This window comes from Rousettus aegyptiacus, unplaced genomic scaffold (genome assembly GCF_014176215.1).
Source record: "Rousettus aegyptiacus isolate mRouAeg1 unplaced genomic scaffold, mRouAeg1.p scaffold_m13_p_11, whole genome shotgun sequence".
Taxonomy (NCBI): Eukaryota; Metazoa; Chordata; class Mammalia; order Chiroptera; family Pteropodidae; genus Rousettus; species Rousettus aegyptiacus.
Window position 1 is genome coordinate 91,838,288 of NW_023416286.1, and position 60,948 is coordinate 91,899,235.

The window sequence follows — 60,948 nt, forward strand, 5'->3', positions numbered from 1 at the left end:
TTGGAAAGGATAAATTTTACTGTTTGTGAATCATGTCCCAGTAAACCTGACTCTGAAGCCGGGTTGCCGTCAGGCCCCCTTTCCAGGGTAATTGGCTGCCGCCTCTGTTCTTTCTCATCTGCTTTTAGAAATACTTGTGAGAAAAGTTTGAGAATTATCCATCTAATAATGTCTCTTCTCTCTAAAAGAGGAGTTTTTGAGGACGACGTCGAGGGACGTGGGCCCGAATATCTCGAACGATCTAAACCTGAACAATCGTTTTAGGAACGAGACGTGTACAGCACTATCAAATGTACGCGGAATGTCGGCAAACCCACATATGTGCACTATTTTGGAGCCGCGCTGTTATTTATTCTGGATAGTGGGGTACACCTGAATATCGATTATATATAATCAGCACCAAATATAAAATCCAAGCAAGTTTTAGAAACTTCTTTCCTTGTGAAATGTCCATTTGCTGCTCTATACCAGTAAGGCATGTGTATCGGTTTTCTGTGGACCGGGGGTGGCTAAAACCACAGAAATGTTATTTCCTCACAGTTCCGGAAGCCGGAGACCCGAGGGCAAGGTGTCGGCAGAGCTGGTCTCCGTCTGGGCCTTCCTCAGAGGAAGGTCGCTTTCTCCCCCCGTGGCTCCCACACTCCTCCCTCCGTGTGCATCTCTGTCCTAAGGACACCGGTCGTCCTGGATTCAGTCCATCTTAAAGACCTCATCTTAACTTAATTACCCCCTTTAAGGCCCTGTCTCCAAATCCAGCCGCCTTCTCAGGGGTTAAGACTTTAAGATATGAATGCAGGACGGACACGACGCAGCCCGAATGGCGTGTGGGGGAGGAACGGCCTTTCCTCCGGCCTCGGCACCTCTCCCAAGATGCGTCTTACCCCCTCCTTTCCACCTCGGCTGCCTCCAAGCACGGGTCAAACATTCGCAGGAGGTGCGAGAAAACCCCAAGACACCCTACGGACACGGCAACAATGCACGCAGACCCGGATGGAAAAGTGTGTTTGTTAGTTAATACTTTTGTTTGCCTGTTTGGATATAGCCCTACGAAACCTTTTCCCCAAAGGTTATATGGTGGGGCAGCTTCAAACTCTCAAACTGCATCAGACATGTCGAGCAGGAGCTGACGTGCCTAGCACGGTGCACGTGGCCTTCCGCTCTCTGCTGCCACGCACGTGAGCCATGGAAAACGATTGATTAGCAAATCTGCAGCAAGGTGACAACAATCTGGTTTTTAACCCGACTTCTGCACGGATAATTAACAGCCAGGCAAAAGTCGGGCCTGGAAGTAATCTAGCCCTGAGCGGCGGAATCATTTCAGGCTGAAGATGCTCCTCTTACCAGCGAAAGCCAGGGAGACCTGCTCGACTGTGGCGGGAGGGGCCCGGCTGCTGGCTGTGCGCCCTCCACCTCAGACAGCACCCGGGCCAGCTCCGGGCAACGGGAAGGGAGCCCGTTCTGCACGCGGCATGGCCTCCGAGAGCAGCAGGCGGAAACGTGAGCGGATCAGACCGTGTGCGTCCAGGTCCAACTCCTGAGCAAACGAAATACCAAGCGCTCTTTGCAAGCAGCAAACAAGACGGAGTACATGAGACGTGATGCTCCCGACACGGTGGCCTGTGCGGCGTGGACGAGGGCCCGCGAGGGACGCGAGAGGGGCACCCGGGAAGGAGAAAGGCGGGCGCGTTTCACGCAGTACCAGCGCAGGCCCTGCGGGCGGGAGCCGAGCGACAGCCGCAGAAGCAGCGACGCTTTATTGAGCGACCGTCATCGTGCAAGACCCGCGCCGGGTTCTCCGCGCGCCGCGGGCCCCGGACGGCACTGCCCGTCGCCCGTCGTGAGCCCTGGCTCGCAGACGAGGACAGCGGAGCTTTGCAACACGCAGCTGGTTAGAACCCAGGACCCGGCTTTCCCTGACGCCCGGGCCCATCCTCGTTGGCCCGCCCCTGTCACGGCCGCGGACTCGTTAACGGCCCATCGTGTTGGGTAAACTGGATGAGCTGAACACCGTTCGTCCCTAAGTGTGGTTTCGCGTCTTCTCATGTGATTTTTTTTTTTTTTTCCCATCATCTGTAAACGTCAGACACCATGTCACAGCGGATTCTGCTACGAGAGCGAGGTTCCACACAGGAGCACGCAATTGATTTCTGCGTTCAAGGCCCCAACGTCCAGACAGGGCCCACTTTGTTACAGGATGCAGCCTCCTTGTCGACAGGGCTGGGGTCTCCCCTTCCTGCTCCCTGGGCGGCAGTCAGGGAGGTGCGATGTCTCCACAGGCGGTGTCTGTCGGACACGAGACAGGGCAGGCTCCGTGTCTGGACGAGAAGTGCATGAACGCGATTGATTGCAATGCCCCCGGAGTGAGGGGGCCGGGGGCGGGGCGCGTAATGCTTGGTGCCAGCCGGCAAGGTCAGCAGGGCCAGTTGGGAAGAGTCCAGAAGGAAGAGGAACACCTGGAGAAGGAGAGCGAGTGGAGGAGAAGAGGAGGCACAGTGACTTAAGCGCCGTGCGGCCCAGACACTGCGCAGCGCTAAGCAGACTTTGGATCCCCGGGTCGGAGTCTGGAACTCCCAGCCGGACTGGCCCCAACTCCGGTGCCTTGGCTCCCGAGTTCCCATGGGCTGTGTGTGACTCAGATCTGGCATTTTCTTGGGTGGAGAGGGGGCGGGGCACATGACTCGGTCACAGGGAAGACGGGCGGCCGGCACCGGCATGCCCGCAGCCCTGGAGACGGGGATCCCGCCGGCCCGGCTCCGCCTCCCGCTCTGACTCACGCGGTTGCAGTCATGACGCCTCTGACTCACCCGGCCCAGAAGCCCAAGGATCAGCTTCGCAACCGCCGACTCCCTCGGGCACCACGTCTGGTCCCCGGCACGGAAAGATTTCACCCCCAGACTATCTTTGGCGCCCATCCCCCGCTCCGCCCCACACCACCGCTCCGGGCCAGGCCCTCGTCCTGCCCCGCCGGAAGGAACCTCGCGCCGCCGAAGCGCCACCGGTCTAACTCCCACAGTCCTTTCTCTGAACTCCAACCTGCGTGACCTTCCGGAGCACGAACCCAGCCCAGGATCCCCCTGCTGAGTGTTGCCCGAGCAGCGGCTCTCAACCCAGGAGCACGATCGCACGTCGATGTCTTACACACCCCACACGCATACGCACACGTGTTCCGGCCCCGATTCGGTTAGGTTGGGGCATGCGACTAATTTCGTCCAATGGGCTGCGAGCAGAAGTAGTCACGTCACTCCTGGGCTGAGACAAGACGCCTCCGCCACGGTCTCTCTTCCCCTGACACAGGGATCTTGGGAGAAATGTTCTCGGGGGCTCTGCTGCCACAAGGAGGGGGGGCTTTCCAGCCCACGGTGAACCCCGCTTGAGCAAGAATAAACCTTCGTGCGTTAAACCGCTAGGATTCTGGGGGTCCGTCTGATGCGGCAGGACACCCCACGGCAGGGCTCACTGAATGGGGGAATTCCTCTCCTCCTGAGTGGTATTTTATCAGCTTCCCTTGGTAACGGGCTGCATCTTGTGCTTATCCCTGGCTCTGACCGGACGTTATGGAGGTCGGACGACGTTTTCGAAGTGGGGAATGGATTAGTTACCTCTTAATAACTGCGGTAATTGGGGGGAGGTTAAAAAGACATCTCCGACCCATTGAAAAGAAAGTATTTACAAAGGGGAGCCCTTACGCGTGAATAACGGGGCCGCCGGCCCGCAGAATGAAGTCCACTCGCGAAGCCGCATCGAAGCAGAGGAGGCACGAAGGCCTGCCGGGGTCCTTGGCCGTGGCCCCTTGCCCCCCTGTGTTCCCGCGAGCCGAGGCTCATTTCCTCCTCAACTATTTTACGCTCTGGGTCAGTCGCCGAAATTGCCTAGACCTTCACTTGTAAAATAAATCCTACCGTAGGAATAACTGGTGTCTCGCCGCCAAGTTTTTGGCGTGTCTCAAAGACAATAAGCCGTCTACAGCCACGCCACCCTGAACGCGCCCCATCCCGGCTGATCGCGGAAGCTAAGCAGGGCCGGGCCTGGTTAGTACTTGGATGGGAGACCGCCTAGGAAGACCAGCAGATAATGAAGCCCTAGTCGGTGGCACCGAACGAAAGGGCTCATGTTACTTCCTCCTCTCTCCTTTGGGTGGGAAAACATCACCCTTCCTGTGTGTTCTGAGCCTATTTCAGCTTCTACTCTCAGACAGTCGGGGTACAAGGAACGTTTCGAATGAGCGCCACTGTTAAACACATCAGGAGAGTGCGCAGTCTGATGAACGGTTGCCTGACCCAGAAGCAGTTACCACCGGTCCCCCTTGCCTGCAGCCGCGGCAGACCACCTCAGGGACCAGAGGGTCCCGGCAGTGAGCCGGGGGCCACCTCACAATCCCGCCCCACTCAGAGAGCTTCCGCTGCTCAGCTGGAGCTGACGCTTGAAATGGAATGACTCACTATCCTGGGTTTTACCCATATAAAGTCAGGACCCAAATCTGTCCTAAATCTTGTATCTATCCCTGGGCCGTGTATTTCTGACACGAGAGGTGGTCGCCTGTCTTGCAGAACTTGTGTTCTTCCTTCTTCCTTTTTGACTTTCTTTTTCTCTAAACCTGTAAGGCACAATACAGAATTCAAGCACCATTTCTCAGTGAGCTGAACACGGAACGATAAATTTTCAAGTCCCCCGGGAACTCGTACCTCTCTCTCCCTCTCTCTTTTCCTATTAAACGAAGCCAATCTATGTTCGGCACGGTCCCCTTTTGTCGTGCCCTGGGTGTGCACAGTTGTGCGAGATGCAATGTTTGGGCGAGACCCTAGGTGGCATCGACCGAGGCGGCCAGCAAACCGTCCCAGAAAGCGCAGTTCCAGAGCTCCGCACGGTTCTCCGCGTTGGCTGCCATTGTCTGGTGGGCGGGTTGGAGTTAATCCACTGCCATCTGCCTTTATTTTGCTAACTCACTCAGTCAGGCGCCATGCAATTGAGTCCTGCAAATGTCGGCTCTCCGGCACAGCCACGACCGAGTCTCTCTCTAAATGGCATTCCTCCTTCCTTGCTCAGAGCCTGATGCACCCAGGCTCATTTCGACTTGCTTTGCTGATAGGGCGCTTCGTCTTCAAAGGTTAAGAAAAACTGGTGGAAACTCCAAGCCACCACCAGGCGTGGTTTCTCTTTCCCAACTGAGAACATGCCAGCCGACATGTTCCTGTCACCTGAGAAGCCCCTGACATGCAGGCAGGGGATGTGGGCCGTGCCCGTACAAGCCACATCAGGGGCACCTCCTCCAGGATGCACACGACTCGGCGCGCGTTCCGTGGTTGTAGCCGACGTCGTCGCTTCCATACTGGAGGGGCTGGTGGAAGGGGTGGGGAGGGAAGCTTGCGGCAGCAAGAGGAGAAGGAGGAAGAAGGAAGGAGGGGGAGAGGAGCGAGGGGAGAGGGAGCCGATGTTAGAACGACGCCCTTCCGGTGCTGTGTCCAAAGAGCGACGAATTGATCATCTCAACGGCCTAGAAATGGTATTCGTTCCTCCACTGCCGGCTCCTTCATTCATTCACGCATTCATGCATTCGTTCACTCATGGAGTGTTGAAGGCGTACTACCCTCCGCGTCAGGTAGAACGCTGGATGCTCCAGATCCAGTGGGGTCAGTTCACCCGGAGTCACTGCCCGCGGAGCTTACGATTCGCAGGAAGACGGTTATTAACCGAATGCCACACGGGCGATGACGGTGGCGCTCGGGGTGCTGAGCAAGCGCATGACGGGGGGCCCTCACCTAGTCTGGGGACCGGGGTGCTAAGGCAGGTGAAGGTGCAGGGGGTTTCGAGCATCGTTCTTCTTTCATGCTCCCGTGTGCTGAGGACTCTGCTTTGCGATTAGCAGATGCCGGGGCGGCATTGGGCGACTGCCCAGCGAGTCTTCGCTGAGCGCGGCGCGAGGAAGACCCAGCAGAACGAGCACCGCAGCCCGGCCCCTGGCGAGGAGTCAGGAGCGTGGATCTCAGCGCCCCCCGCCCCGCTCGCCAGCCCCTCGGCTACGCCTGGCTTCGCCTTACAGACCGCCTCCCCCTTAACCACTTCCGTGTGCCCTTGTTGGAGAAACAATTTCGGAGAGGCCAAAATTATACCACGATCGCCTTCCGTCTTGTATCTGCGAGTCCACTTTATCTGCTTTTAAAGTACCAACCAACCTAAGGGAATTAAACGTTAGCGTGGTTCACGCTGCTGTCGTAGAGGAGATCTTCAGATCCCACTCAAACAAACACGACACGGGAAGAGAGGCAAAGGAAGAGGAAATCCTCCACGACGTTTGTCTGTCTTCTCTGCCGCATGGCCATCCTTTCGGGAGTCGCTTCTATTTTGGTCCACCCTATAGGGTTTCCGCTGCAAAAAAAAAAAAAAAAAAAAAAAAAAAACAGCGAAGGGAGCCCACATCCTCACGCAGTGACGTACGGGTCGCGCCAAGGCCGGCCTGTGTTCTGCAGTTTTTGGGGACTGTGAGCTCCCTGAGTTTTGTTTGCCGTAGGCCCCGGAGTAGACGAACGCTGCAGAGGTTTAAGGTCGCCTTGTTACTCACCCCGGCGCATCCGTGAATGGCCCAGTCTCGTAGGGCTTTTTATCTCGACGACCCCATGTGTTTGCCATTAAATAGCCGAAGTCCGCTTCTTCAAGGCCATCTTCTGGAGACTCATACCAACAGGGCGTTCGAAGTCCCAGCTGCCACAGTAACGCACGGGAAGACTCGGTCTTGCTTTAACTCAGCTCGACCAGACCAAATTCCTTCCCCAGGCCGAGCCCGGGCGGGAAGGCATCCGCCCTTCACGAAGCGGCTTTCTCCTGCGTGGATACCGTGACGGCCAGAAGGGTCCGGCGGGAGGGGCCGTCCCGGGAGAGCGGCGGGGTCTGCGGGGCGGCTGTGGGGAGAGCTGCACAGCCTCTTGCTCCCAGCTCTCTGGCACCTGCCCGTACCACAGACTAGGCGGGGCGGGAGGGGCCGAGGGCGGCGGGGATGCTAGAGGAAGAAGAAACATTTCTGGAGCCCTGCGCGAACGTCGGAGAGCCAGCCGCTGCGGTGGTCGCAGCCGTCACCATGGAAACCCCCGAGGAGGCTGCTGGAAGCCACCGGAAGCCGCCCTGGCCATGTCCTTCTAGTTCTGACCTCTCATTACATTTGACGTAACTGACCGAAGCCGCTCTCGAGACATTCTTCCTTCCCCGGCCTGCGTGACACGAGCCCTCTTGTTCCCGCTCCGTTTGCCCGGAGTGACCTTTGCCGGTGACCTCTGCAGACACCGGTTCCCTCCCCTTCGTTCACTCGTTAACCGCGGCCGTAAACGCCTGGGTCTCAGCACGCTCGCCTGGCCTCTCTTTTCGGGGACGTCCCTCCCTTTTCTTGGTTTGAGCTGCAAGTCGCCTAGAGAAGACGCGGCTGGACTTCGGCCAAGGCAGGGAGAAAACTAATGTATGGCGATGTTCGGGGCGCTTACTGCGCCCCTCGCGGGCCTGCAGGCCCCGGGCCGCCCCCACGGTCCCCGCGGGGGGAGGCGCGCCGCCGCCCTTGGTCCTTCCGTCTGACACTCCTTTGTGTCCTCCTTCCTCTCCTCTTCCGAATGTCCACTTCTTTTCAGAGCCCAGATCAAGGAGCATTCCTTCGCGGTGTCTGCCTTAGGTCCCCGCTCATCCCTTCGGCTGAGTCCCATGACCTGCGTGCCGGCCTTCTATTAGGTCGTTCACCACATCGCATCGCACGGCACGGTTTGCAAATGCCCCTGCTCCCTAAGGGCGCCTTTGGGGTGCCGGAGGACGAGATGGCACCTGATGGCATCTGACCTGTTTCGTATCCCGGTATCGCGGGGCCTCGCACACCGGCAGCTGCTTGAGAAGAGTCTCACCGGTCACGAAGCAGCGAGCCCTCGGCAGGGCCGCGCGTGATCTCGGGCAATCCTCACAGCAGCTCTGCGAGGTACGTCGTCACCCCCGCCTCAGGGACAGTGAGGTCCAGAGACGTAGGTCACTTGCCAAGAACCACGCAGGCAGAGTTGGGACATGAGCCAGCGGAGCCCGAAGCCGGAGCCCACGCTGGCCGTGGCGTGGCTCACGGCTGCCGCCTCCCAGTGAGCGGCGAGGGGCCGTGAGGGGCAGCCAGCGGCGAGGGGCCGCGAGCCACGAGGGGCACCTCGCAAGGCCCTGCCGCAGCCCAGCGCGGGATAACGCAGCGTGGCCTTGGGAGCAGTAAGTGGACAGAGGAGCGAATGGATGGCTGAATTCCATCTCCAAGTCCGTCACGTAGCCCAGCCCAATCCCCGTTCATTCACCCTCCCCCTCCCCGTTCTCCCCTCTTATCCCCCCAGAAATGCTCCTCGGGCTCCTCACCTCTCACCTCCGACCTGCGACCTGCACCACGATGCCGAGCGCCCAGCCCACAGCCTCCTTCCTCCCTCGCCCCGCCCCAACCGAACCGAGCACAGCTTCTGAAAACGAGTTCTCGGGCCTTGTTGTTGGATCCATACTCCAGGCCTGATTCCGGCTTCCGCATCACTGTTAAGTAAAATATAGCTGCTCGAGGCTGACTAGCAGGGTATCTATTGCTCCCCTTCCTTACGAGGGCCATTTCCCCACACGTACCCATCGCTTTAGACGGAGCGAGTCTGTTTACGGTCCCGCCCCACACTCTGCCTGTTTCGCCTTCGAATCTTCGCCCGAGCCATTACTCTGTGTTCCGAACACCCGTTAGTTATACATCGGGAACCGAGCTGGGTTCCGGGAACACGGAGATTAAAGCTTTAGTCTCCGAAGTGCATAGATTAGTGGAGAGACGGCTGGAGGAGCAATTACAAGGCACTGTAATTGTGGGCGGCGATGTGGGTGGGGGGAGCCGGTTGCTATGGAAGCGCATAGGACGCGCTCCTGCCCGGTTGGCAGCTCCTGCACCTCTCAGCTCCCCTCTGGCCCCACGCGCCCGTCCCAGGGGGCTTGCTACGTGTTTATTTGCTCCTCTGAGGCCCCCCTGCTCATGTATGCAACCAAACCGTTCGACATTCACCTGTACTTTTAGGATCCATTCATACACAGAAAAATAGGTCTTTGAACTTAGTCTCTTCGACTGGTGAACTGTAACGGAGGAGGAGAGAATAAAAGAAGGCAAACTTCCAAGAAGGACGGTGTGCCTGCCTGGGGAGAACATGCCCCAGAGGAGAAAGACCACGTGTGTGAAAAGCATGGGCATCTTTGCTTGGACTCCAGGCTCCTTATCCCCCTTGGAGGCAAGAGGTCACGCCCTGAAGAGAAGAGGCCATACGTAACTCAGACCCGATCTACAAAACTTCTGTAGTCCCAAGGCTTTGTGAGGGACTTCCTAAAAGGGTGACTTAAGAAAGCAGGGTGCCGTTTCCGTACAGCCGGACCGACCACGGAGCCTGTAAGGACGGCGCCCCAGAACTCTCGGAGATGCTGGAGGGGCCTGGGATTCTGGAAGAAGCACCGAGGTCCCGGGGAAGGTGCAGCTGGGCAAACGAAATTTGATCCTAGGGACTGACGGCCTCATTCATGTCCAAGGCTCACGACGCCTGGGGGACAGTCCCACATCGCTGGCCAGGGCTCTGTAATTATCTACCAGTGGACTACGGGGGAAAAGACTCCACAAGAGAGGCTCCGAGGGAAAACAGAACAGCCATCAAGGCTCCCGTCGGCCTAGCCGGCCCCACAGGCTCCCCCACCGTCCTGCAAGGAAAACCTTCGCCATTCCAGCACCTGGATCCGAAACGCTTGGTCGGCATGGAAACACGGTGGCCCCAGCCGTGATTCAGCTTCTTTGCTCTGGGGTCCGGCACGTCCCTCCCTGGCCCCCAGCCACCCCCGCACGGGCCTTCGTTTCTCCACTCCGGCCCCCCCGGCCCTTCAGCGGGCCAGGCAGCGGGCCGAGGCAGCCTCCGTGAGCCTCGCGGCCCCGTGGAGCAGGCGCCGGGGTTTGGGCTGTGGACGTTCCCCTGGCCTAGTGCTCGCGGACGCAGGCCGTCTCCCACGGGCTGAAAGTCCCCCGCCGCGGGCCCTGCCGTTTATGTCGGCGGTTTCACAAATCGCTACACTCGGCAGAGCTTCGGGGCAGAGATGCAGAGTCCGAAGTCTGGGTGCCGGGCTGCGCTCCTTAACTTGTCCTGGGCCTCGAGCCAAGCAAACAGATCCCCGTCTCCTTGACAACCACAACACAAGCATGGTGTACCTGCCTTATCTACTCTTTGCCAAGCCAGAGCATAATTAGAGGAGAGAGAGAAAAAAAAATGTAGGTGCGATTTTTCTCTCTCGTTTCTGGCCAGGCGGTGACTTACTTAGCACCTCGTTAACATCTCTCTCTCTCTCCCCTCACGTTTATCAGCTGTGCCTTTAACTTGTCTGTGGAAAGTTTGTATAGCTTTGCCTCTCCCTGTCAGCCATCGATTTAGAAAAGATGTTCTTATTGGGCAAGGCTTTTCTGGAAAGTTCTATTTATGGAGACACACCCAGGTGGCCATAGACACACACTGTAAACAGCCTCTTTTGTGTGGGAAAGGGGAAGGGCTTGTTGTCCTCATCTTGGACAAGAAGGAGGCGCCACCCTCTTCCCGGTGGACCCCACGCTCACATTTGCTGTCTTGACAGAGAAGACGAACCCCATTAGTTACAGGGTGTTTGGTGTGAACCTGACAAAGGAATTTGCCTAGTAAGTGTGATCATGTCAAAGATATGGGAAGCAGCAGCCTCTAAATACTTGGGGACCCAGAGCCAGTCTCCTGCGGTAAGCAGCAGCCCAGATAAAGACAGACAGCAGTTCTGAGAGGAAGGAATCTCAGCCCTCAGGTCTAGAATGTTCCCTTCCCAGCGACTGCCCTCGCCAGCACAGCCCCAGAGCCAGCGGGGGGCGTGGTCAGCGTGGCTAGACGATGTGACTTCCTCCTGACGTGACATGGTCTGCAGGGCGTGCGTACAGCGAGCCGTCCCCACACTCACACACTGGGCCTGACGTGCCCACGCTGGAGAGTCCCAGGGAGGAGGAGCCGAGGTCACCACGTGGGGGAAGAGGAGGAGGCTACGGGCGAGCAAGGGGCCCTGATTCTCTAGGACGAACGTGAAGCGAACCCCACCAGGGCCGGGAAGGGGGCCCCGGGCGCCACCTGCTGCAGGTCGGAAGCCCACGTGATGCCGCCCACGGCGCGGTCACTCCGCCTAAGCACGGAACAACCGCCACCCCCGACTCTGGTGGGAAAAGACGCTGTGTCCCTAGAGTCCACAGTGCCCCGTTCGCAGTCCAGGGCGCCCTCCGGGGATAAATACTCCGCGCGGACGGGGGAAGGTGGAGGGCAGCGTAAGGAAACGGGCGTCGTCGTGACCAGCATCCCGACGAGAGGTCGCTTCGTGTCGAAAAACCAAGACCCGTTAGGAGTGGGCTGGGACTGGGTCCCGGGCGGCTTTGCCACAAAGCCTCCTGCCGGCTTGTGCCAAGAAGTAGGAACAGGGGAGGCGGGCGGCGGGGTGTGCGGGCCGGGCCGCCTCCAGCCCTGCGGGGGCGCCGTAGGGTGCGGTGCCGGTGGATTCTCCGACAGGGAGATGTTTCTTGGACCCCAGGAGGAGGTTTATGGCCGCTGACTGCACCCCGTTAGCCGGCCCCACAGGGCTCTCGTGCAAGTCCCAGGACCCTGGCCTTGGAGGTGCCGTTTATATTGGCAAACGCGGTCTGGATCCAAGCCATCGGTTTAGACGAGAGCTGGCCGACGCACGGCTTGGAGACCGCGCCTGGCTTCCGGGGTGTCACAGCGGGCGCCCTGACCTCGCGTTCTGCTATCCTCTCGGTAGGGGCAGGGCTCGCGTCTTTGGTGACCCATCGCTCCCCTGTGGCGCCAGCCAGAGGCAAGCGCCACCTCCGCATCTCACTGACGGGGAAAGCACAGAAACCCTCACCTGTTTCCACCTGCGGTGTCTGCGCAGCTCCAGAGATCCGCAGTCGCCTACGACCAACTGCAGCCACCACGTTCTCGCGATGGCGTGAATACCTATCGGCTTTCAGTTTCCCCCGTTGAGAAAGCACTGAGGTTTTCTTTACATCCTTTTCAATCCTCTGAAAGGATCCAGGAAAGCGTGAAGAAAGACAAGGATCTAAGTAGCTATCAGCCGAGGGCCAAAAAAATGTCAACTGGCTTGGGTCACGCTGCCGGACTCGGTTAACGGCCGCGAATGACGGAAATAATACAGCTCTCGCGCCCCTCGGACTAAGGCGATATCCAGTTCCGATCAGGCAGTTGGGAAAGAGGAGCACCTCGGTCTGAAATTCTGGCGTGAAAAGACTGATGAGAAAGTCCTCCAGAACAAAATATAACACGTATCGTTTAGGCCAGCCTTAGGGCGAGGCGACATTCCGATTTGAGTCCCCTGGGCTTAATGCCTTTGTTCATACCTGGAGGACAAAACCACCACCCCCCACCCCCCACCCCACAGGCTCAGAAGAGGGCTCCCCTTTGCCGGCTGAGACGCCGTGTTCGGCGTGGGGGAACCAGTTGAGTCATTCATTGTCCAGGCCGCTGCTGGGAACATCGTGCTCTCGGACCCGCTGTTGGCCATGAACTACATCGCTCCGACCGACGTCCCCATGGGGCCCCCCTGCCACCCCGACTCCACTCCCAGTGCAAACGCCCGGAACTCGTTCCCGGAACAAGTTAAAACAACCGCTGCTTTCCGATCTGCAAACAACGTGAACCTTTCTTCCCTTTTTTTTTTTTTTTTTTTGAGAAAAGAGATTTTGATTGCTGGAAGATTCTACGTAGACAACCCCAGAATATAAAGCCCCCAAGGAGAAGTGGGAGACGGAATGACCGATTCGCAGGACTGAAGGGTAGGCGTGGAGGGCAGGCCACTGAGCCAATATCTACCGAATCGCCTTCCAGGGCACAGAGCCCCGAGGGCTCCGTACGCGGCTCTGATGCCTGTCACCATGGCTGAGTGGTCCCAAGGCAGTTGGTCTACTCAGCAAAGGCATGAGTCCTGTTAAACTCTTGCCTTGGGGCTGTACAGAGGTCCCTGGTCCATTAAACTGTCACTCCTTCACCCCCGAGGTGGATTAAGGATGCAGTGGTTTCCCCGGGGATTTGGGAGAATACAAAAAATAATGTCGTTTAAGAGTTCTTGGATGGGGGTGGGAGGTGCACGGACAGCTTTCATTACTCTGTTTTGAGAGAGATATTGAGAGAGAGAGAGAGAGAGTGAGTTTGAGTGGGGGAGGCTTTTCTTTCTTTTTCCGTTTTGGAGTTTGTCTTGCTGTTAAAATTTTCTCTGAAAAGTACCCTTGGCTAGAACATTTTCTTTTTTCTAGAAACCTCCAAGATGCAACGCAAGAGTCAGTAAAGGGTAAGAACAACTGTTTGAAAAGCAACGCCTCCGGAGGCAGCATGGAGAGAGGTCTGGGCTGGAAACACCCACCTGGAGCCGTCGGCTTACGGATCCCCTGAAGTCCGAGAGCGAATGGCCACGCTCAGGGGAACGCGTCGAGGGCGTGTGGCCCAGGACTGAACGGTCAAGGGCGCCAGCCCCTCCTCCCTGGGCCGGCGGCAAGGAGCCCTTGCGAACTCAGACGACTCAGGGGGTGGTAATAGGGCGTGACACATATTTACTGACCTGTGATCGTTACTATACAGTCGGAAACTTCTTGCCGATTTTCCTATTCTGTGTCCCTTGTCTTATATTTTGCTGAACGACTCGAGCACAATATTGTTCTCTGTTATGCCACTATATCCTATACCTGGAAACTAGGGCAACGGCCCAGAACAGGAGGCCCGTGTGGGAATGAGAACGGAACAGTTGGCTGGGTACTATCTGTTCGACTTTGGGTCAGGAACTAGGCGGACCCTTCGCCAAAACCCATCACCCAACGTCACCATCAACTGAACTTCCTAAACCCCTTATTTCTCTTGATTATAATTGTTTCTCTAAACTAGGGAGCATATTTATTTATTTATTTATTTGTTTGTTTGTTTGTTTGGGCTTTCAATGTTTCTTTCTACCTCCCTGGGCTCCTTTCCACCTGGTTAAAGACTATACACCAGCACCGTCCAGTAGAAGAACTATCCGCAATGCTGGAAACATTCTACATCTGTGTTGTGTGATAGGGTAGCCGCTTGCCGATGGTGGCTGTTGATCACTGGAATGTAGTTAGTGCAGGTAAGCAACGAGACTTCTACTTTTATTTGCTTTTAATCCATTTGAATCCTCGCGTATGTGTGTGGCCGCCGTGTTGGACAGAATAACCGTATGACCCTAAGCGAGCTCCGAGTCCACTTCCTCGAGGAGTATTTCCTGAGCCTCCCTCCTAAAGCCAAAGCTATCCCCCCGCTACACGCCGTCGAGAACCTCGCACTTTCACGAAGCCCATGAGGATGATAATTTTGAATAATTTTGTGCGTCTTTCCTAGTTTCACGTGTGTCTCCCCTGGTAGAACCAGCTCCGAGGGGACAAAGACTATGGCGGTCTCATTATTGCTGTTTCTCCAGCAGCTGCCGGAGCGTACAGCATTTACTATGTGCTCAGTAAATATTAACAGAATGAATCATCGAGCGATTTGCTAAAATTTATGGGATCGTGTACCAAATATATGCACGTTACATAATTGGTTACAGGTGGTAATCATATAATAAGATCATTAAAACCCTACAATGGGTATTTCTGGAATGCTAACGGCTCCGATTAATGGAAATTGGAACCATCGGGGGGGGGGGGCACAAATTTGACAGGCTTAGAGGTGGGCAGGTGCTGGATCTTGTGTCTTACACTCCCCCGATCTCATTCTCAACTGAAACCCCAAAACGCTTCCGGCGCACGGGGGCACCCCACACCTCCCGCTCGCCCTACATAGTTCACAGAGAAACCGCCCACGAGTCCCATCCACGAACACTTCTCATTCTTCTCCAAGTTCCTCATCGCCGCTCAGCGTCCTGAGGGGGCTCGCACCCTGATTTGTCACAGTGCTGGCCTTCGCTCCCAGCTTTGCTTTCTCTCAGTGTCTGTCTATTTCGCGTGCTCCCTAAGCTCCTAACCTAGTTAATTTTGAAAAGGGGACCATGCCAGGAACTGTGGGGTAAACCTCCCTCTGGGTACCAGAATACACGGTCAGCACTCGCTGGATATGTCCTCTCAGTGATGAGGTGGCCCCCACCTGGGATGAAACTCTAGCCACGTCAGAAGTTCTGGCCTGACCGGAGTCTCTGGGGGCGCCCTAGCAAGCTCCTCAATCATCTTCAGCTCTGGTTCTCCCTCAACACTGTCGCTTCTACCTTCTCCTAACAATTAGTGAAATCTGGAAAGCTCTGTGGGTCCAGCTGAATCCACTCTCACGCCCCAGGCAGGCATAGAGTCAGGGCCCTTCACCCGCATCTCGTTGCAAATCCGTGAGGGCAATTTCAGGAAGGAGAGTTCCGAAGGCACCCCGGGTCAGAGCCAAGGTGAACAGTCAGACTCGAGGTGGGCTGAGCAGACGGCCCGGGTGGGAGGCAAAGGAGGCTGAGACTGGGGGGAGCCAAAGAGACGGGACGCCAGAAAGGGGGGGCCGGCGGGAGGCCGTGGCAGTCCAGATTCCTGCTGTCCCCGCGGCGGACTTCGCGAGGCCTTGCCAGGGACCGCATGGAATGCTCAGTGATAACGACGAGCCCTGAGGGGGTGGCCCCCAAGTGGGTGGACTCGACTCAGGGTGAGAACAGGAGCATCCGCCTTTACTTTAAAGCCTCCTTAGCAAACACAACGTGTGTCTCCGAGTAAAGCTGGGGGGAATGGCGTCAGCATAGATCGGAGGGTCCCGGGTGGTAAATAAACACGTTCCTGTCCACCCCAAGGCCTGGTCAGGAAGCTCTCTGGGCGGCGGCTGCTGCCAGCTCCCCACACAGAGAGGAGCAGCAGGTTCACCACCAGCCACAGCCGCCCTCCCCAGCCCGCCCTCTCGGATCCTTCCTCCAGGAAGGGCGAAAAGTCCTTCCATGGCCAAAAGGCCACCGAGCCCCACTCCTCCACTTAATGGCAAAGGCATTCCCACGGTGACTCTCCTCATTCCCCTGCAGATGATATCACCGCCGCCTCTTCATCTTCTTGATAATCCTGACAGCTCGTGACAGATAGGAAATGAATAGCTTCATGTTGGCCGCTCCAGAGGCGGTCTAAGTTACCGTGGGCCCGAGACAAGCGGGAGTGTGTGGTCCTCTCTCGAGGGTCTGGGTCGCAGATCAGGTCATTCCCGGAAGAGAACAGAGCCCGGCAGAAGGGAAGGCAAGGGCAGCGCCCAGCGCAGTCAGTGGATTCAGGCCGGCGGAGCCGAGGGGCACGGGGGTGTTCGAAGCCGGTGAGCACAACCCTGCGCAGGTCTCGGAATGCCAGGGGCCTGTCCTGTCCCATAATGCAGGGCGTCGCTCAGCTCAGGGGCCGGGGCTCAGCCAGGGAGCGGCCCGCGCTGTCCCCACACGGCCACTGGCCAGGCTGACCTCAGAGGAAAACATTGACCTAACAGATATCAAACCTTGGGCCGTGGAGGCAGGTAAGCAAGCGGGTTCTGAGAAGCTTCTGCCGTGTCAAGGCCCCAAACCGTCCCCATCAGTGAGTCTCAGAAAGAAGCCCTTTGACCAGCGCTGCCACTTAATCCCGTCCCCAAATCCCTCCCAGCCCCCCCCTCCCCACCCTCACTGGCTTTAACGTCTACGACGTCTCTACCTCCCTCACCTGATTTCCCTGCCTCATCCACACAGAAGTCCGAATGAACCTGAACCTGTATGAAGACGATCAAGTCATTCGCCTGCTTAAAGACCTTTGGCGTCCCCAGGGTCCTTGGAGCGAAGTCTGCCCTCGGGCTCGGCATTCGAGGCCCTCCATCGCTGCCCCTGCCCACCGCCTGTCCCTCGGCCTCGCCCCCTGCACCCACCCGGGGCGGGCACTGCACCTCGCACCCCCGTGCCTTTCCGGGAGCTCCCCCTCCCTCTGGCTGCCAGGCGGTCCCCATTCATCCTTTCCGATCTCTTGTTTCTCCCTCTTCTCCCTGAAGTCTCTTCAGACGGCGCCCGCCGCAGTGGGTCTCCCACCCACGGGTGCGGGCGACCACAGCTTGTCGCTCTTCCTCTGGTGCACTCGCCACGCTCCCCCGTGGTCACTCACTTCTCCCAGCGGAGGGACAATCCCCCCAAGGCGGAGAGGAGTCCTTCTTGGCAAACAAGGGTTGGAAAAATCTTACTCTCTTCATTAGAAAGCACAGGTATGCACAAACCTATCAATATAGAGACAGTACATCTATGGCATTAAAATTTCATGGAGGAAGGGAGGGAAGGAGAGAGCTTAGGAAAAAGTGTCAAAGAAAAGTCCTTAGGGGCCAGGAATGCAAAACGGGTTGAGAAATACCGAACATTTTTCTCACCAACTGGACTGTGAGCCTTTTGTGAGTCCCTGGAGCTGACAGAGAGGACGACACAGAGTGTTTTGAATAAGTGTTGAAAGTGGAAAGCTGAACGCTCACACGCATGAGTGAGCCCTTCCCACAGTCCTGTGCGCCGGGGGCAGAGAGGCGCGCAGGTGCTAAGTGCCCGTCCCCCACCCTCGCCACCGCGTTGCAGGGCTAGTAAGTGCCAAACTGGAGACACTTTCAGTTCGGAGCTTCGAGATCCCACACACAGGTCCTCTCGCCTCGCCTTGGTGTAACTGATAGAATTGACATAAAAACGGGAGAATGCGTTTTCTAATCTGCCTCCATATTTAAGATTGTTCTGGTTGGAATATCCTAAACCAATTAGCGTGCCCAAGAAGAAAGAGCCTTGGGAAATCAGGCCTGTGACTTTGCAGCCTCGAGCAAAGATGCCTCAGCACCCACCAGGGTAGGGTTTGGTAGAAATGGTCGCCTTCTACCCCACTCACGACGAGAACGACTCGAGGCACACCCACGTGCAGCCAAAGCCACCCATTTAGTTTATAACCCTGAGCTTCGCAGTTAACTCAATTAAATTACGTATTTTTAAAAATCCAGGCTTGAGCCTCTCCTGTGTATTGACTTGAGTGGCACCGGGCTACTTTGCCCTCAGGAGGTCCAGGCGGTGGAATGAGAAGCAAATACGCACAATTATGATGCAAGACTCAACAAGATCACAGGCAGGAGAGAGACTTCGGAAATTCCACGCCAGGAGGTGAGCTACAATGGGGAGATTATGAGGGTGGGAGGGTCATTGATAAAGACGCTTTCTTTACCGAAAGCAAAGCCAAGTGGTGTCTGTAGAATGGTTTTATGAGTAAATTTGTTGAAGCAGGAAGCGCTGAGTAGCTCAACCCAGTGTTTCCTCCTTTCTAAGGTCAAGAAGAAGTTTGAAATGGGATTTATGGGCCTGTTTGTTCAATTAAACTTTCCTCATTTTCCACGCCTGAGCTTACGAGCAGAAGGGAAGCAGTGGGTACAATTCCCTGTTGGGCGACAGCTCATCCTCCTAGGACGTCATCTTTTGCTTTTACACAAAAGTACTTTATACAAACAAAAAAACACACTACTCGTAAGCATACAGTTCAGCGAGTTTGCACACAAACAAACTCTTGATGAAGAAACAGAGCTATTCCATCCTGAAAGCGATGCTGGTTACCACAGGCTGGTTTTGTCTCTTTGCAAACTTTAAAGAAACGGAATCATGCAATGCATACTCTTTGTGCCTGACTTTTTCTGCTGAAAAGTACGTCTGTGAAATTCATCCAGATCATTACATGTAGCAATAATTTGCTCATCCTCTTTGCCTAAAGGGTTTGAGTGCGTGGATACACCACATTTATGTATTCATTCTGCTGTTGATGGACGTGTAGCTTGTTTCTACTCTGGGTCACTATATACATAGTGGGTCACTATATACATGTCCTTCTTACTTGCCTTCTGATGAGCACAAGTACTCATACATACTGAGGAGTAAAATTGCTCGCTCATACGACACACATATGCTCAGCTTTAGTAGGCCCTGTCGATCGAGTCAAAAAGTGATTGTACCACCTGTATACTAACACTGTATGATAGGAGTGTGCAAGAGTTCTAACTAGTCCAGCTACTCACCAGCATTTAGTAGTGACCGTCATTTTTATTTGAGCCATTTTGGGGGCTGTGCTTTTGCTGCCTGTGATTTTAATTCCATTTTTCTGATAACTAGTGAAGCTAGGCATCTTTTAACATGGTCTTCGGCCATTTAGATTTCCTCTTTTGTAAACGGCCTGTTTAAGTCTTTTGCATGTTTCTTCTGTTGAGATGCTTATCTTTTTTGATTAATTTATAGAATATCTTAATATTGTCAGATATAATTTGCTAACCTTGTCTTCTTATCCCTGGTTTTATTCCCCCCCCCTTTTAATGGTGTCTTTGATAAACAGAAGTTCTCATTTTTAATGTCATCTAACATCAATTTTATGTTCGGTGCATCATAAAGGCACTATTTTGCCTTTCCCACACTCATGAAAATATTCTTCTGCACTATAATAACGAGTCTTACAATCCATGAGCATGATCTCTACCTTTATTTATTTGGTCTCCTTTAATTTCTCTCAGCAATGTTCTGTAGAATTTAGTGTAAAGATTTTGCTTATCCTTTAAAAAAACAAACAACAAAAAAAAACGATTTACATTCAACTTTGAGTAAATTCCAAGTACCTATCTTTCAAGCTGCAAAAAAGTCTGAAGTCTGTGTCCTGGATTCAAAATGTACTGGTACAATTGTGAGACAAAACTGCAGAAAAATAAAGACGGAATATTAACGAGGTCGTCATTGCATGATGTCGGCCATGGAAAAAGAGAGAGGCGAGCGGGCGAAGCGGGCTGAAATCGTCGGCGAGGATGCCTCACGCTGGCTGTCAGGTGTGAGAAGAACCTGAGGGATGAATGGCATTTGTAGAGGGGACCGGAAGGAAACACCCCAAGAGGGAAACCAGAATGAACCGAGGTCCGGAGGTTAGAATGAGCACAGCGTGTCAAGGGGCAGAGGGTACCCTGGCTTCTGGAAGTGTCTGCACGCTGACTGATGCAGGAGTAGTGGGAGGCTAGATGAAGTCCTGAGCCGAACGGCCCCATGAATGAAAGAGGGTAGAGCTTCAAGTCCATTTAGGTGATGAAGTTTGGCATTCTGGCCCCTGGAGGTTACTCAGCGAGTGTTTGCCCTTGCATGACACTGATTGCTAATGACATGGATGTCTCGAATTAAAAACTTCCTGATAGGAAGTCCCCTACTCTCACACTTGAACCAGACTCCGTACCCAAGAAAGCCTCTAATCTAGAAATAAACTTGTAGACTGCATACACCGGACAGACTTCTGTCGTAAGCCAGAGCTCCCCACCCAGACCAAACGCTTAGATCCAGCGTCCACCCCCAGGCGCTTCTGAGAGGGCTACAGCTATGAGACCAAGTAGTGATAACTACTCCGTGCACAAAGCCAGCACCGACAGCTGGACTTCCTTGAAGAAATGGGCCTGAGAGTGGGGGTTAAAGTCTTAGATCACCAGGTGGGTTGTGGACACCCTTTCTAACCTAACTAAGGCAAAGTTAAAACCGGCAGGCCTGGAGCCGCTCCGGAGCACACAGGGTCAAGCCCTCAGGCCTCCTGGGAGCTACTGGAATGAGTGAGATGCGGAGCAGCCAGTACTGAGTTCAAATGATAAGATTCCTAGTAGGATGTAAGTATGCGTTTTGCCAAGATTTATTCTAATTTTGGAACTCAATTGGAAACTTCTGAACGTCATGTTCCATTTCTCCCTGGCAAAACACAGCTCTGCATTGCTTTGTGTTTATTTTATCCTTCAAGATCAGAGCATAATTTATTTGTAGCTAGATTTTTGTGTTTAGCACAAACCTCCATTTAGATAGAAAAACAAGCTGATATATTTTTTCTTATATGTCCCCAGGGGACAAAGATGTACACAATGGAGAAATGTTCTGCTAGAAAAACATGCCTACCCAGCACAGAACACTTATAAAAACAGAAGCATCCAGAGAAGAAACGTTTGACAAAGCCTAAAGTATGCCAAGTCCTCAAACTCAGCATTAAAAAGTAGTGATTAGACCCAGAGGACCCTCGAGACTCTCCTACATTTAGGCAGGGCGGCGTCTTCTGTAGTACCTCCTTCTTGTGCAAATTTCTTACCATTTTTAAGCAAATACCTTGGAAGAAAAATGATAACTTCCTGTGGATCTATGTCCCAACACTCCAACACTATGTTCTCAAATATGAAGATGTTTTCCTATCAGGACCCCCTCCCCTTCTGTATCCCTTTTTCCTTTTACTCTCAAATGACCTTCTTGGTGTTTACTAGAAGAAAATAAAACTCTCCTATAGCTAATGTGTACTGGAGCCTACACTAAAATGAAAATTGAGAAGGATTGGCAATAAGGTTATATCAATCAGAATTTTTCAGAAATTCAACATGAAATAAGACCAAAGAAAAGTAAACTTGTTGGTTCATATACCTGAAGAGTCTCCTTACTACCACCAATTGAAAAGGCCTCAGAGAAGGACTCGGATTGGTCCAGCTGAATCACGTGCCCAAGTCTGGACCAATCACTGTGGCTGGACCTGGATCACATGTGCCCAGCTGGCCCGTGCTTGTGGAGAATGGGTTTATTTCCAGAAGAGAGATTGTACATGGTCACTTAGGGAACATTACAAACTGGCAAATCTGAAAGAATCAAAAAGAAGTCTCACAGTGCCTCCGATCTAGTGCATGAGGTTTTTGGAGAAAGCATTACTTCTTAAGAAAATCAAAGATGTCAACACAATGGATACGGTCACCATTAGTGGTACATTTCGCATCGAGGACCCATGAGACCTGTTCTGCTCTCACTGTGCACATCTTATACCGTCAAGAAGGTAGCACAGCACCGTGGCTCAGAGCATGAACTTTGAATTCTAGTTGACTCAAATTCAAATGCTTGTGGTGCCAATAGTTAGCGTTGATATTTGGGCAAGTTACTAACCCTCTGTAAACAAAATTGGTATAATAATAAAATTGACTCCGTGGGTTATTATGAGGATTAAATGAAATAGTACACATAAAATGCTTTGCGCCATGCCCAGCACTAAATGTTTACTCTGGCTATTATTGTTTTTATTATTATGAGTATCATAATTATTATTATTAATAAGAGTGCCCAGGAAGCTCAATGCTAGAGAGCTCTAGTATGGGTGATGTTTCATTCTATCAGCTTTCCAGAATAAGGAACCCCTCACTATATACATCCTCTCCGTTGTTATACAATGCCTTCGATTTTGCCTCAAATCTGTTTAAAATCTCCTTCCATAATTTCTCTCATATCTACTGAGGCATGAAACACTAATGCACCCAGGCAGGAAAAAAAAATGAGATAATGGTGCCCTTGATACTTGTTTTAACCTTTCCAGAAGAGGCTTCACAGGTAATTGAAGTCCAAGAAATTGCAGTCTGAGGAAGTGTCCGTGCTCTGAGCAACACAAGATAACTCCTCAGAGAAACATCAAAACGGTCGACTAACTTCTGGAACCAACTGGCGAAGTAATGTGTATAACCCACTAGACTATATTGCGAAGGAGGGAACGCTGAGGTTTCTAGACAAAATTTGATTCTCTAAGACTGCACTTCCACATTCTCATTAACTTTATTATATCTGACTTTTCATAAAACTTTCCATTCAAGACTTCAGAAAGGCGGCTGTCTCAGCAGAGACTGGCTCCTTCCCCCTGCAGCCTGTAGACTTAGGACTCAGAATATTTTTCAGTCAAGGGAAAGAGTTTGAGACAGGAAAAAGAGCTACCATTTCAGTTGGAATTCCATGCTCTATTAAATGTCTGTGGTGCCAATTACTTGGGATTCGTAGTCATTTTTTTTAAGAAAACGTTTTATAACATTATTTAATTCTAATTATGAAAGGCAGATAGAATAACACCTTATATTTATATAGAACTGGTCCTTGGAAAGTGCTACGAATAATGTCATTCTCTCTCCCACCAGAATTCTTGATGGAAGCAACATGTTTCCTCACACCATTTTTATAGATGATATAGTCTGTCAGAAGCATTGTGGAAGCCAGAACCTGGGTTTTCTTTGGATTTTAAACTGAGTATTAGGTTTCCTTTCTATTAGAAAAACAACATTTCTACAGAAAAATGTGCTTTTATGCTTAATGCTGAAGGTAATTGCCATGAGAAAGAGCCCAGTTAAAATTTCTTGCTTTTCAACACAGTAAAATCATTATTGTCTTATTTTCTTACAAACTTTTATAGCCATAACTCTAATAATGGTGTGGCATCCTACCTCTATCAGAGTTGTTTGCTCGTAGTAATGATAAGTATTGTTCTGTAAAACTCTTACGTGTGTCCTGGGTCACAGTGTATTTCTTCCGGTGAGTTGCAATCTTTTTGTTTAATTGAGGTATTATCAACATCTCGCATTATATTAGTTTCAAGTGTACAATGATTTGATGTTTGTATACATACCGAAATGACCACCACAATAAGTCTAGTTAACATCTGTCACCTTATATATTTACAAAACATTTTTTTTCTTCTGATGAGAACTTTTAAGATCTGCTCTCTTAGCAACTTTCCAATATGCCATATAGAATTGTTAACTATAGGCCCCATGCCATATGTTATATCCCCAGGACTTATTTTATAATTGGAAGTTTGTGCCTTTGGACCCCCTTAACCCATTTCTCTCATCCCCCAGGTCCTGCCTCTGGCAACCACCAACCAGTCTATTCTCTGTACCTAGAAGCTTGGATTTTTATTTTTGTTTGGTTTTCAATTCCATGTGTAAAAATGAGATCAATAGTATTTGTCTTTCTCTGACTTAGTTCACTTAACATAATGCCCTCGAGGTCCTTCCATGTGGTTGCAAATGGCAAGATTTTTTTCTTTTTTTTATGGCTAAATAATATTCTATTATCTCACATTTTCTGTATCCATTCATCCATTGAAGGACACGTAAGTCTCGTTTCCATTTGAGACTTCAGAAAGGCGGCTGTCTCCGCCGAGACTGGTTCACGCTGCAACGAACAGGGGGTGAATGTATCTTTTCGAGGTAGTATTTTATTTCCTTCAGATAAATACCCAGAGGTGGAATTGCTGGATCATAGGGTAGTTCTATTTTTAGATTTTTAGGAAATTGGCTGCACCAATTTCCATTGTCACCGATAGTGCACAAGTGTTCCCTTGTCCTCACATCCTTGCCAACGATTGTTATATTTCTTATCTTTTTGATAATAGCCATTCTAATAGGTGCGAAATGATACCTCGTTGTGGTTTTGATTTGCATTTCCTGGATGATTAGTGATGCTGAGCACCTTTTCATGTACTTGTTGGCCATCTGTGTGTCTTCTTTGGGAAATGTCTACTTAGATCCTCTCCCCATTTTTTAATTAGATCGGTCTGTTGCTATTGAGTTATATGAGTTCTTTGTACATTTTGGATATTAGCCCCTTATGGGATATGTGATTTCCAATTATTTTCTCCCACACAGTAGATCGTCTTTCATTTTGTCGATGGTCCCCTTCACCATGCCGTAGCTTTGTTAGTTTGATGTAGTGCCGCTGACTGAGTTTTGCTTTTGTTGCTTTTGCTTTTAACGTCGAATTTTAAAAATTATCAAGACCTATGTCAAGAAGGTGACAGTCTATGTTTTCTTCTGGAAATTTTATGGCTTCAAGTTTTACATTCAAACCTTTAATCCATAGTTGTCCAGTTTCATTCTTTTGTATGCGGCTGTCCAGTTTTCCCAACGTATTTATCAAAGAGCCTGCTCTTGTTTCAGTGTGTATTCTTGATTTCTTTGTCATAAATTACTTGACCACACATGCGTGGGTTTATTTCTTGGCTCTCTATTCTGTTCATTGGCCCATGTGTCCGTTTTTATGCCAATGCCATACTGTCATATTTACTATAGCTTTGTAAAATAGTTTGAAATCAAGGGGTGTGATGCCTTCAGCTTTCTTCAAGATCGGTTATTCAGGGTTTACTGTGGTTTCATACAAATTTTAGGGTCGTTTGTTCTATTTCCACAAAGAATACCATTGAAATTTGGATAGGAATTACACTGAATCTGTAGATTGCCCTGGGTAGTATAGGCATTTTAATGGTGTTGATTCTTCCTTTCTATGATGCCTTTCCATTTATTTGGGTCTTCTTTTATTTCTTTTCATTAATGTCTTACAATTTTCAGTGTACAGGTCTTTAGCTGCCTTAGTGATATTTATTCGTACATAGTTTATTCTTTTGGGTACAATTGTTAATGAGATTGTTTTCCTAATTTCTCCTTCTGATAGTTCATTATTATTGTATAGAAATGCAACAGATTTTCATGTATTGATTTTGTATCCTCCAACTTTACTAAATTCTTTGATTAGTTCTAATAGTTTTTTGGTGAAATCTTTAGGGTTTTCAACATATAATATCACATCATCTGCAAATGGGGGCAGTTTTACTTCTTCTTTTCCAACGTGGGAGCCTTTTATTTCTTTTTCCTGCCTAATCGCTCTGGCTCAGACTTCCGGCGCCATGTAGAATAAAAGTATCCAGAGTGGGCATCCTCGTCTTGTTCCCGATCTTAGAGTTGAAAGCTTTTCACTCTCGAGGATGATGTTGGCCATGAGCTTGTCACATAATGGCTTTAATTATGTTTAGGTATGTTTCCTCCACACCCATTTTTGTCATAAATGGATGCTAAATTTTGTCAAATGCTCTTTTCGTGTCTGCCGAGATGATCATAGCATTTTCATCCTTCATTTTGTTGAGTTGCAGTCTTAAGTGTTTGGAAGCTACATATCGAGTCCAACATTGCCTCATTTTCAGATGAGGAAAAAAACTAACGCTCAGAGAATTCGAATGATTTATCTCATAACATAGCTAATTAGAGGCACTGAAGAGACAAAAGATTGTGATTTTTGAGGGTTTCATTCTTTTTGTTTTTCGCGCATGGATCATTACAGTGCTGAACCGGTTAGAGTAACAGCTGCTGTAACAAATAAGCCCCTGATTGTGTCTCGACACAATAAGTATTTATTTATCACTCACGTGACCTCGCATGGTGGGTTTTCCTGATCATCAGGGAGAGGCGATACTCCGTACAGTGATCGGGGGACCTGGACCTCTCCCATTTGTGGCTTCACTGTCCCGTAGGGTGGTGGTTCTCAACCAGGAGTGACTCTGCCCCCCGGGGGACTTGTGGCAATGAGTGGAGATATTTTTAATTGTCACTCCTGGGGAACTCCCAGTATCTAACGTGTAGAGGCCAGAAATGTACCCCCATAGGACAGATTCTGTAACAAAGCCTTTTCTGTCCTAAAATGTCATTAATCCCAAAGTTGACAGACACTTCCCTGAGAACACATTATCTTCTGCATCCAGCTGGCTACACAGGAAAAGGGGGACATGATAAGATGTTACCGCTGTGTCCGTGTCTCGACCTAGAAGCACTGGTCACGTCATTCCCACCTAAACCCAGAAGGGGCTCGGAAATGAGTCCTGGTGGGCAGCCGCTCCCAGCAGCAACTCTCCCTCGGGGAATGAGCAGCTAGTGGACAGCTAGTGAACTTGTCGCAGGTCTCGATGGCATGGTTTGAACGGTGTGCCGACGGGTATCGCCGTGGACTGCCATTTCTAGCCCAAACTACCACCGTAACCTGCTAATTAGTCTCCCTGCGACTTCTCTTATCTTACTAGCACCTGCGCACTCACGGGAAGCAACGTGGTCTTCCTCAACTACGAAAGTTGCTTCTGCGCCTCTGACGACGCCTCACTCTCTGGGGCACGTGGAGCATCCCCCAGTGAGGATCACATGAGACCCACTTACCTCACCCCATTGCTCCTGGGGGGTCCACAGACCCCTCCCATCACACTCGCAATTTCCAGAACCTGCCCCTGGCGCTGGGTTGGTGGTCGTGGCCTTCGCCGCGATCACCTAGGTATGTGGAACAGTATTGAAAACAGAGAGTCAATGTACCTAAACGGGGAGCTCGTTTGTCCAAACCCGCGATCCTCACGGCAGTCTGCAAAGCCCACTGCCATGTGACCCCGTCCTCTGCCTCTCTCCACCTCTTCAGGTCGCTGCAGACACACCAGCATGCTCTCTGTCCCCATAGCATGCCAGCTCCTCTTGGTTTGGGGTCTTCGCGTTGGCATTCCCTTTCTCTTTGGATCTCTCATGCTCAAGTGCTCACTCACCTGCCTCCTTCTCGCCATCCCAGCCCCAGGTGTCACCCCCACATTCCTGAAATTGCTGTTACCCCCACTTCAAACTATATCCCATCCCCCTGTTTTATTTTCTTCAGGACACTTCTCACAGTCCGGAGCTGATCGATAGCAGTCGCTTGGTTATACACGCTCTGCCCCCCCGCCCCCGCCCTGGAATAGAAACCCCACGAGGGCGAGGGCTCTGCCAGTCCGGTCCCCAGTCCTCGAACAGCACCTGGCACATCGGAGCTATCGATACGTAGCCAATGCGCCGCCATCGAATGGGGGCACGGGCAGGACAGCCTCGGAGCCCTGGAAGACAAGGAGATGGAGGGTCGGAGGTCTTGCACCCCCCTGCAACGGACCCCATTAGGTCCATGACGAGTCTCGCAGGCCACGCAACCACCCACACACCCGTTTCTTCCCCAGAGAAGAGAGCTAAGCACGGAGGCCTCTGATAAACACAGGGGAACCTGCAGATTCAGCCAAGGATTCTCTCCAGGGCCAGGAGACAGACCACTGTCCTCAGCGGGTCACCTCGGAAGCCTCTGCGTACCCACTCGCAAGTGACCGACCGCTGGCACACGCTCCTTCCAGGCTGCACGAACGAGGATTTTTATTTTTTTATTTTTTTTGGCTCCTTCCAGCCCTGGCCTCCGCCTGACCTCTGCTCTTCTTCCCTCTGGCACAAGCAGGCTCTTCTCTTACCTCCACTAACAGCCCAGACGACTCTGTGCTTTGGGAACATGTCGCGGTCCAAAGCCCAGGTCTCCAGCGTGACTCAGCCCTGCACGCTTCCTGTGGCCGCCACCTGGCTTGTCCCTGGAGCGTGTCCGGCCGACACTTGCTGGCGCACGTGTGGCCGGCAGCGGCCGAGCCTCGGACGTCCCCTCATCGTCCTTCCTTGTCTTTTGCAGACTAGTTTCTCCATTCCTGCGACTAAAAGCTGCTTATCGAGCACCAAACTGGGCTTCAACATGGATACAAGCCGAGGCACATTTATCATGATGTCAGTGAAGCTTGAGCCGCAGGGCTGCGGTCACAGGAGTTTCGTTAAATTCGCAGTAGGAACATATTTTTAACTGAAATCAGTTAAGACCAGTGCTTTGCTCTGACTTCCCCTTCGCCACACTCAGCCTCGCACGAGGTGGCCTTGGAGTGGCTGCAGCACGTCGTGGATTCTGCCGAGGCAAAGGCGACTTGGAGACACATGTGGTTTGGGTTTACGTTTACATGGTTCATAGCCACCTCCGTATGTGATAGTTAAGCCATTGCTATCCATCGTGGGATAGGATTGCTTCCGGAAAGACTCCTGGAACCCACTGCGCCAACTCGTCCGGCATCATGATAGGAAGGCGCGCAGCCAGGCGTCCTAGGATGATGCAGCGTGCTGTGCGAAGTCTGGTCCCATAAGTGTGCGGGAAATAGAGTGTCCCCGAGGTTTGGGATTGTGGGGACCGGAGCCGGTCTGCGGGAGTCCCTTCAGTCATCGAACGTGTAAAATTGTAAACGGAGATTTCAGTTCTCTTGGAGATCTAGCCAAAAAGGAAGTCTTCTCTGTGTCTGTAGGGCATAAAATTATACTAGCACCATACATAGCAAATACGTCCCCCCATGAGTTACGTGCATCCCGACTATTTAATTCGAGATTTAAAAAATCGCTGATCGACTACATTAGAGGAAAGACAGCTTTCTCCTTCTATTGTTTCTCTAGAAAATTACTGTCACAGGAAGAAGTGAGCGAAGAGTAGACAGCCAAACAAGTATGGAGAAAACGGCATTATAGAGGTGTGCAGGCAGCTAGTTAATAAAAACGGTATGTTACTTTTCTGAAATTGTGTCATGTTTGCGGTGTTTGTCAGCCTTTAAAATTTTTCCATTTATTTTGATTTCCATCCTTATCCAGGAAAAACTATTTAATTTTTTAAAAATGAGCCCTCCCCTTAGTTGTTAAGCTTCAACCCCCAGAAAAAAAAAAAAAATTAGGTCAGCGTTAGATACAGGTGCCGATGAGGTGTTTCCGGTTACTGAGGAGCTTACGATAGACGTCAGATGCGTCCCACGTGGGAAAAAAAAAAAAAAAGCGAAGACGTGATCGAAACACATCCGGCGCTCCCTCCTTCTCCTGCTCCCACACCCCCTCGCCTCTCCTCAAAATCATCTCCGACCAAGTGGACTCGCTGGCCGCCCCCTCGGGAGCAAAGGAGGGGCCGCATCGTCATGGCGAGCGACAGGTCATGTCTGGCAACGTTCCCCTTTGCCCTCTGTCATCGTCATGATCAGGAGGAAAGCCAGGAAGCGCGACAGGCCGAGTGCGTCTCTGGACTAAGGAGTCCTCTTGGGCAGAGAGCTGAGTCCGGAGAGGGGGGCCCCTTGGCCTCCCCGGGTTGGTCACTCTGAGGGCCGAAGCAGCGAGTGGGGGACAGAGGGACCCTGAGTGCAGCCAGGACGTGGCATGAGTGGATGTTCTCTCGAGAAACTGCCACCCTCCCCACCTTCCCTGCTCAGAGCGCAGAGACGACTGTTCGCCTGGTTTCCCAGTCCGTCGAGGAACCCTTGACTTGGGTGAGAAACTCACACCAGAATTTGAACTGCGACTCGGGTACCACGCTGCCCCCCCCGTCCCCCCTTCAGTAGTTTACAAAGGATCCATCGAACGGATCCAGCTGCCAGATGACCGTCGACTGTGGTCGCTACCCCACAAAACAAATCGAAGCACGTCAAGGTTTTCCTACAAAAAAAAAAAAAAATTCACCAGAATCCTGAAGCGGTTAGAATCAGCGCTGTGTGTGAAGCAGCCGGCAATACTGACTGCAGAGGGGGTGACCTTTGCACTGCAGGCACAGGTATAATTAAGCGGCCTCTTGTAGAGTGGGTGTTGAAACCGAGATTCTCCAGGCCTGACTCACAGGCTTTTCCACCTGGATCCCAGCCCCTCCCGGCCGGGTGGGGAGAGCAGGTTGCCTCTGGAGCAATCCCTGGGAAATCCCCGCCTGGGCCAGCGCTGCCCTTTGTCATGTAAAGTTTGTTTGTTCTCTGGGCCAGGGGAAGCCTGCACATGCAGGTACTCAAACTGGGTGGGGAAGAAGCCAAAGGGATCAGGTGTGGCCCTGGACCCCTCCCCGTGGCCAGGGGACAGAGGGCTAACCGCAGAGTGTAGCTGCGAAGCTGTCCTTATGTCTTGCTGTAGCCCCGGGAATCTCGCTCATTTCCTGTTGCACACTTCCGGAGGCGTGCGGCCCAGGACAATTAGGAAAGGCAAAAACATCACAGTGAGGCGGCCTCGCCCCTTGTTTGCTGCAGATACCTTCTGATCCCCGCCTCAGAGACCTCCGTCCTCCCCGCCAGCGCCTGCCTCTCCCTGCCCACTCCTGGGAAACGAGAGACTTAAAGATGATCAAGCTAATGACGCTGCTTAATTCAGACTCGATAGTTCTCTTCAGTCTCAAATCCTTTGACTCTGATGGGAGAAGAGAAAGAAGTCAAGCTGCATAGTCCAAATAATGCGTAGTTAAAGCCAAGATTTATGAGGGAATTACCGCACAGGGCTCGCTTTTGAGTGTCTTTGGACCCCCAGAGCCCAGGTCTCCCCGTGACTGTGTACGTGTGTCTCTGCTCCAGGCACACCCAGACCCAGAGTGTGAGCTGCCTCCATCCTCCCGGGCTGCGGGAAAGTGTAGGTGGTCCAAGAGGTGGGACCTCAGTCGTGGGAGTCCGGGAGAACGGGGCCTTGGTGCACGTGATGATTAGCACGTGGCTCTGCGCGAAGACAAAGAAAGGCTTGTGGTGGCAGAGGACGAAGCGAAAACAAGGAAGGAAGAGGAAAGCGGAGACTCGGCAGCAGTGCCGGGAGCCGGGTCTGGGCGAGGGCCGGGAGGGCCTCGGACCCTCGCTTCTCGTCTGGCTCTCCCTTTGCCAGAGAGGCAGGCTGCAGAGCCACGTGAGAATCAGACGCTGCTAAAACTCATTCTGAGAAGTTCGAAGCCTGGAGCAGGAAGAAACAAAAATTCTAGCAACCTTTCCCATGCGCGCGCGCGCACACACGTGGTTAGTGCTATCATATCTATTATCGTATCTTGACTTTGCCCTCGAAGGGCTGATCTGAACATTAAAACGGAGGTCAGGACATCGCAGGCCATATCCTCACTTTTCTCAGTTACCACGTGAGTAGGCGAAGTACCGAGCTAAGGAGCCACACCTGAGGCGGGACCGCAGGGGACAGGCACGGGCAGCCGGCGGAGGAGACGTGCCACAGACGGGAATCGGCCCGGCTGGCGGCGGGCGTGTGACGGCTGCTGTCTGCCCCCTTCCCCGCTGCGGGCGCTTCCGGAGAGATCCGAGACCCGGACCCGAACCCCTTGCCCGCGAGTAACCTAGCTGCGAGAATCACAGAGCACCTCGGCCATCGTTTCCTCTTTCCAAATGACTAAGATGAAACTATTTCCCCGCGACGGGGAGAAAGAAGCCTGGGTGATGAGGTGCTGGTCAACGGGCTCCCGTCTCTCCCATCGGAAGGGTCCTCTGACCTGGAGTTTACAATGGGGAAAAGAGATTGGGGGGAAAAAAAAAAAGGCAAAATCCGTGCCATGGAATGACACCTAACCACATGCTCACAGCTGACTTGCGCACAAACAAGCGCGCGTAATCACTTACAGCTAACGCGCACGCCCAACTGGAGCAGGTGATCCTGGCGATGCGCCTCCCTCCGCAGTGACCAGGAAACGGTGCAGATGCGTTGAAGGCGAAGGAGCGCCCGCCCCAGTCCTCCTCGGCCCTCTTCCACCTGCCTCGCTCGGCCCTGCGTCGTCCCTGGTCCTCCCCGGGGCCCCCGCCGGCGTCCAGCTCCCTCCGGCCTGCGCGCAGCCACGCCTCCCATCCCGAACGGGCTTCCAGCGGTACCCAATGCTCAGCCCTTCAAGGTCAGACTTTAAGACTCGGCTCCTCTCTCTCTACGACTGTTGCGTGTTCAAAGTCATTCTCTCCCAGGAAAATGGGAGTAATCTCATGGGGTCGTTCAACAGTATTGCCGTTCAGCTAGCACCCTGCTGGCCACCTATGCAGTAAAAGTGCTCCAGGGGCTAGCTGTCGCCATCGTTGGTCACCGACGTCCTCGTTAGAACTCACCCCCTCCAGCACTTCCTCTGTGTATCAGAAGATGGTTTTGTGACTCGCCCTGACTTTTTGGAAGGAAGAAGACAATTTTCAAGCGGAGGGTTACAAACAAAAAAACAAAACAAAACAAAACAAAACAATGCTGATTCTCTGTTGGTGCAAAAGTCATTTACTTTACAACTCCTTCCTCAGTCCCACTGGACACCGATCCAAGAGCAGTTTCATCGTTGAATTATTTAACGCCTCTCGGCTGGAGCTCTTGGAGAGTTAATTTACCTCCATAGGGCTAGTCTGGCATCTTCTTCCTGCACCGGCCAAAAGAACCAAAAGAACCAACGTGTTAACACTTTAACGTTCTGCTCCTCTCCAGAGCCACGATTCAGTTGTCACAGGCCTAGTTCCAGGGGGACTTGAAAACTAGAGGTCCTTTATCAGAAAGCTGAGATCCAACTCGCAATCAATGTCTCTATCGGTTCTGCTGTGCCTCAGTCTCCTCATCTGATAGCGCCAGCCTAGAATGGGTGTCATGCGGATTCAGGATTTAATAGGTGCAAATCATTTAAATGTATATAAAATTACTTAACAAAGTATTTAGAAAGGTTCCTGCTGTTTACAGTGACCCCCGAGGCACTGCCCCGTGAGGGCTCCCCGCTAGGAGCTGCCAGCTTTTGTATCTCGGTCATAGACAGTCTTATAGGCCTGCAAAGCACTCACTTCTTCCAACCACCGCACGTGAAAACTTGCAACATCCAATAAAAGCAGCTTCGTGGGCCACAGTCCGTGCATTTGCGCAGCAGGGCCTGTGCTTAGTTAATGCCCAGCTGTGGCCGTTTTGAAGTTCTTAACACGTATGTAAAAAGGGGCCCGCACTTTTATTTCGCACCGAGCTGCACAGATTTTGTAGCCGATCCTGGCTCCGCATGACCAGGGACTGGCCGGGAGGCCACAGAAAAGCGGCCCTCGCCCTCGGTGGCTCTGTCCTAACTCTCTGGGTGTTGGGAGGGCCGGCGAGGAGAGCCGGGTTGGCGCGGCCACAGACCCAGCCTCGCCCGGGAGCAGAGCGGAGTTTCCTGGGCGTGCAGCGGCATGGCCGGACTAGAGGCGGTGACTTCTCTCTCAGGGGTCGCAGTGGGCTCCAGGGAAACTAAAGGGAACTCTGCATGTCCTTCCCGCCCGTACCGCTCCCCAAACCAGCAAATGCACTCAGTGGTCCATAGCGAACCGATCTCAGTTACTCAGAGGTACAGAGGAGTCAGCCAGAGTGGCTGACCGCCGCTGGGGTGCTGGGGCTTGAGGCAACCCCAGGGGGTGGGGGTGGCTCACAGTGGAGACCATCGCAGGGGAGGGGATTCGCCCACTTCAGATGAGCAGCCCATGCCAGGGAGCCTCACAGGTGACATTCGTCAGCCACAGGAGTGATGGCTTTAGCTCCCGGGGTAGCCCAGGAAATGGGGAGCCTGTCCATGTGTCTGACAGTCCCTTCAGGAAAGCCCCGGGAACCGCCTCCTGGGGCGGGAACGTCCCACCGAATTCGTCGTGGGCGTTAGAGGCAGAGCGTTTCGGGGCTGCGTTCGGGAGCCCTTCTTCCTTTGAGTTTCCGACCGAGGAGAAACGGGTTCGACAAACACTCAGTCCCATCGTTCCCGGAGGCGTGAACCTGGCTCACACAGTGCACCTGACTTCGACGCTGGACGACAGGACCTCGGGGCTCTGACAGCGCTTCTCCACCCCAGGTTCAGCGGCCCTCGTCCTATGGTTCCCACGCGCGTGGCCGGGGGTGACCGTGTAACTTACCAACGGCTCCCAGCCACACGGCCGAGCGGGCCGGCTGTGCACCTGCGGCCTCCGCTGCCCTGGCGGAGAGGTCCGCCCCGATCCACGTCCCCGTCCCCACAAACTCAGCGGTTTGTTTTGTTTTGTTGTGTTTTTTGAACACTGGTCCACTTTGTTCTGATCTTAGAATCTAGAACCGCAGCTCAAGACCTTTCTACACCGGGAGATCGCCGTCCTGCGGCAGGCGCACAGGCCTCAGGGAAAAACATTGTCCCGGCTTCGGAGAAAGCAAGGGCTGAAACAATGTCTGTTTACGCCCCGCTCCCCCCGGCCCTCGGCTTGTGCCGAGACAGACAGCCGTCCTGCCGTCCTGCCCAGACTCTGGAGTAAGACATAGGCTTGGCCGGGAGGGTGACGGACACAGTGTGGGATCCACGCGGCCCACACCGGGTGCTGCGTGGCCATTAGGCCCTCTCACAATGCGGCGGCAGCTCCCGGGCTGGCTCTCAGTGGGCGGGGGGCGGCACAGCCTGCAGGAGAGGAAGGGCTCTGCGAGAGATACGCCACCGAAGAATGAAGAAAACACGGCGCCCACCGGGTGTGCGCTGGGGCCCGGGGGGAGCCCGCATCTCCTGACCCCGCACGGCCTGCGGCTTCCCGAAGCTACGGAAACACCGCGCCCGAATTTGGAGGCGCTTAAAAAGCTCGCGCAAAGTTGTCTACGTCTCGTTCCACTGTTTACTGGAAAAAATAAATAAATAAAAAGAAAGAAAAATATATATTAAGCCATTTCTCCACAAAACTAACATGGAAACTAACATGAAAAACTGACCCTGCAAGGAGAAAAATGCAAAGGCCTCAGACCTCTAAGGGCTGACTTGCCCCCCAACCCCCCGCCCCTCGGTGATGGGCAGGGACGCAGACCCGTGGTCCAGCTCCCGGAGCGGCCGCGGGCCGTCCGAGCTGCTGTCTGCGGCCCACGGCCTCCTCGTGGAGACAGTTCCGGGCCTCAAATGACTACCCGAAAAACGCGTCCCGTACGCTTTAACTTCTAGTTTGAGTGTGTGTTCATCTGCCCTGGTTTCTTCCTCAGCAGCCATCGTGAGTAATTGCTCACTTACCTTTGCTGCCTGCCGCTCGTGCCTGGGTGTGCGCTTTGCTTACGCCAGACACACCTAACGCTTGGTGTCTGTCATCACAAACGTGGTTTCTGCACGGCGCTTGGAATCGACAAGTCGCAGCTGGCAGAGCCTCACACGCGGGAGGTTTTCAGTCAGCGTCTGGTTGTTGGCACGTCTCTCTCTCCCTCTCTCTCTCTCCCCCTCTCTCTCTCTCTCTCTCTCTCTCTCCCTCTCTCTCTCTGGCCCTCTCTCTCTCCCCATCCTTACTTCTCCTACTATTTTTCCCACTTCCTGACCCCTCCCCTTTGGCTGCCAAAACACTGAGGTTCGCAGTGAATCTAAGGAGTACTCTAGAAACTTTGTTTTTTTTACCACATAAATAGTGCCATGTCCATGCAATAGAACGACGCTCGCTTGGGGACCCCAAGGTTGGCTTAAGTCTGTGTGAAGTTTGGGGCCGTGATTTATTGTAACCAGGTTGAGGCCTAAAGGGAGCAAAGGCAGCTGGACCCCCAGGGTCGCCTGTGGGTCTCATCTCGCAGGACCTCCCACGTAAGAACCTTTTGCTTCTCACCTGCATGGTTTCCCATCCTTCCTCTCTCCTGATTCTTCCCCTAAACCCTCACGGACAGGATGGACTCTGAGGCTAAAAGTTTCTGATCTTCAGTTCACTTTTCATCATGCCTAGAAAACAGGAATATTAAGAAAAGTCCAGAATTATTCAGGACTCATGTTACAAATGGAAGAAATACATCTCGCACCAGCTTAACCGTAAAAAGGGGGGTTGGATGATTGAGGGGTACCCTCGAGACTCTCACTCTCCTTTTTGCTCTGGCTGGATGGCATGTTCCCAGACTGGCCCCTTCACCCCGTGGATTGGTGAGAAAGCCCTACGGTGTGATACCGATCGACCTCTTCGCTGTGACAGAGCATGCAAAGTATGTGAAACCCTCTCGACCCAAAATCAGTTGATTCCTTCCTTAAGTTGTCCGGGATGTTCTCTCACTCCCCCATTTTTACTAACTGATTGTGATGACCAGCAGGCCTACTTCAAGGCAAATACTTGAAGTAGCAAACATTTAAATTCCATCAGGACGTCTCATATAAACACCCTACTCTGGAAAATCAAGCCCACGCCCTTTGACCCTGGGCATTCCCAGGCCCTAAGAAACTGGACGAGTCTCCCCTTGGTCCTCATGACATTTTAGCCAACGTCTGCGAACCTCCCTTTCTGTAAACTTTGGCATTTTTGTTCCTCTCCTTTGTGTCTTGACTGTAATAACCAGATCACAGCTCAGAAGGGAAGCCTGAGTTGAATACGAAGGTCTAGGGCATCGTCAAACTAACTTTTTCCGGTCACAGACAATTCAAGGAATCAGGAAAAGTAAGCGAGAGAGAGAGAACTCCCCTCGCTGTGTGGGCAGAATAACGACCCCACCGGGGACGCTGGCAGCCTGACCCCTGGACCCAAGAATGTGTCCATTATGTGGCAGAGAGGAATTAAGGTCGCCGTTAGGATGACCTTGATGCAGTAAGATTATCCTGGTGAACCCAATGTGATCACAGGGGTCCTTAAAAGTAGAAGAGGGAGGGAAGAGAGGGGGTGGAGGGATGCAGGGGAGAAGGACTCCACCTGCCCTTGCTGACTTGGAAGATGGAGGAAAGGGGCCCTGAAACCAGAAAAGATGAGGCGGCAGATTTTCCTCTGGGGTATCCAGAAAAGAATAAAGCCCTGCAAACACTTGACTTTTAACCCTCTTAGACCCATGTCGGACTTCCGACCTACAGAACTGCAAGGTAACAGGTCAGCGTTGCCTAAGCCGCTGAGTGTGGGGTTATTTGTTACAGCCGCAACAGGAAGCTAACCCGTCATCCTGAAATGATATGTTCTTAGGGTTCTGGTTGTGGGACGGCATAGAGACGGGATGGCTTCGTGGACAAGGGGCGCAGATTTGACTCAGCTGTGAATTCAGTGTGTGGCTTCTGGAAAATCAGTCTCTCTGGTCCTCGATGTCCATCCACGTCGGTAAAATTAGGTAGCTTTATTAAATAATCCCCAAAGCCTTTCTTCCTTTAAGTTCAGAGATTCGAAATCCTACCCCCTCTTTCTAAATGCTGCAAAATGCTCTGGAGCCCTGGCCAGGACCCGAGCTGCCCACACCCCCTTCCCGTGTCCACCCACAGCGGAGCTTCGAGTAGTGAGATGGGGTCCGCGGGTCATGGTTCTCTCAGGCCTGATCCATAACGAGAGGGGCAGAGTGGTCACAGCAGGTGCAGCGGCAGCCTGTGCTCAGGCAGAAGACACCCAGTGCCGGGTAGACACTGTAGGGGCTCAGGTCCCCCACGACTGAACGCGAGAGCCCTCCTACAGGAGGGCGACCACGCTCGCTCAGAAGGACAGTTGGGCTCTGGATAAGGATGTTGTATGCTTCAGTCACGGCGCGAGCCAAGGCCCAGAGCGGGCCGGGCACGGCGAATAGACTAGGCTGGCAGGAGGGGAAGGTTCTGGAGTAGACATCGAATCGGAAAGACGTGTTAAAACCTGATGGTGGGGACCTTGAGAAATTCCAGAATGGGGACATGAAGACTGAGTGGCCTCCCTGAGACCCCACTGCATTTGAGCCACATCGTATGCACAACGCATCGGAGAGGACTCGGCACCGATGGGTGCTCGCCGCAATGGGTGCTTAATATTTATTGAATGAATAAACGAATGAACGAACAAGGCGTCCATACTTTTTTGAGGAGGACATTGCCGTGACCCAAAAAAAGAATTTAAGAAAGATAAGAGAGACCTCAATGTGCATAACAGATTGGAAATGGTAGAGATGAAATGTCTTAGAATGTCAAGAGAATGACTCTTGATTCTGCCAAACGGATGGAGACCTAAGGGTCAAGCTGAGTTGTTGGGCATTGTGAAGGGAAGAGACCCATGTGTCATCGAGATTTTTCCTAAACCATCCCAGCTGAGAGGATGTCATTTTCATTCATGCAAATCGCCCAGGAAGAAGCACTACCACCCTGTGGAGAAGAATGATCCAATAACCCAGACAGCCCGGCGTGCACTGAACAAAATCCTCAGGCAGCAATTTAAGCCTCTCTATTCCGCACCGTATTTTCAGGGGAAACAGCCACTAATCTCTGCATAATGATTCTCCCTGTAATCGAGCTGGCTCTCGGTTCCTCCTCGCCGTCCCGACTCGACGACTCTAATTTTCTTAACTGCTTTCAGGGGTCTATTCGCCGTGTCTTCTAATTATTTATATTTTTCTCCTCTGATTCCTCTCTAATTTCCCTCTCTCTTACCTGAATCAAAAGACCATTTTTGCTCCAGTCGCTCTCAACTTACGGGCCCGCTTTTTCTCTAAGTGGCTGGCAAAGAGCACAGCTCTGCTTTGGGAGGGGGGCCCGGCCCCATGGTAGCCTGCGGGTTATGTTCCGAGCCCCGCCAGCCAAGGACTCACTTGTCCTCGCCTAGACGAGCCCCGCGCAGAAATCGGCGAGAAGCCCCCCTCCGGACAGCGTCTGGCCTCTGATCCCAGAGGAACTCACCTATCTCTTCCTCTCTGTCGTCATCTCTGAGCTCCCCAGTCTTTGTATTGGTCAGAGTCCGAGCAGGCAGGGGCAGAGGAGTCCCTGAGGGCCCGAGCGGGTACCAAAGTGCTGTTGAGCGAAACCACAGCTCGGCAGCCTCACAGGTGCCTCCTGATGCAGGGAGGGGAAGGGGGTGTCTTTAGAAACCCCTACATCACTCCAGGCTGGGATGTCAACGTGACGAATGGCTCTCAAGAAACAGGCCTGCCGTCCTCTGCTGTGTGATTCACCCCAAGCGCTGCCGGCGTAGGGGACGAGGGCCAGCCGCGAGTCCCACCCTCGTCACTTGGGGCCGCGCTTCAGCTCCGCTCAGGAGGGCTAAGAGAGCACTTGTGTTGGATCTCTTGACCTTCGTCGCCTCGACCTTGTTTTCCAGGGATTTTGTTTAGTGAATCCCAAACTCGTGCCGGTTTGGGCTGAGCTGTATTCATCGGAGGATGACAATCATGGGGAGACTCTTTCCCTCAGCGTCCAAGGCCTCCGTCCCTTTGGTATTTGCTCCTAGTACTTCTGACAGTCATAGCAACGAAGGTCACAGGCCGCCCCCCCGCCCCGCCCAGGGGAGACCCCTGTCCTCGACTCCCCGTTCTTGCCTTGCCTAAAAAAAAGGGGGCTGCTCGACATGCTCTGCTAGAAGATTATACCAAGTAACTTCGTAAAAATCAGTTCAGGTTTTCACACGCGGTAATGAACACCATGAAAGATGTTCCCTCCTCTGCTCGGGGCCCCACCTGGCTGTCCTGCCTCCCTCTGCTCCTACTGCGGGATGACGAGCTATCAAACTCAGCCATTGCTTCCGCCTCCGATTCCCCTGGAAAGGACCTCACTCTCCAGCTCAGGCGAAGAAAATACTAGCACAGGTGAAAAGTAATTAATTTCCTCCCTGTTCCCACCCCCATCAAAACATAAAACATAAAAATAGCAGCTGAAATCCATCAGAGCTTAGACAAAGAGCCGATGGACCTATTTAGCCATCCGACTCCTCACCTCGAGTGACCGATGTGGGTGGCTCCTTCTCCATTCTGGTCCTAGAAGGACATTTTCGATATTCCGCCAGCAGGAAAATTCTCTCCGTGCCCAGTCTGATCACTGCATCTTCCCAACTCACAGCTCGATTTCCTGAAGCCAGAGCCAGGCAGCGTTTCCCACACAAAATTGCCCGTCAGAAAGTCGTCAGGGCATTGAGGAATCTGAGAAATGACAATTTCACCTTTCACATGAGGAAACCGAGCCACAGCAAGCACACAGGCGTGTTCCAGGCCCAAAGATTTTCCCCAGCAGAAAAGGGAAAAACATTTGGTGCCCTTATTTATGACCCGAGGTCCTGGAGCATCTTTCTCCAAGGCAATCTCGGAAAGCAGCAAGCGCATGCAGTCTGCAAAGTGGGTGGATGGACGGAAGAGGCCGTATGAGATGCACGTAAATATTTAAATAGATATAGATGAAGATATATAGATATACATATATTTTTTAACCGTGATAACCAACCTTTTGGGGGCTTTGTCCTTTTTATTAACATAGAAACCAAGATGGAAAACAATTTTTGGAGCTTGCGCAGAATGCAACTTCTAGCATATTCTCTCTTCTAACTCAGACGCGTGTCAAGCTGTGCATCGCTTCCCATCACAAAGCACAGCTTCCTTGATCCCAGACGGTAGTCTAAAACCCTAATCCTGCCTCTGGCCTTTGCACAACATTCGCGTTGTGGGCTAGCTGTTTATTTTCTCTTCCACTCTCCTGGGGGTAAACAGAAGATTCCTTTTACTTTCTGTTCCTCTTTTAGCACAAAGTGGAAAGGCTGAGCTGAAATTCCAACCCCTTACGAACCCTTAGATGGTCCTTTACATGTGGTTTTTTTCCTTGTTTAAAAGTTTTCTTTAATTTTTTTTCAATGACAGTTGCCATACAGCATTATACGAGCGTCAGCTGTATTTAAATAGATATATAGATATAGCTATAGATATAGCTATGGATAGATGTAGATAATAGAGAGAGACAGAGATAGAGATAGAGATGGAAATTTTTAAATTAGCAAAGTCCCACTGTCCCCATGGGAGGTGACCAGAGTTTCACACTGAAATCTATTCCCTCCATCAAGATAAGGTTAAGAAAAATTTTTACAGGAGGAAGTTAAAAATGCAAGAAGAAAATCCCCTCTGAAACCCTCGTTAACCAAAATAAATAAATACAGAAATAAATGAAAAGCTGTTCTACTTCCTCTTCCCCAAACTGCCGCCCAAGTTCTCAGACACTTGAGCAGTTGCTTCCTGGCTCAGGATGGCCCCCCGCTTTCACGTAACCCGTTTCTCAAGCACCCAGCCTGCAGTGGAAACACAGCGTCACACTGACAACGGCGCAGGCAGGACTTCGGGAAACGGACGCGGCCTGCCCCGCGAACGGCGGCGACACGGGGAAGGGGTCCGGTCCGACTAAAGGAACAACAGCGCAGCCCCTTCCTGTTCCTCCCCTGAACTGTCCTCGGCTTCGATGTCAGCAGACCAGGCCTCAAAGTCGCTTCTTGGCAAAAGGCACAGACAGACCTGGAGCGCGGGAGGCCGACGGAGAGATAAGGAAGCCTGAGGCCCACGTCTGGGTCCGTGGGTGCGGTGACGTGGTCCTCACGTGGAACCGATGCCGCTGGAAAGGAGCTACGAGCCGGGCGGGGGGACCCTTCTCGCATCAGGACTTCCTGGAAACCACCTTGGGAGCGCCAAGAAGAGAGACCTGAACCAACTGTGCCTGATTCTTAAGGAGTAGGAAACCTGCTTGCCTGGGTTATGCACGCGGCTGGGCCGCAGACGGCCCCATCTCCTTACTCCCTGGAATTCAGGTCGCGATCTGAGGCAGATGCTGTCGACTGCCTCCCTTAAGCCTTGTGGCGACCCCTTCCTCCTCACTGCCTCCTGCTACAGAAGCCACAGCTCAACGCTCGTAACACTCGCAGCCAGACAGAGCCGGATCCCCCCCCTCCCCATCCTGCACCACAGAAACCAAGCGGAAGACTCCCGGATGTGTCTTCCCAGATAAATGTTCCTTTCCTGAGAAAAAAGGAGAGAGCCTCGGCACGCGATGGCCCCGCCATGCCTCCTCCTTCCTGCCTTGGACATGCCACTTGGAGGTGCCCAGCCACCTAGTCGCCGAGGCGGAACTCAAACTTGGGTCGCACCCGCTGCCCAGGCTCGCGTTCTCGGTGCCACGTCCGCCTGCCTCCTTGTGATCACAAATCACGGCCAGCAGCAAGAACCCAAAACGCTAGGCAGCGAGGGACAGAGGAAAGTGTGCTGGGCTGAGCACCTGCCGACGGACCTGAGTTCAGGTGCTTGCTGGGCACCGGCTGTGCGGCTTGAGCTCAGTAATTCACCTGTCTGAGTCTCTGTGATGTTCTAATTTATATTATGAAATATATGTTGTGGGTTTTGTCCTATTCCTCTGGCCCAGAGCTCCTAAAAACCCTTGGAATTTCCTACGTGATGAGAGCCAAAAAAGGTGTCTTTTGCTATGCTAGCAAGGTGACTTTTGGAAATCCCCCAGGCAACCTAAAGAGAGGGGTGGTTGCCAGGAAAAACCAACCCTCGGACTAGGGGTTGGAACTTTCAGTCCCAACCCCTGACCTCTGAGCCACAGTCCCGGCCACACGAGCCGACAGAGAGCGGCGTTGGCACCTCTGAGTGCGGATCCCACTGCAGAAAGGGCCCCGAGGCCGCCGGTGACCTAAAACCCGCTGTCAAATGCGAACGCGAAGGTCCCCGCACGCGGACGTCTGAGAACGCCCCCTCCCTCCGGCTTGGCACGAGGCGCGGGAGCTCTGTTCGTAGAACGCACGTAGCAGGAGTCCGCGTGGCTTAACTCCTCATAAAGCTGGTTTTTCCTCCTCCTCATTTTATCGGCCTGGCAAGTAACCTTGGAACATACTCCACGCTTCACCTCCTTAAGGAATACACAGGTACCTGCAGGTACATGTTCACATGCACTTAGCTCTCCTCGACGCGTCGTTGTCATTCTAAACCACAGCAACACAGGACCTGCGGTGGCCTCTGCGATATGCAACACTCTGCCTCCAGCCTCATTTGGGGAGGGGGCCAAGTGACCCCAAACCACTGTCTCACTGCATGTTACTCTCGGTCGCCCCCAGGGGAGGCCCTCAGGATGGCTTCACGTCGCTTACAGGGAATAAAACGCATGGACCCTTTGGGGCCAGCCGCTGTTCCCCGATGGCTCTTATGCCTTTCCTCAGCTCTAGTCTTGCACCCGTGGGTCCCCCGGGCCGTGACCTGGGGTGCCGGTCATCTATCCGCCAGGCCGTGAGCGCTGGTGCAGCGGGAGCTGCTCCGAGGGCCCAGGGCACCCAGGACTCACCACTGGTGCCATGTCGGTGAGCAAGAAGCAGCTCGTTGTCCTCAGCCTCGCAACAAAGCACCGGAGATGGGGTGACCGCAGTGGGTGACACGGGCAGTGTGCCCACCGAGTGGGGGGGGGGTGGACACCGCGGGGGGCCTGGTAGCCGGGGAGTCAGAAACCTCTGTGTTGCGGGCACACGCCACAGACACTTAGGAAGCGATAAACGTGTCCCGAGAGAGGAAGGCACGCACCCCGGACGCTCTGGGAAGCTGGTCACCACCGCCTGACCGCTACATCGGCCGCGGCGCCGGGCTCCCGGTTGGGAGCCTCCCTGACTGAAGTGGACACTTTTTTGAGTCCTATTCGCCCACTTAACAAGGCCCCGCTCAGAAGGATCGTCTAAATGGTTGTCTCCATGACAACGAGACAATTCCCAGAATGCCAGAATCAGGAGGCAAACGACCGTATCGGACACAGACCTGAAATTTGCTTCTAATGGAGCCAAAATGAGAAAGCCCCGGAGGCAGAGCAAAGCAGGAGGCCACGGGCCACCCCTCAGGGCAGCCGGGTGCCCTGCCAGCCTCTTCGGGGAAATTCTGTCACCTGTTCCTCCAGCACCCCCGGGGGCTGGTCGGGTTTCACACCGGGTCTTGGGGGACGGCGGATCCGTAGGGTCCTGGACTTGACACGTCGTCCCTGCTGCGAACGTCATAAAGACCACACAGCGTGTCTCGATGGAGTTGAACACGCCGTAAAATCTCCATTGTTTCTCTCTCTCCGGCTCGACCCCCTCTAAGAGGAGATTCTGTGTGAGGAATCTACCTTATTATTTCCCGTCCTTTGGAGTTCGACTCCAAGCCTTCTGTTTTGATAAAGGCTCTTGGTTTGGTTTGGTTTTTTAAATGACTTTTGGTTGGAACGGCGAATTTGCTTTGTGAGACCTTTTCGATGTCTCTCCTTCTCTTTCTAAAATTATTCACTTTGTTGCCCGGGAGACAAGATAAAATTCACAGCTCTCTCCTGGCAACATTTTCCTCTCCTCTCTGCGGGCAAAGCTGCATGGGATTTTTTCAAAACTTTAAACATTGAGCAAATTACCATTTCTTAAATCCAATATTTTGTCTTTCGTCTTCTGTTAATTCAGCCTAGAGCCTCAAGATCAAGTTAAAATTGAAATCACACTAAATTGCCCTGGTTTGTTTTCCCAGTTCTAGGAACACGTTCTTAGTCAATCCCTCGCCAGGATTTGACGGTGAAAATACATGGAAACCAATTATTCACGTGTCCACTCGTCTGGTAAATTCCGCCGGAGGTCTTCTACGCGCAGAGCCTGTGCTAGGTGACAGAGACACCACCTCTGGCCTTTCGGGAATTAATTAAGTTGACGAAGGGGTTGACCAGGAAGGTAGTTACAGCACGTGACAGATGCTGCGAGAGGAGCCTGCGGCGGGCTCTCGGGGAGCAGAGGAGGCCCCCCTAATGCGAGGCTGAGAGGAAGGGGGCAGAGGGATGTGAAAGGCAGAGGGCAAAGTGTGGCCCTGCATGCCGGCCAGAGCCCCAAAGGACTTAGACCACGTGGGGACCGCAGAAGTGCCCAGCAAGTTCAACGGATGCGTATCGAATCAAGGACTATGAGAAGACAGTATTCTTAGATGGAATAAAATATATAAAGGCCCAGGGGCCGGACAGAGCCCAGAACGTTTGAATCCTGGGCCATAACGGTGAGGAACTTGGGAAGTGCTGCCTACGGGCCCTTGGGTAGACGCCCACCCGCGAAGACGACTGGGAAGAGAGCCATAACGTCAGACGGAAGGAGCAGGTCACGGCCACAAGACTTGTCCTTGAGTTCACCCCGTTGTCCAGGTCCTTGGAAAGCAATCTTCAAGGGTGCTTGCCTTTGACACCAGCCAGGATCCAGGAGTGAGAGCTGGCGGAGGAGCTTCTGCCATTTGCTGGTGGGACAGACGGTGATACCCGGGGGCTGCTGCTTCTGGACACGGGGCCAGCTCGCCCACGGCGGCGGCGCCATGGGGAGGATCCGGCATGACGGCTCAGCCCAGCACACAGGCTTTGGCTCACGTCTCCATCCGCAACACCGCCCCATGCACCGGAGCCCATTACAAGGAGGCAGGCAGGGCAGTGTCAGTGGGAAACGGGGACCCCCTTGAGGGCGGGGCTCTCACAGGTCCCCCCCCCGTCCACGGGTGCTTTGACGGCAGCCCACCATCTCTTCCTGGTGACTCTTCGTCTCCCTCTCCTCCACAGCTCGTCTGCCATTAAACCCGGACCCTGCCGTTGGGACAGACGGCCCCAGGAAGGGCTGACGCCAGCCGCAGAAGACACATCATGGCTTCTGCGGTGAACTCCAACCTGCACTTGACTCTAAAGGCGATAGGCTTTGTAAGGCCGCTGAGAGAAAGGGTCCCACCAGGACTCGGGTTTATTCGAAGCTTTTAAAATGCGTGTATAATGTAAGAGAGGCTCCGAAGTTTTGAGCGGCCCCTGCAAAGCAAGGCATTAAAGAAGGCAGGGTGTGACGGGAAAACAAGGAAGGCAGAAGGGGGCCCAGGCGGGAACTGTGGCCGGCCTCCCTCCCCCAGAACTAGACGGCAACTGCAGACCGGTCAGCCTGGCACTACTGGACCACGTGGCCACAAGAGGGACCAGGAAACTGAGCCAGAGGGTGGCCTCCCCTGCATGCGCGGTGAGCGAAGGGGCCGCTGGGAGCTCCGGAGCCCTGCGAAGGAGTAGAAGCATCTTGAGCACGGAGGGAGGCTTGTCACAGAGAAGGCAGGTAACGGATAATGCTTGAGCAGAAGAACAAAGGGACAAATGGATGAGCGGATGGACAGACGGGTAGACAGTGGCCAGATGGCTTCGCATCGGCCAGAAGCCTGAGTCCAAAGGGAAAGGCGGATCAGGCGTGAAAGGCAGCAGCAAGGTACTAAGGATGAAAGGGCGGCCCGAGGCCACCCAGGCGACTTCGTTCAACAATTTGCTCCCCGCTGGGACTTGCGGTCACAGAGGCAGACCGCCCCGTGGCAGCTCCCCTGGGCGAGGGAGGAACGGTGGTCTCAGCGCTTCCAACGAGGGGGGCTTCTGGCCGCGTCGTTTTCTGTGAAATGAAAACCGGCCTTGGGGGTACACGTCTCCATTCTGATATGACCGCTCTGCCATGTAACCCCGGGTCTAGGATACCACGGGAAACGTCATCTCCGAGTCCGGAAAGTAACTTCACATGGAAAGTCCCAAAACGTAAAGTCCTTGCAGTGTTTTGTTTTGTTTTGTTTTGTTTTGTTTTGTTTTGTTTTGTTTGCTTTCTAAAGAAAGAAAAGGAAAGAAAGGGAAAGGAAAAATGCTATTGTTGCCGTATCTTTAAACTCTCACCTGTTACAACATTTCGGGTATTTACCTGTCAACAAATACTAACCTCTGTTGACATCCACTTGGGAATTCCCCAAAGGCAGTAATAACGCGCTCCAAATTCCTACTCAAATTTTATTTAAATGGAGTGGTCCAGATAAAACAACTCGTTCTGTATTTCCCCGTACCCTCTGCCAGACTTCAGTATTCTTGCCAGAAAACAAACTTTTTGCGATTTCATCCTCAGATTCTCGTTCCACAACTTGTCTCTCGCTTCCAAAGGGGGCCCCACAGACCAGCCCGAACTGGCTCAGCTGTAAAGTAGCACAGGAGGGTTTTACCATTGTCTACGTCGAGACCGCCTCGGTTACTGAGAGTTATTTGTTGGGATAAAATCCAGATTAACCAAAATGTGCTGGGAAGAGAATTGCCCAGTATTGCGGGGGAGAAACGACCAAGGAGTACTCAAACTTCTTTTTGTTTTGGGACTTGTAAAAATTCATCCTAAAAAAAAATACAACAGTAAAAATAGCTTACTTCTTCAGAACCACAAAGAATATGCATGTTTGACTTTCCTTGATGATTTAGAGCCTTGCTTAGATTAGTACCCTAAGCACTCAGTAGCTCCATCCAGTAACAACATCTGAGCCCGTTTATGACAAGTCGGGATCGACTGTCAGAAGAGACTAGATACTAAGAGCTTCAGAAAGCTGGACTGCTTGGTTCGCTTACTACCCACGTGATCTTAAGCATCTCTGTTCCTCAGTTTCTTTATCTGTAAAATGAGAGACTAACGACAGTGCCCACGTCCCAAGGCTCTTGGGGGGACTCAACGAGCTGGTGTCTAATGTGCTTAGCGCAGGATCTGGTTCCCTGGTTTGCCACTGTCACAACCTCCAGGGGTTTCAGGATCCCCAGAAGGTAGAGAGAGGAGGGACAGGCCAGCCCTGGCTCAGGTGGATCATGATGGTCATCTCCGCCTCCACCACCCCGAGAGCTGAAACCTGGCTGTCAGCTTCCCTCCCGCTCCACCCCAGGCTCTCGAAGCCCCCGTGGTCCTGCAGGTGTAGATGCTGGAAACGGAACTGGATGCCAGTTAACCGCACGGAGCCCGCTGGAAAATGCATCTCTCCAATGAAGACCGCCGACCACGTCAGGTACGTTTGCGAACTCATTGCGGCTTCTCCCAAGAAATATCACATTCATTTATTTTCATTCAATCCAACTGCGAGTAACGAATCCAAAACTCAGTCTCAATTCCTACTGGGGCTTCCTGACCTACCAGGGCCGCATGAAGAGCCAGAGGGATCGCTTCAAGTCCTGGCCTTCAACGCCCTAGGAACTCGACACAGCCATTCACGTCCGAGGTCTCGCTGCTCACTTGAAGAGAGAAGGGGTACAAGTTCCACGACTCAGCGCACCCCTAGTCTCCACCAGCTCCCCGGCCTCAGACCGCGCCCCCCTTCCTCTCGGCTTTCACTTACACGCCCCAAAGATCCTCATCTCCCTCTTCTGCCCCAGGGGTTCCTAGCCAAGTGCCCCCGAAAGACCCGCCTACTTTGGTAGAATGAGAAAGGCGAGATAGAATAAATACAGCACAGCGTTGTCTCACTCAACTGCATGTTTCTATCACGGCACAAACGAAACACAGATTAATGTCGTGATACGTTACCCCGACACACCAGCTTTGTGTGTTGCTTGCTAATCTTTCTCATGAACACTAAACACAGCGACATAATTCTGGTGAATCCAGGGTCCTGGATAATAAGGTTCTACTTAATCATGCTTAGAAGTGCTTAATTTTCAGTGCACAGGTAAGAACCCTAAACGCTTCTCTTGTCCGGCTCGTGGAAAAACTGACCTTGTTCGTAAGAGAGTGGCAAATGTTATTGATGTGCAGTGTGGGGGGCAGATGTACCAGAAAGGTGTCCGTCTGTGTGTCCCGGTGGATCTCCTCAAAACGTGGGCTGTCAGCAGAGGCAGCTTCTGCTGCCCTCCTCATCCTGCCCCCGGAGCAGACTGCCAAGAATCCAGCCCAGCTGGGTTATCGCACAGGAAAGGCAGGGGCCACAGCCGCAGTCACTCAGAGCTGGACCAGCTCTGCCCCCTACGCTATGCGCATGCACGTACAACATGCCCAGAATCGGTGCGGCACCGAACGCAAGCAGAAGGGACACCTCGACGAGCTCGTCCCTCCTTATCTGATGACATCCCGGCTCCAGGTCACAGACCTAAGTTTCCAAACCATATGCAAGCGTGTTCTCTCTTCTGACCCTCACAAAGACCCTGGGAAACAGAACTGACCGCCTCCTTGCCAAGGAAGCCTCCGCGGCAGGCTGAGTGATTTACTTGCCCGGGGTCCTTCAGGGAGAAGGTGAGGGGGACCACAGAGGAACACGGTTGTCCCAATTATCAGCGACAGGTGCTTCTTGTCACGCCTGAGGATGCTTCTCCTGCATAAAACTCATCAGAGCTGAGAAGGCATTTTCAGATCTATTACATCCTTTAATCCTCCCCCAGAAATCTAGAAGGAAAGCAGTATTATCACTCCACAGGTCATAAAAGGTCAAAACGGTGACTTGCCCCCGTGTGACAGAAATAGCTAGTAAACTAAAGAAGGGTCTTCGGATTTTTTGCAAACCCTTGGCTCTTTCCTCCGCCTTCTTCTAGCTGTCTTCCCATCGCTTTGCCGTTTGGCAGCCAAAATCATCATCCCCCGGAATCAGGATGACCGCTTAGTACCAAATCCGTGCCCGCTGTGCGCCAGGTGCAGAGGCTCCGGATGTTCGAGGTGGGGGAGATGCATACTACCTACCTACCTGGGAAGAGGGTGCAGGTGAGACTGAGCTGTCAACAGCATCACCCCAAAGTGGGAATCGGCTTGTGCACAATACGGAGGCGGACAGGATAAAAATGGCTTTACCTCCAGCACTTCGTTGGGAAGAATGGAAATTATAAAAGGTCAAAACAAAGGAAAGAGAGTGATGGGCTCGACTGCTGAATTTTTTCCTACTCTTGACGCTTTAATTGAAATAGTCCTGAGTCAGGCTTAGCACCCTTGACATTTCTTGGACCCACAGCAGGTAAAAATCCTCAGCAGCCAAGTTGTTTATCTAAATTCATCCCGGAGTCTGTGCCACAGTTGCCACTGTATCCTGTGCAGGGAAAACGAACAGGCCAAATTTAGTAGCAGATGACGACCGTCAGGTCCAGGCGTTTCCGAGCAGCTTATGAAATCCTCCCTCCTGTTTACGCGAAATCTGAATCTCCCTCCCCGAAGCCCAGGCTTCTCACGGGGGCGAGGCCGAGGTGTGTGCTCAGCCTGGAGCTGACGCTTCCTGCGGCTCCGAGATGAGGTTGGCCCGCCAGCGGGGACCCCGGGCGGCCGGGGAGTTTTGAGAGGTCGGCGGCGAGACTTCCCTGAACAGAGTCCCCGAAACAACACCGCGACAGAGAAGAAGTGAGAAGGGGCACGGAGGGTACCCGCTCACGGCACCCTGGCCCCGTGTCTTCCTGAGCAGGCGGCTTCGCACGTAAAGAACAAAGATGGTCACGAGAGGTCAGGACGGCAGGCCGGCCGCTCTCCGGGGCCGGGGCGTTTCCCTCGCGGAACGCCGCACTCCTCATGACAGCAGGCTGAGGGCAGGGGCTGAGGGCAGGGGCTGAGGGCAGGGGCTGACCGCTTCCCGGCCGGATGAGCGCAGGCAGGAGTCTGAAGAGCCGGGCCAGTAACGTGGGGGCTCGGCTACTGATACCGTGACTTATTAGGGCACTCGAAAATCCTTTGCCTTTTCAATGTTTCTACATGGCTTTTTTTTTTTTTTTTTTTTTGCAAAGGGCAAAAATGTCCTTTTTTGCAACATTTTGCTGAGCGGGGAACTCTGCGCCTGGAAGATGGATCCCTCGTCTGCACCGCTTGGTCCACCCGGGGCTCCGCCCACGCAGACCAGCAATCTAATTCCCATCCTGCCGCCCCCGGGAGCTATTTTGGGTTCGCTTTTGATCTGCTTTTCCTACCAGTTCAGGCTCAGCCCTTCTCTTCTCCTGGGACTCTTTCCTCTAAGGAAACTCGAAAAATAACACACTTCCCACAGGGCAGGCGTCAGAGTCCATCCATGTCAGCTCGGAGGGCTGCCCGGAGGCGCTAAGTGGCGCCCTCCACGCCTCCGGGGAGAGGCGGGAAAGGCCCCGCTGGCCGCCTGGCCTCGGCTCCCCCCGCGCTCGGCCCTCCCGCCTCCTCTCTGCCCCCAGCCGCGGGCTCAGTCCTCGGATATTTTCACTCCCGTTCACGCTGTGCCTCGAACGCACCCGCATTTGTCTAGCTGGTTCCTGCCAGGCCTTCAGGCCTCTTCCTCGTCCCCAGGACGGCTCGGGGCCCCGCCGGATGCCCCTGGAGACCCCGCCGCAGTAGGGCTGCCACCCCCCCCCCTCCGTGCAGAGCTGGCCTGTGCGCGCCCGTTCTCCGTCCCTTCATGCCACACGCGAACCCCCGAGGGCGACCCCTCCCCTTTGTTAGCCTTGTCGCCGGCATGGCGGCCTCGTAGCCGATGCCCCAGATGCGTTCGCGGAACTGAATTTCACGGAGCTAGACAAGCGCTAGTGCGTCAACACGAGAGGACTGGTCGCCTGCAAGGCGCCACCTCCGTGACCGGGCTCGGCTCCGCGGGGGAAGTAACGCCAGGCTGGAGAGGGAGCAGGCTGGAGAGGGAGCAGGCCGAGCCTCTGCTGCCTGGGGAAAGGGGCCCCACATCGGCGCCCCCAGGGGCCAGGCGCGGTGACCCGGCGTGAGGAGGCGGGCCGGGGGCTGATGGCAGGGCGTGGGGGACCCCGGGAGCGCGGAGGGCGCCTCCCCGGGCCAGACATTCGAACCCAAACACCGAGGGCCCCGCAGAGCCGCCTGAGCGTGTGTCCGATCTGGGCTCAGCTGCCGGGAGCAAGAAGCCCAGGGCTCTGCACCCCCGTCCCCATTCCCCATTCCCCATCATTCTTTTTCTACATTTTACTAGTTAAAATGAAACTCCACTCGAAGGTGTTATTTATAGCACTGTCCTAACTACATGCAACTACCACTTAACACGTTTCTGTGGAAAGAAGTATTTCGGGCTCTCACTCGAGCGCGGGCGGCCCCAGCATGCTGGCCGCGTGACGCCCCCGTCTGCGGATCAGCGTCTGCGGCCGGGAGCCCCCCGAGGGAGCCGGGAGCGCCCTCCAGGGCGCAGGGCACTCGTGCTGGCTCCATATCTCTGCGCTGATCTCCGTATTTCCCCTCACGCTCAACACTCCGGACGTGCTGGGAGCCACATGGCCCCCACAGCTTTGTCCACTGTGTGTGTCATTCCAGGCTCTCGGCCTTGCCCTCGCCCGGCTGCCCCACTTCATCCTTGGGGCCTCCACTTCCCCAGACCCCCAGCTGAGTCGTCCGATGCTCACGAGCTGCCCGAGCGCCACGCCCCGGCCCCCGCCCTGGCTGTAACTCTCGTCTGCGGCCGGCGCCTCCAACCAGACTCGCAGGAGCAAGACGTGGTCTGAGCTGCCACGGTGGGTCCCCCAGCGCCCGCCCAGGGTCACACGCTTCGCGGCCAGCACTGAGTGAATGAGCAAACGGACCGAAGAAAGAATCAATGAAAACGGCGGGCGAAGCAGCCTTCCCGGCTCAGTCTCCAGTCAGCTGTTCTCAAAGGGGTCCGGATGTCACACCCTGCCCTATCGAAGGACAGTCACATCCTGAATCCGAACTTCCCCGTGCCTGCAAGATTCAGGGCATAGTTCGTCTTCACGGAAAGCTCCACGAGAGAGCTTTTATTATATTTCTTTTACTAAATAAAGTAAATCAAAGCCAGAGATATTGATTACCTTGGCCAACAACACACAGCTAACAAATGGCTGAACCCCAAGGTCCGAACCGGGTCCACTGCGTGGAAAACCTGTTGCTCTCCCACCGCCCCGGGCCGGGCAGAGTCTGCGCCCACTGACACCCACCCAGGGACACGTGCCCTGCCCCCGCCCCTCCGGGCCCGGTGTTCCCGGCTCTCGGAAGCCGGCTCCCAGGCAGGGCTCCGCATCACTCAGACGGGCTGGCCTCCGACCTCCGACGGGAGCTCCACTTCACCCGGCTTGGCTCTCTGTGAGCAGAGAGCACCCCCTTTCCCCTGCCGCCCCCGCCGGCCTCCCCACTTCCCGTTCTCGCTTAACACGCGTTTGAAACACTGAGGGGCGACCTCCGGCCCCACGCCCAAATCTTCCCAGTTAAAAAGCTGGGGGGGGGGGACATTTGCCATCCTACTTTGGTAGATATAAGTCTGAGTGAGCAAGATACGGAGACGAAGACAGAGAGACAGAAAGGCGAAGCCGCGTTATGCACAATCGGTTCCTAAAACAGCTCCCCGGGGAGAGGCGCGCTCGCCGATGACGCGCGTTGTCGGAGGAGAAAGCAAGACGGAAAAAGCTCTCCGGCGTCTACGTACCTTGTAAAAATCATTAACGAAAGCAATCCTCAGCGTCCCGCGTTAGGGGACAGCTAGGGTAACTGCGAGCCGACTACTGTGCGCGCTGTTCTATTTTTAACATCGCAGCCCAGGACAATCCGGGCTGACAGCGTCACGGTCCAAGGAGATTCGACGTCGAATGTTCACCTGGGAGGAGAGAGGGAATCGCTAGACTGCGACCCAAAGTGGCCGTCAGGCCGTAAAATCCCATCTCGGGGTCGACCACAGCCCAGACGGCCGCACGGGAAGGGCCCGGGGCAGCTCCCGCTGGCTGGCCGTGGTGTCTGAGCCAGCGAGGCTCGCGGGGCGAGAGAAGCCGGGCCTCTTCAGAGCTGCGCGGCGACGTGGGAAGCGGACGGTGGGTTTGCGAACGGGAGCTTAGCGGCGCTTAGAAAACAGCCCGGGACCCCCGCTGCCCCACGCCGTCCCATCGAGGTCGCCCTGGAGGGGAGGCGACTTTGCGTCTCCCCCGCGTGGGGCAGCAGGCTCATAACGCAGCGAAAGGCGCAGATGCCGGACGCCGTGGCATCCTCGTACGGCCACGGCGGGGACCGTCTCCACCAACGAGGGGGCGCGGACGGCGGCGGCAGGCCCTGCGGCTCCGGACAAACCGCCCTTTGCTCAAAACTGGCGTCAGCCTCCGTGAGATCAGCATCTGCCGCTGGGGAGCCACGGGCTCGGAAAGAAAACGTCGGAAACGAAGCGAATGCCTTGCCGGCTCACTCCGGCACGGTTTTCTTTTTTTCTCTCTTTTTCCCTCCCTGAAATAATTATGCCTTCGTAGGTTTAAGAGAAATAGAATCACTGCCCACTCTGCAGCTGCTAAACAAATACGCCATGCGAAGTGGACGAAACCGGTCATAAAAGGCCACGTGCTGTATGATCGCAGAAGAGACAAACCCCTTGAGACAGGAAGTCGATTATTGGCTCATCGGGCTGAGCTGGGGGGATGTGGGGTCGGCATGTACGTGGGGGGAGGGGGAGGGGATGGAATGTGCTAGAGCGAGTCATGCGGATGGTTGCACGACTCCATGAATATGCTGAAAATCACTGAATTGTGCACTTTATAAACAGGTGACTTGTATGGTAGGTGAGTTATAAAGCTGTTAAAGGGAAAGAAGGGACGGAAGAACAGGAGGACAGAAAGACAGAAGGAAGGCAGGAAGGGAGGGAGGGAGGGAGAAGGGAGGAGAGAGGGAGGGAAAGAGATTTCCTAAATGTTCGCTTCAGTCATTCTCAGTAAGTCATGTCGTTGGCCTCAGACGTCCTGACCGAAGCCCCCCTCTAGGTCTGATCAAGCGTCCAGGGAGCCTGCCAGCGTCCCCTGGGTCGGGCTTCTCACACTGCTAAGTGCAAAACATCTAAAGGAAAGGCATCCTGGGCTCTGAGCGCTCACATGAATTACTAGCCTTATTAGACTGCTGCTGCTTGAGAATAAACCAGCAGAAACGTGGGTGTGAACTCCTCATGCTTTTAGCTCCGACGTAGCTTGGAAAGAAACACGAGTTTATACGTTAAACAAAACCTAGACCGCCAATAACATTCGGATCCACCCTATCGAGTTAATAGGGCCGACGAAGTGTCGCCGAGGCTCGTTCGCAGCACAGACGCCGCGCAGGACGGCTCGGGTCAGCGTTTCCACCTGCGGCGAGCCCGTCCGTGCCGTCCTGCGCCGTAAGGCCTCCCACCCGCGACTGTCCTCAGTTTGCTTTGGGGCTCCGTTCGCGCAAAGCTTCACGCTGCCGTTCGCCCTTCGCTGGAACAAACGCGGTGGCAAACGGGGTACCGGGATTGCCCCGGCATGCTGGCGACGAGGCCGTCACCCGCTGGTCCTGACTGGTAGCTCACATGTGCGATGTTCAGTGGTATTTACGTCGTAAAGATCCGACGGCTAACAATCACGAGATTTGCACAGAGAGCCCGCGGATTCCGGTTTGTGACACACCGGTTAGACCGCCCGCCAACCCTGGACGCGCTCTCCTCTCCGACTGACCTGTCTGATCACCCCGTGTGCCCAAGGAGAGACAAACCACTCCAGTCTCCAGAAATCCTGAAGAAACAACAGTATCCTGCTCAGGACAGCGCAAGTACTTAGGGTAAAACACAGAAACACGTTGTCTTCCGGAAGTCGCAGATGGAGGGAAGGGTTCCCAGGAAGACAAAGGGCACGAGATGACCCAGCTCATGCCCTCGGCAGCTTCTGACCCAGCGGAGGTCACCTCCCCTGACCCCTTTCCCCGCTAGCCACAAGCGGCTGTGTCGACAGGAAGTCCACGCGACCAGTTAACGAAGCTCTGTCGACCCGGGAGGGGTTTCACGACAGGCTTGTGTGTTTGGCTGGGTTTCGTGGTGTTATCGGTTCATCGTGGTGAAGCACACAGAACATAAAATTGGCCGCCGTGGGCATTTTTAAGAGTCCAGTCAAGTATCTGCGCATTGTTGTGCAACGAGTCCCCTGAAAGAAGTTCTTCGTCTTGTAAAACTGGAACTCTGTGCCCCTTAAAGGACAACTTCCCCCTTCCCCTCCTCCCAGCCCCTGGAAATCCCCACCCACTTTCTGTCCCCACGAAGTGGGCGACCGGATAGTTCACGCGGGTGGATTCGCACAGTATTTGTCCTTCGGTGACCGTTTCACTTCACTGAGCCTGGCTTCCGGGGTCACCCCCGTGATAGTTAGTGCGGGTCAGAATTTCCTCCCTTTTGGGCTGGATAATATTCCATGGGATGTACAGACCACATTTCGTTGACCCATTCGTCTGTGGATGGACGTTTGGGTCGCTTTCACCCTTTGGCTATTGTGAACAGAGCTGCCGGGAACATGGGCCTCCCTCATTCTGTTTTTTACTGAATTGCCTTGTTCTTTTGGGTCTACCGTATTGACCTCTGAATTTTCTATGTTTCCCAATCTCCCTTAAAGCCTGAGGCGAGCTCCCCTCTGAGGGTTGGTGCTTTTTTTACCATCAGGTACACGAGTTCGCATGCTTCTGCCTCTAGACGTAGACATAGCGTCGCCGCGGGCTGGAGTCCAGCACGTCCTGCGGGAACGCGGGAGCCTGTGTGTAGACATGAGGTCTGATTTAGCTTCCCGGAGGAGGAGAACTAAGTGGGGTGGGTCCGAAAGTGTCATTGTCAGCCACCGGCTACGGGGCTTCGCCTCAGGCCGGGAGGGGCCTGGGATGCCTGCAGAAGCGCCTGCTGCAGAGCTGTGAGAAGCCTCTTCACACACACACACACACACACACACACACACACACACACACACAGAAATTTGGCGGGTAACCCGCTGATGTGCAACCCGTCCTTTCAGACTCAGGGGCCAGCCCGGAAGCTCATCTTAACACAGATCTACTTTCTGTCAGTCAAAGAAAATAACTCCCATGGGGCACGTTTGTTCCCTCTTAGGAGTTTTACGAGAAGACGGGGCGGATCTCCCACACCGCACGGGAACTTGAATTTTCGCAGAAGCAGGTCGTCTCAGAGGCGTCTTCCTCTCTCTGGCTCTCAACAGCTGCCCGAGGCAGCCCCGGCTCCCCCCCATGCCAGCCGGTCTGTCCGTGCCACCGTCCTTGGGACCGCTCTGTGCCACATGCCCCGCTGACCCAGCTCACAGGAGGTGGGAGGGAGAAAGGCAGATGAATCAACTCTCTTAACCAACATCCTAGATGGCACCCTCCTGCCGAGAGGGTCCCGCGAGGGCCGGAGGATCCAGCCTGGGCTGGGAGCCTTCGGAGACGTTCTGGGTCTAGGGTGCTACCTTCTGTCACCCACGCTACGAAGCTGACGTGAAGGTCCGATGTGATTTGGGAAAGTGTTTCGTAAACAGTAAAATGCTTCACAAGGAGAAGGCATCATTCTTTATAAAAACAAATCAATAAATACGTTAAGCGAAATGATCATTTCCCGCTTTGAAACCCTTTGTCGACAATTCTGATGGCCATGAGGTAGGATTTGGACTTGGGAGTGAGCACACGATTACACAAACCACCAGCTCCATCCCCCTGGCCTGTGATGCAAGGCCAGGATCAGAGGGGTGTCTTAAGATCAAAGGGCTCAACATCCAGAAAACAAGGCTGGGCCGGCCTCCCCCGGTGCTGCTCGCGGAGGGAGCCAGCCTCATGAAGCAGGAAGAACCCCACCTCTTCGCTCCGAAGCCAGCGTGGTTTCCATCTCTGCGTCCCCCCGGGAAGCAGTCAAAGCTCACGGCGCTGGGCAGAGTCACAGGGCAGAGGAAGGGGAGCCAGCACACCGCCCGGTGTCCCAAGGGTGGGCACGGAGCGGGGCGCTCTTCGCCTCCCACGTTTTTCAAATGACGAGCAGGAATTTCAGGAACGGGAAATCTCTCTTTTAGGAGGAAACTCAAGCGTGTGGCTTTCCTGTGTCATCACGAACCTCTGATAGATAACAAAAACTCTCCTCAAAATAGGTTTATGGAGGGCCTCAGACGACAACAGATGTCCAACCCTCTCCCCCCGACACACCACGGAGGCCTCTGCTTCTCACAGGAAAACGAAAATCTCAGTAATGTCTTCCGGTTACATATGCCTTTCGCACCTGCTCCTCGTCTCCAGATGTTGAACCCCACTGTTCTCGCGACCGTTGGACTTCTACCCCACTTCCTGTCGGGAAAAGTACCGACCACGCAGACACCCCCTGAAGGACAGGAGTCCCGGGTATTTCCAGGACCCGGCGGGCCTTCCACGGTTCACGGATGTCCCCGTTTCCGGGTGCCGCTGCCTTCCCCGGCCTCTCGCCGGGCTCTGGTAAGTCCCCAACAGCCGTTCCAAGCCACTGTCCTCGGGACCGCTCTGTGCCACTCTCCCCGCTGACTCCGGTCACATCCAAGCTCGTCCTCGGGGTCCTGAGATGTGCCGGGCCGGGATGCCAATCACACAGCTCTTCCGGTTCTGCCCCTAACCCTCACTTGGGAGCCCCCAAACCCGACAAACCCAAATGTTTAACTCGAATCTGGACATGAGGAAACAATTAGAAAAGTCCAGAATGAGGATTGCCTGGGGCCTTCCAACATCTCCGTGTCATGGAAAACCACAAGAGATTGCGTGACAGTTCCCTAGCAAAGGGGACGTGGCAGACATGACAACCGTAAAGACGAGGAATGGTTCTGGATTAGATCCTGGAATTTAACAAAAAAACCGGGAGGAGGTTGTCCATAACGGACCTTAGTGGGGCCAGTAAGGAAATTTGAATGCGAGTTGCATATTAGGTAACGTTATTGTATAAATGTTAAATTTCTCAGTGTGAGACTTGTATGGAAGTCATGTAGAACAACGCCCCTTTTCCTGGGTTAAAAATGGCAAAGTATTTGGGGGTAAAATCTCATGATGCCCACAGCTAACTCTCAAACGGCTCACTAACAATAAAACACGCGTAAGCTGCACACGCGTGTTTGAGTATATACGGAGAAAGGAAGCGAAGTTGCCAAATGTTAATACCGGTGAACCTCAGTGAAGAAGATGCTATGGTATGTTGTTCTTGAAACTGTTTGAAGATTTCCAATTTTTCAAAATCGAAAGCTGAGGTTCACGACGCCAAGCAGAGGGAACAGACATCGTCGTAATTCTCCACCATCCGAATTCCTCTCCTCTCTCTCCCAGGCGCCAGCGGGTCCATAGCTCATTACCCTGCGGGTGAGCGTACTCTGAATTCCCGTTTGAACAGAACGGAGACCCCCGTACCTTTATAAATAGTGGAATCGGTTCATTGTATCCACTTCGACGTTCCCCGGGTTGCCCAAGGTGGGGAAAGATGACGTCAGTACCAATGACTGGGACCCAGAGTCTGAAAGAGACCCCGAAGCCGAAAACGTGGCCCCTCTGCAGAATGTAGCCCGTCCGCGCTGGCTGCCGGCCTCCCGACTTTTTTTTTTTTTTTTTTTTTTACCAGGCCAACCCTTTTCTTGATGGTCCAGGATAACGCAACAGTCACTGAAAAAAAATGAAATATATAGTCGAAACTTCCCAAATCCACATTTAAGGATTAACTCAAAATTCCCCTTTCTCTGCAAATTTCTTATTACTCTATACTTGGAAAACACTGCTCCGTGTACCTCCATTGCAACTGAGGCAACTGGACTCCTGACAGAACCAGCCTTCGGCGATCACGTCTGTGGCCAGAACTGGGTGAGACCACGTGATCCGACATGCGACCTGGAAAAGCGCAGTTGCCGTCATTACAGGGATTACCACGTGGCTCCTCGTGTTACAGGTGTGTGTGTGCAAGCCCTTCTCCCGCTGCACACTGTCTACCCCCTCGAGCGTAGGGATAGTGTGACAGTCCCCCGTCCACCTCCCGTGTTTCTCTTCCTGGGCCATTCCAGCCATTGCCACACTTGCATTTCCCACCTGCACGTGGATGACGCTCACCGGGCACGCCTACTCTCTCAGGCGTTGCGAGTTAAACGTCCGATCGCCTGTCGAGCAAACCCTGTCTTAGGCCCAGCAGGCGCTTCAGAAGCGAGCGCCTGAAACTGGACTCACAGCCTCCCCCCGCTCCCGCAGAGCTCTGTTTCCCGTCTCGTGGTCCCCGTCTCAGCTCGTCGAACCTCCACGTGTGAGCCCAGCCAGCCAAGCCTCCGCCCACATCTCCCTGCTTTCTCCTCGACCCTCTCCCTTCAGCTAATCATCACTAAATCCGATTTCTTCTTTGTTTCCTAAATGGCCCCTAAACGTGTCTCCTCCGCCCCACCCCACACCCTGAGGGCTTTCCTAGCCCCAGATCGCAAGCATGTCTCACCTGGGCTGTTGAACAGGACCCCCGACTGACTCCCCTCCCCGGATCCACCCTCTACTCTACGGTTCACATCTCAGCATGTGTCTCTCGACATAAAACCGCTCTGTGGCTTCCCAGGACACAGCCGGGCTCTCTGCGCGGCCAGCCGGGGCCTGCGCGAACTGGCCTCTGCCCTTCTCGGGTCCTCCTCTGCACCTTCTGGTCTCACATTTCAGGCTGCAATTGTTCTAAAACCCCTGTCACTGTGAACACGCATTCCTGTGTTCCTGTCTAGGTGGCCCATGCTCCTTCCTCAGCCCAAAGCTTCTGTTTGACTTTTTTTTTTTAACATAGCCACCCCATACCCACCTTTCCACACTCCCCTCAGCCTCCACCGCGTCTTGAAGACTCTCCAGGTGGGGCTGAGTGATGCTCCTTCGAACCCCTGACGCACCCTCCCCTACCACTCCCTTGGCCATGACCATATTATATGAAAATTCATGTATCGGTCTGGCTCCCCAACAAAAAAACGGCACGTTCTTAATGGCAGGAACTGTGCCTTATTTTTATTTGCTTCCAAGGCAACCAGCACAGTGCTTGGGAAAGAGGGAAAAAAAGGCATTATCGTGTGTGGGGGTTGCTTTCAGTTTTATATCCTTCATAGCAGTGCTATCACGTGGCTTTCGGCTTTATCTACCTTATTTTTCAGGTTTTTAGATAGTTTTGATTGTATCGATTTGCTGAATGCTAGCTTTTCTTCAAAAATAAAAATCCCCTGACAACATAAATATATGATAGTTTTTGTTTGTTTGTTTACGGTCAAAGGTGAAGAAAGCATCGCCTGCTCCGCGTGGTGACTCGCGTGGACCCCCATTACAGTAGGCGCCCCGGGGGTATGTTGAGAGTAGAACTTGGTTCCTGAGACGGAGGGCAGGCGGGGACCAGCCCGGCACCCCTCTCATCAGAACCCGGGCGGCGAGAGGCCCTGTCACGTCATCTGAGCACTTTCTCCGCAGGTGGCACGTCCCCGGCAGTCGTGGCATTGCATTAGAAGTCTGCGGGAGCAGGCCTTAGAGGGAGCGTACCTGACGGAAGCCTCAGGGACCGGGCTGTGAAGCCAGACACAGGTAATCGAAGCGAGAACGGTTTCCCCCGGCTCCCTGACGAACCACCCCTTCCGCCGCCAGCCCGGCCCCTCTGCTCTCGTCCCCGGAGGGCAGATCCTGTCAGGCGTCACCATCGCGAGACGTCGACGTTCTGCTTG

General features: G+C 53.6%; 1 protein-coding gene and 1 long non-coding RNA gene across 6 annotated transcripts; both read right to left on the minus strand.

The window, feature by feature from the left end:
* Window positions 1-30,350: 30,350 nt before the first annotated feature.
* Window positions 30,351-50,322, minus strand: LOC107510401. Of its 5 annotated transcripts, none has more exons than XR_001596805.2 (5): window positions 49,293-50,322; window positions 39,760-39,962; window positions 38,731-38,883; window positions 35,753-35,862; window positions 30,351-34,798 (listed from the first exon to the last, which is right to left on the minus strand). It is a non-coding gene; the product is annotated as an uncharacterized LOC107510401 (long non-coding RNA). The 5 variants fall into 5 exon arrangements; XR_001596806.2 differs by lacking the exon at window positions 49,293-50,322 and adding an exon at window positions 41,313-41,702 and having other exon boundaries at window positions 39,760-40,509; XR_001596808.2 differs by lacking the exon at window positions 49,293-50,322 and having other exon boundaries at window positions 30,351-32,349; window positions 32,458-34,798; window positions 39,760-41,203.
* Window positions 42,744-49,294, minus strand: LOC107510400. The gene is made up of 2 exons (XM_016143872.2): window positions 47,756-49,294; window positions 42,744-46,977 (listed from the first exon to the last, which is right to left on the minus strand). Exon 2 carries the CDS (start codon window positions 43,820-43,822, stop codon window positions 42,914-42,916), a length of 909 nt encoding a protein of 302 aa, XP_015999358.2. The 5' UTR covers window positions 43,823-46,977; window positions 47,756-49,294; the 3' UTR covers window positions 42,744-42,913.
* Window positions 50,323-60,948: the final 10,626 nt, after the last annotated feature.

Coding starts and splice junctions, on each gene's coding strand:
- LOC107510400 (XM_016143872.2), bottom strand. CDS start 43,822: ATGACGTTCGCAGCAGGGACGACGTGTCAAGTCCAGGACCCTACGGAT.